Source organism: Lagopus muta, chromosome 1 (assembly GCF_023343835.1).
Source record: "Lagopus muta isolate bLagMut1 chromosome 1, bLagMut1 primary, whole genome shotgun sequence".
NCBI classification, from domain to species: domain Eukaryota; kingdom Metazoa; phylum Chordata; class Aves; order Galliformes; family Phasianidae; genus Lagopus; species Lagopus muta.
In genome coordinates this window covers 42,010,045-42,082,133 of record NC_064433.1, presented here as the reverse complement: position 1 = coordinate 42,082,133, position 72,089 = coordinate 42,010,045, and positions in this window count along the sequence as shown.

Below are 72,089 nucleotides of genomic sequence, written 5' to 3'. Positions count from 1 at the left end.
ACTTTGCATGCTGTATTTCTTTTCACTTTTTCACTTCATGTTCACTGTGTTGTGATATGAGATTTTCTATATAAAAGTTTGTTGATGTGATAACTTTGTAATTGCTTCTAAGCCTTTCATAAGCATGTAATTATATATATATATATATATATATATGTGTATATATATATATATATATATATATGTATTATTATATATATGTATGTATGTATGTATATATATATCCAGATCGATTTTTATGGAAGCTACAAGAGAGCTGGTAAGGGAAATATACCAAAAACCTTAGAATATGTCTGTCAACAGTGAATCATATAAAATTGATGAAAGAAATTGTAACTTCTAATTTTATTATACAGTTGTGTTTTTTAATTCTCAATAGTGCTCTTTGTAATATTATAATTTTTTGGATGAAATGTCAGATTTGGTGATTGAATCCTTACAGTTACTTTGGAAGTCCATGAAATATTTAATTTTTATGTTTTTATCTTTATATATTTGTAAGATTTAATCTTGTAATTGCTCCTTCAGAGGCAGTTTAACCTATAATATAACCTATAAAAGAGCATTTCTGATTTAAGTAAAACTTTCTGGGAACTGTCGCTTCTGAAGAAGCTATGGAAACTAATGGTAGATGTGGAGTAAGGGCAAACAATCTGGAAAATAAATATCCATTTAGAAAGGGAGAGAAAAATAAATCCAAAATCGAAATCTACTTTCTGAAAATGAGGAGGTAAAGGTTAATGAAGGATTTCTTTTCCAATTTGTTTGAAAACATCTGGAAAAAGTTCTGGGCTTTGTTACATGGCTACTGACACGCAGATAAGCATTTCAGGGGAGAAGTAATGTTGGATCAAAAACATCCTGAAAGGTCCAAAACAAAGGCTTATAAATCAGCTTGGCTATGGAGCCAGTTGGACTGGAGGGTGAAACTCTCAGGATCAACTTAATTAGATAGCCTGGAAGGAATGTGGACCAACTGAGAAATCTCTGAAGCGGTTTTGGTGGGATTATTCATCGCTTTCTGCTTCTGGACTTCAGAACGGCTAGGAGTATTTTAAAACTCTTTGACCACTCTGTGAAGCTCCTAACTAGGCTAAAACTATTGCATGTCTTAAGTAAACAGAAAGACTTGAGGAGCTGAAGAAGTCCCATTGCGAGTTTTGACAACATTGATTTTTGGGCTTTAAAAGCAGGGAACTATCTTTGGTAAGAAAATCTTGTAAATAGGGTCTACAAGGTAACAGTGAGAGAACACTCAGATGGAAGGGAAGCAGTAAAAAAAAAATGGCGATGAACTGATTTTCCTGAAGATGTTTTGATTCTCCATCTTTGTTAAACCTTACAATTGCTAGGATATTCTGAAGGAATGTCGAACAGTAGCTAATATAATGGTTATACTGGCACTTTTTAAATTCTGGCAATTCTTACTTTGCACGGTACAACAAATCCTGCACAAGATTTATTAAGTATTTATTTGTGTTAGTGGTGTATGTTTCCTCCTCGAGGATGACTGGTACTATTTAAGGTATTTAGTGAGTAATGACCTGGCTCAAGTTTGCAGCAACGGAGGACATATCTTAGGTTGCTGCCTTCAGGGAGAACTTGAAACATGGTTAATCATATTCCACAAGAGAGGAATTAGAATTATCTCATAACAAACACATCACCATGGAGTGATTATCTGTTCTGTCTAGTACTTGCAGTAACGTAATTCACCAAATTAGCTCTTGCATTTTAAGGGAGCTACAAATTAGTATATTTTAAGCAACAGACAAGTATGACTATGTGAAAAAGCCTCTCTTCTTGCTGCCTTAATTACTTTTTTTTTTTTTTTTTAAGATTATATATACTTTTTTAGCAAGGAGTTTGTCATATTTATTTAGCCAAGTTCATACTCAGCTGTGCTAACAGTTTGATTAAGAAGCATAGTAGTTTTGTCTACCTGAAAGCATAATCTTTCTACAGTATATTTTAGAAACCAAACCCTGAAAAGATTTATATCCTTTACAAAGAATATATTTGTGATTTCTTTGTGAATGCCCCTTCCCTGGAAGAATTCAGGTCAGGCTGGATGGGGCTTTGAGCAATCTATTCTAGAAGGAAGCATCCCTGCCTATAGCAGGGGCTACAACTACGCAATCTTAAAGGTTCCTTCCAACCCAAACCATTGTATTATTCTCTAATCTTTGTTTTCTGAGCATTTATGATGGTTTTGTTTGTCCTTAAATATTGGATACATTGTTGGACACTGTATATGTTATTTCTCTGAAGTGTTCACCAAATTAACTGTTTCTTTTGCTAGCTTAGGGAGTATTTGTGCTGACACTAAGCAGGGGTGTCCAATTGGACTCTCTTAATCCATTTGAGCCTTATGGAATGCGAAAACTGCCAGTTTCAGAAGCCACTCATACTGTACGTATGCTGAATTAACACTCAGAGATAACTCAGCATCACCATGCAGCTCTCTCACACATCTGTCTCAGAAAGGTACTGGGAGAAAATACAAGTCTAAAGGAGAGTTATGTGGATTGAGATCTGAGGGATCTCCTGTCAATGGTTTATGGGCTGGTGGATAGGTGAAAAGGCCTCGCCATAATGCTGAGGTGAGATGTGCGGTCCAGTTGAACAGCAGGGAGATGGAAGCATCAGGTGACCTTGCCAGGGGTTACATCTCCTCTCTGACCATGAAGCCCCCGGGGGTATGTAGTTCTCTTCTGAACAGGTACCTGGAACTTGAGCATTAACACTTTAAGTCCCCAGTGCACTACATGATGTTATGATGTAGAATACCAACAACCAAAAATTATAAAACCATGTCCACTAATTACCTTTATAGGCAAAATGGACTCAGCATAAGGCAATCAATATAATTTATTGCCTATTCATAAAGCAGAGCAGTGAGAAATTAAGCAAACTAAAACCACATTTCTTTCAGTCACCTTTTTCCAGATCCACTGAGTGGTTCAAGGGAATGGTGATTGCAGTCAGTCCCCAACTCTGTCCATCTCTGCTGCTCCTTTATGGTCACTCTCTACCCAGTGTGGGGTCCCTCCCATGGGATGCTGTCCTTCATGAAGTGACCCCTGTGTGGGCTTCCCACAGGCTGAAGCTCTCCAAGCACAGCCTCATCACAGGTCTGTAGCACACAGCTGTCTTCAATTTATAGGAGGGAGAGGAGGTTCTTTTTAGTATCTGTATACCCGGTGTGAGATTAAGAAACAACAGTTCAAATTGCTCTGACCAGTTTATTATAAATCCTATTAAGGGAGATGGGAAAGGGAAGGATGGCGACTATTATGAATTAGGGTGATGGGGAAGAGAAGGATGGCGATAGAAAAGATAGGAAATAAGCAAGAATTGCGTAAAGCAGTCACCACCAGGATCCAGCAGAGCTCCTGTTGCGTGCTGTTTTGAAGGTCTGAGGCAAAAGCAGGAGGGGGAGAGCAGCAGCAGTGTAGCCAGCCTTGGGCAACACACAGGTAGCAGGAAGAAGTCGCAGAGCCAATCTGGGAGGAAGCAGCAGAACTCAGGTAGCAGACCTAGGAGAATCCATCAGCATGCAGGAATTCCATAGTAAGGAATCTGATGGCAGACACCTTTGTTCTTCTTCAGTACGCTGGTAGAGCGCACAGCAAGTCCAGGAGGGAGAGAGGCAGGTCATGAGGCTTCTTGTGCCAGAAACCTCTTCTTCTTCATGAGGAATCTGTTGCCAGAAAACCTAATGTCATGATATTATTGTAGGTCCCCTTTTTATCTTTCTTCTGCCAGCGTGGGATTCCTGGGCGCTTGGCTAAGAGTCATGTGCAGCACCTCCTGAGGTGGCCATCTTCCTTGAGATAAGCCCACACAAAAGACTGCTTCCTAGCCATTAATCTGCGATTTCTCTCTCTCCCTCATTTCCTCTGGCCTCGTCCATCTGTGTCCCTCAGACAAAGGATTTTGCAGCCCTTGCCCAGGACTTGCTTGGACTTGTCCATCTGTGTTCTCAGCAAGCTTTGAGACGATGTAAAAGAATAATCTCTTACAAGGGCCCACCCTTCAGGCAGCGCTCTGCACCAGTGCCCATTGGTAGCAGCTCCCACTGCTCTCCTGCCCCACTGCAGTGCCCTCCCCTCAAGTTGCAGTTTGGGCCCAGGGTACCCCTGGGGGAGCTCTTAATCAGCTGCAGCTCTTTCAGGCCTCAATCCACTGCTGCATCATGGTCTCCTCCATGGCTGCACGTGGAGATCTGCTCTGTGTGGTGCCCATGGGCTGCAGGGGGACATCCTGCTCCACCAGGGGCCTCTCCTGGGCTTCAGGGAGCCCTTGCTCTGTGCCTGGAGCGCTTCCTGCCCTCTTCCAGCTCTGACCTTGGTGGCTGCAGAGCTGTTTCTCTCACATTTGTTTTTTTACCTCCTCTCTCCCAGCTGTTGAAGTGCAGCAGTTATTCCTTCTCTTAAATCTGCTCTCCCAGAGCATATCCAGCATCACTCATGGCTCAGCTCTGACAGTGGTGGAACCCTTTGGAGGAGCTGGAGCTGGCTCCAATCTATCATAGGGTGGCTGCTGCACTCAGAGATCATCCCTTAAGTCCTTTTTCTGGTATTTTCTGGTAGAAGATTTATTTTGCCACACAAAAGCCCAATAAATCATTTGCTATCAGTTTATTCTAGTGTTTGAATTCAACTTAATTAACTGCCTCATTACTTTTAGCAGAGATGATTGTTTATCACAAATAGGAAGTAGTTTTCTTGTTGTGTAGTTTAAAGATTGCGCTGTTTCTCTAGGCTTCTGTTTTTCAACAATTCCCTTGGCATGTATAATTAACTGCATGGGACAAGAGTGTGTATGCATGGATACAGTCCTAGCCATGACCCATGTGTGTCCATCACCACAGCTTAGCTAGTTTTCTCTCAGCTGTCTCTTTGTCATCAGTCTCTCAAGCTGCCTCCCTCTCTCCCTTAATCTCCATTGCCTCTCTGCTACTATTTCATTCTTTTATCTCTTTTTGTCATTTTCTCTTTTCTAATGCTTCTTAAAACATTTCATCAAATTTGAACAAGAGATTTATGTGAAGTAGTTCACTACTAATGTGAAGTAGATTTGATCTGGGAAATTTTTTTTTTTTCTCCACAATAAACTTCTGTATGTGAGCCGATCACTTATATAGTCTTCCTTGGGGGATTTGATTTCAGAGGAGAGCTGAGGTAATTTTTAGTTTCAAAGTTTTATTTTTTTAACTTTTTTACTTTAGTGTAGTTGAATCACAGGATCACAAGGTTGGAAACGACCTGCAAGATCATCTAGTCCAACCACCCTCCCATTCCTATTACTAAACCATATCTCGATCTATATCATATCTCGATCTGAGATCTATTTTCTTTTTCATAAGTTATTGAAAAGTTGATTTGTGGTTATTTATCTTTTAAGTGCTGATGTCATTAGAAATTTGGATGATTTGCTTTAACGTGTTTAGACTCCAGTAGTTAAATGTAGTTGGCAAGGTTCATTTTCTTGTAAGTTTTAGTTTTGATAAAAAGCATTTCACTTATTTAAAAAGTTCTTTTCAGCTTGGAGATTTCTGTACTTGCTTCATCATAAGCTGAATATCAAGATATTTGTAGAGTATGCCATATGTTATTTTTACTTTAATGTATCTGAGAAAGTTGAAACATGAGGAAAGAAAGTTGAGCAAGAATTGCTTTCACTTTTGTCACTTATGTTCACTGGGTAGTGAACGTATTTTAACAGAATTTGTGTAACCTACTAATTTCATTACTTAAGAGATGCTCCAATTCCTGTGAAATGAGTTCAAAGTACGTACTAAATTGTGAATTGTGAAATGCAGTGCTTTATATCCATTTAGAGTTGCTGATGTGTATTCCGTACACAATTATTGCAACAACTATTGCTGTCTGTTGTTGTGAATTTGGGCACTAGAGGAATGCTTGTGGTGTCAGCATTGTGATCTTTAAAGAAATAATGAATATAGAATACATTCTTATAAGTTGTGAGTCCTTTAGGAGTGAGAAAGAGGAGGTTTGTTTCTGAATACCAGATGTTTGCTTGACTTCTAAAATTTCTTTGATACTATAAAAACATGCTACACTCTTCTTCATTATGGGAAATGCTGTTGCATGTAATTGGAGTTGTTGGGTCACACTTATAGAATAATGCACCTGGTTTTGAGCCTTCCAATACAGGGAAAATACTGATGAACTGAAGAATGTTCCTGCCTATTATGAGATGGATGAATGTGAATGTTTAAATATAAAGTTTCCTCTGAATCCTTTTTGTTCCCCTTCTCTTATTGTATGTCCAGATACATTTCTTTTTATTTTTTTTTTCCTCAAACTTATGTACATTACATAGCCTGGTAGCAGGTTTTACTTGCATGAGAGATCAGTAGCAAGAGTAAAAGTTTATTTGAATAGACCTTAGCTGTTAGATATTAAAGGCTGTGTTTATCAAAAAAGTGATAATGAGCCTTGATAGAACAACAGAGAAGGAGTACTGAGCTGCTAACAATTTACAAGTTATCAGTAGTTAGAAATCTTTTCATGTGTGATCTTTCTTCATATAAATTGAATTGTTGCCTGACATCTTTATTATTTTTATGTATAAGTTTATAAATGAATAGCTTTTGAGTCAAGACAAAAAAAAAAAGGACTCATACTGAATGAATAGTAAATTTAACACGGCTATTGGAGAGGCTTCAAAATAATTCTCAAAACATTATTTCATTTTTTTTTTCCTTAAACCTTATTTTACTTTATTTTTTTTACTTCTCTGAGAATTACTGTTTTCACATATGCAAGATTCCAATTGTTTTTTTTTTAATCCTCTGATATTTTTTGCCTTCTACTTAACTTGTAATAAATCAAGTAACACAGTGTGACTTCTAATGTTAGATAAGCTAAGCAAGTCTCTAGAGGGACTACAAGAAGGTGTTGTGGGGGTGTACTTTTACAGATATGGTGAAAGCCTTTCTTTTTCTTTCTTTTTTAATATATCCATTTACATAGATGATATCTGCAAAACAGCTTGCCTAGCTGACATCTGTATATATTATGAAAATATTTTTGATTTCGCACCTTCCCTTCAATCAGTTAGCTATTTAAACTGTTTATCAGAAGTGCAGTCAGGATCTTCCTGATATTCCTATGCTGTGCATGTTGGGGGAAGTATGTATGTCTGAAGTGACCAGATTTTAGAAATTACATGGGAAAGGTAGATAACAGGTTGGTAAAAGTAATATCAAGTAGCATTGCAGTCGCATATGAGTAATTTCCATAGACAAGAAAAAGATGTCAAAAATCATAGTGTCTTGGGTTAGCAGAGACTTTACACGTCATCATGATCCAATCCCCCTTCACTGGGCAGGGTTTCCAGCTGCAGGATCAGGCATCAGATCAGGGTGCCTGGGACCCCACCTAGCCTGGCATTGGACACCTCCAGGGATGAAGAGTCCTCTCTGAGCAGCCTGTTCTGGCACTTCACCACCCTCTTAATGAACAACTTCTTCCTGTCATCTACTCTGAATCTCTTTTCCTTCAGTTTAAAATCATTCCCACTTGCCCAAGGGTAAATCAAACCTGACCAACCAGATTGCTCTCTGTAAAGTAATGATCTGGTTTATTTGTGAAATAAACGCTAGCTAATAGGAAAGAGTCATGTCTTGTTATAAATGGTGCCAGTGAGAACTTCATATTCTGATTGATTTTGATTTTACCTAGCCCAATTATATGGGCTATATGCTAGTACCTAGGGGTAGGTACTAGCCCAATGATAGTAACTTGCTGTTAAATAGAAAAAAAAGAATCACTGCTTGTTCAATATTGATTAGTGTATCCACTAAAATCCTACATTGCAAGTTTACTAAAACCACTGAACTGGTTTTGAGTTAAGCTGATTGCAAACATTTAATCTTATTCATGGAGTAATCAGAACGTGGCAAAATGATAATGAAAAAAGAATAAATTGCCATTCTACCAGAACAACATACATCAGATAATATTATGAAGTCTGTGTCCATATTTAAGAGGAAATAAGTGGGTCTAGAGTCTTGCCATTAGATTAGTAATATCTACTCTAAAAGCAATTGTTGAGATTTAGTATTCTATGACTAGAGTGTGTGGACCAAAGGAGAGCAATGACATGACAGCACCAATTACTTTAGAGATATATGAAAATCCGTATTTTATGCATACTTGTAAGAGTTTCTGAATCCCAGTTCTCCCTCATTTCTCTCCTTATGTACACAATGGTTAATATAAGGTTTTCAAAGCTTTAATAATACCAATAAGCATGTATTTTTACACACAGGAATGTAAATTCACATGATAGTGAATAATGAATGACTGTATTTTCTGCGCAGTTCGTTGTACTCTCTGTAATGTCAGTCATTATTCTATCTGACAAGGATAGCATTTTCAGATTGATGTTTAAAATTAATGAGGCATTTCTTCTCTCAATAAAGAAGCTAATAAAGAACATTTTCCCCTATGAATTATGTAAATTAGTTTATATAAATTAACTTAGTTTTCAGGGTTTTGTGAATTTCTTTTTTCTGCAATTCATTCTAACATTTAGAGGTTGAGAGCTGCAGTGACTGGAATACTAAACTTGAAAAAAGTTTTGGAAAAGTAAACAAAAAGTAAACAAAATGGGAAGTGCCATTCTTTAAGAAGGAAAATTGAAGAGTTTCAAGAGATGCACCAGTTTTTGATATAGAAGAACAAATTTGAGGTTACAGAAATTAGTTAAATGGAGTAACTTAGTCATTCAATTATCTCCACAGTTGAGTCTAGTTTTGAATATTAACTTTTTTTAAAAAATGTATTCAATTATTCTTTAAAGAAATTACAAGTATATTGAGAAGCAAATGCAGTTTGTAGGTAATATAAGCTTGTACTTCAAAACCATGGTGCATTGGCCAGTCATATATTTTTCTCTTTTTCATGTGTATATGTTTATAGAGATGTGTATCATCAGTACAAAATTCATAGAATCATATGCAGGATGAAAACAACTAAGATAAACAACAGATTCCCAAATACTGTGTACTGAAACTTGGTCTTCACCTTGAGTTATAACTGCTTCAATTGTTGCTCTTGTTTAACAGATCACCGTAGAAGAGGAGAACAGGAGACAGAAAAGCCATAAGTTCAGTGGGTCCAGAGTAGTGTGTACCTTTTCATTATTTGCAAAAAAAAAAAAAAAAAATTACCAATTTGAGGCTTATTATGATAACATTTTGAAGTAAAAAGGGAAACAAATTCAAGTCCTATCTGTAAAGGTGAATGTTGGAACTGAAATATACATTATGATCTCCTATGAAGATGTTTGTATGTAGGGAAGTACTAGAATATTGTAACTTGATGAAGCCTTTATATTTAAATATGATGCTTTAATGCAAAGAGATCTCAGGTAGTTTATGTTTTTTTTTTTTTCTATCTTCTCTACACATAACTATACTTGCACTTGGGAAAATTAACTTTCCAGCTCTTCTTGTTTTCATGTGGTGACCCTCTTAAGTGACAGTCTTCCATGTAGTCCCAGTTTCTTGATTTCCGTGCAGCATGTCGTTTACACAACATTAACCTGTGTGCAATCTTTGGTATTTTGAGGAGATAGAGTTCAATACATGTTAGAAGTTGTCACTGTTTTTGAACACAGCATCTTCTCTCTTAACCTATAACATTATTTCCCAGAAATAGAACAAGATCAGTCTGGCTCTACTGCAAGTCAGCCTGCTCTTATTCGTATGCACACAGTGGGTTTATTAGCTTGGGTGCTGCATGATGTTAGGTACAATTTGAGGTGTCTGGCCAGGAGCTGGCTTAGGGCAATAGTCTACCTGATAGGTTTGTATGTATTTAATGCAAAAATATGCTTATGCTTGCGGTTTTTACAAAAATAGTTGCTTAAACATAGTTCATTTCTTGTAAAATATTTCATTCACTTTGTATATGCATGTGTACATGCACACGTTTCAGTTGATAAAACAATCTCAATTGTCAGCTCTATTTTGACCTGGAGGTTAAGGTTTTGTATTCAACAATTTATGAAATAACATTAGTGATAAGCGCGTAAAGGGTGAACAATTTAGCCAATATTTGCACTTGTGATGCCAGACTGTAAGATAAACTAGTCTTATGCAAAGGCAAATAATCTGAATTTTAACAGGCAGAAATTCCATCAGAGATGTGTAGGATGACTAACACTTGGATGAATGTTTTATGTGCGAGTAACTCAGTCTTGCTAGTGATAGAGCAATCTAAATTACTTCTTCCATCAGTGTCCAGAAGTGCTGACATGTTTTTTTTTTTTTTTTAACATTTTACTGGGAAAGAACTAGAATAATTAATACCAGAAGAATCATAGGGTATGTTTCTAGAAGAATCTGCAGAGAATTACATGCCTAACTCCCATCAGTTATCCTACTGAATTTCTCCTAAAACACATAAACTTTAGGGGGAATAACATTATAAAAATCCTATAGGCTTTTAGCTTCCTCTAGGTTTTCCTCTAAGGTTACTTGTGGATGTTGAACCCATACGCTGCCTAGAATCCACATATGATCTTTTTTTTCCTTCACGTTAACTTTTCCTTAAAGCTACCATTCATTTCTAAATATCACTTTGTACAGCTGCCAGCTATACAAGCTTAAATGCAGAATAATTCCTCTCACTGTTGCCTATTAAACTTCCACTGAATTTAGATGATCCTGTCATCTGGGAAGTGACATCTGGGCTACTACATTCTTACATAATTCTGCCAACAGCTTAGAGCAATGAAGTGAATAGAGAATACTTTTCTACTAGATGTTTGCTAATGCATCTATCTTCTACATGTATAATTTTGCAAATACCACCTTTGAAAACTTATTACACCAATCATAGAAAAAAAGTAAAGCTTTCACTAACTTAAAAATACATCAGGAAATAGAATTTGTGATGGTAATACTGCTATGTGTTTCTAAACGTCCTAGGAATATGCCAAATTAGTAAAACATAAAATTAACAGAAAGCACCTTCTACCTTTGTTTTGAGGATCATCTTTCCTTCCAATCTTGGTTTTTCTTTTAATATTCTCCTCTTGCCATGTCAAATTCAAATTATGATCTGTTTGAGAGAGAGGACTGTCTCCTCCAGATTGGATAACCTTTCCATTTACAATCTTAAGTGTGATTAGTATTTAACAAGAAGTATGACTTAGTATACTGAATTAAAAATTCAACTGCAGCAAACTATTTAATGTAAAAGAATTTAAAATACTCAGAAGCACTGTTCTCACTTCATAGAGCAGCAGACAAATAACTTCCAGAAATCTAGATCAATATTAATTATTCAATATTCAAGTAGTACTTTTGAATTTCCAAAGCAATTGGCACCAATAAGAATTTGTCCTGTATAAAAGGGTACAACAAACTGGATTACGTTTCCAACAGAGTTATGATCTCAGCTACAATGCTGTTGTGAACTTCTATTGATTGCGGTAATTATCAAAATTCAGTCAACCTCCATTTTATAACATTGCAGGGAGTAGCCCCTGCCATCTGCTGCACTTCAGGCTTGATTGAATTCAGTGTTTGAGGTTCTGGTCAACATATTTCTCCAGCCTGTTCAAATTGCTCCAAAGTGCAGCTCTGCCCTATGATGTACTGGTTTCCTGAAATGGCATTTAGGAAAATTTCTTCCATAGAATTCCTACAGACCAACCTCTGTCTGACCTAAGATGGATTACCATTTTTATTTATCTTGAAGATGGTTGTGGTCTTTAGTTCTTTCCAATAATAGGAACCTCTCATTACTGTCACCTTTTAAAGGTGGTAGAAAGTGGACTTGCAGTTACATTGCCCAGCTCCTCCAACACTCTTGGATGCGTTCTATCTGTTATGTTGAATGTGAGCATGTCCAAATAGATTAAATAGTACTGAATTCTTTGACATTGCTCTTAGCTCTTCTTTTGCTATTGCAGTACACCCATTGTTTTGCTTTTATAGTTGTCTCTTATTACCATTACTTCCAGCTGAAGTTTGGCTTTCCTAGCTCCATGCCTAGATGTGTAGGCAGTGTCTTTGTACTGTGTCCGCTTTCTATGTATTTCTGTTCTACGTTTAAGCAAGAGCTCTGTGTTTATCCATGTTTTCCTTCCTGCACACTGGAAAGGACCGTCTCTGTGCTCTGAGAAGCCTGTCCTTGAAAATCAGCTAGCTCTCTTGTGCCACTTTGTCTTTTGAGGTAGTTTCATGTGAGATGCTGCTAATCAGGGCCTTGAAGAGACTACAGTTTGATTTTTCTGAAGTTCAGGATTGTAATTCCACTGTCAGTGTAACTTCTCTTAAACTCTGTAGTTTCAGGGTCACTGCAGATCTTATTCTACAGAGATTGTGACATGAAATACCCATAATAAGATTAACTTTTGCTGAGAGCTATAGTTGTAAAAGCATTACAGATAATGTAAATTAGCTTACTGGAGAAATATTTCTTAGAAAAATACTGAGAAAGATGACCTCCAGATGGCACAAAAAGGAAAGCTGTAATAATTATCCCAGTCTACATATTATAGCAGGATAATGTGTAATAGTTGTCCCAGTCCACATATTATAGTAGTTTTATGTTTAATGCTCATTTTACTGAAATTTTATAAAAACAAGCTAAATAAATAGACACTGGGTTAAGCAGTTTCTACTTATTTCTATTTAAACAGGCAAAATGGTCTCTGCATCCAGAAGTAAGAAAGTAAGAAGTATTCAGATAAATTAATTGTGTTGTTTTTTAAGGATACTTAGACCATAAGCTAGTATTTTACAAAGACAAAGATGCTGAAAATTTAATTTTAGTTGTGAAGTACAGGAAGAAGTGTCCAGAATCGTGTAGGCATTTTAGATATGTAGCTGATCCTGGCTTGGGCTATGATGATGGAATATTTTTGTGTAGTCTTTTTCTATTTTTAATGACTCAATAATAGATGATTTGGCTTTCCCTTCATCTTCTTCCCAGCATATAATAGAAATAGTGTTTTCTGGTTTTATCTCCTTTCTTTATGAGAAATACATTTTTTTTTTAATCCGTTGTACCTCTTATTTTTAATGTACATTCAAAATACTCTCCTCACGCTGTTACATGGTTTCTCCGATTTTTTTCTTCTACCATTGCTTTGCCTGCCCTACCAATTCAGTTTGTAAAATTTATACCTCCTGATTTGTACTCATCAACATTGCTACTTTTTTTTTTTTCTCATTGCATGGTTTTAATTTGGCTTCACTTTTAACATATAGCGTTTTTCCAATCCAGCATGATCACTACTTTGCACATTTTTTTTTTTTCAGGTGGAGCTTTCTGAATTTCTGAAAGTGCTATTTCTTAAAGCATCAGGCCTGTGTATTATAGCGAGAGGATTTTTTTAGACTGAGATTAATGACATTCACTTGTTTATGTAATATCACAGATCTTTCTGAATAGTGGGAGTATCCCCAAGCCCTGTGAAAATAGATAAGAGAGATCTCAGTGATTTTTTTTCTTCTTACTGAGTATGATATGTGAGATACTGTGAATATTTCAGCTATAAAAATGTTGGATCATTTTATACATTAAAGAAGTCACTGTGAGACATGTATCTATAGAAGACCACTATCTTGGTTCTGTTATTCCCAGAATAGTTCACCAGTGCTGTAATGAATTCCAGCTCTCTGTAAAGAAAAGTCTGGGATGTAGAATGCTACCTCCAACAAAAAATAAGTTTGAGGTCAGGGTATTTGTCTCTGTCAAGGAGTTCTAAGAATTTTATTTCAGAACTCAAAATAACATTAATTAAAGCATGCTAACAAAGCAGTACTGTAGGCAACTTCAACATAATCAGTTATATATGAGCATTTTTTACACATTACAGATACGTTTTTAAGGCATAATTCCTGAATTCTATCTGCTCTGTCAAATATAAAGGACGCCAGCAATACTGACTTGCACTAATGTAATAACAGTACTGCAAAATAAAATGGGATATGTTGTGAGGGAATCAGCTGGCCAAACAGCTGATACCTGCTGAGTTGATGAGATAGGTCAAGTCAAGTTTAAATTGACTCTAAGTGTTAGGCAGGCTAAAATTTTCTTCCCTGCCATATTTCAGATCCTGACTGCTCAGACCTGATGTTTTGACTCAAGCACAGGTGTGGGTTGACAATTACTGTCTCCGGGAGGCCTATCATCAGGAGGGGAGGAGTATTATCTTCAATGACTCCTGGTTATCCTTTGGGTAAATTGTCAGTGTTGGGGTCAAACAGGCCTAAACCTGTTCTGAAATTTCCAAAGAATGTTCATGTTTTAAGGAAAACAAAATATTTCTTATCAATCTTTTGGCCCAAATAGGCATGTTCATTCTTAAACAGTGAGAAAATGTGCAGTTTGTCAATATGATATATGTGGAATACTAAGGGAAAATTTATGTAATTTATACTAAGTATAAAAACTCAATTTTATGAAATGCAAGATGTTTGAATACTCATCTCTTACCTTTAGAAAATTTAATATCCTTATTTTTGCTCTCAAACTTATAATCATAGAATCATTTGCATTGGAAGGAACATTCAAAGGTCATCTGGTCCAACTCCTCTGCAATGAATGGGACCGCCTATAGCTAGATCAGGTTGCTCAGAGCCCTGTCCAGCCTGACCTTGAATGTCTCCAAGGATGGGACACCTACCACCTCTCTGGGCAACCTGTGTCAGCACTTCATTACCCTTGTCACAAAAAAAAACCCAAACTTTTTTCTTATATCTACTCTAAATCTCCACTGTTCTAGTTTGAAACCATTTGCCCTTGTCCTATCACAACTGGCCCTGCTGAAGAGTGTATCGTATTCTTTCCCCTTTAGATACCGAAAGGCTGCTGTCAGATCTCATTAGACCCTTCTCTTCTCCGGGCTGAACGCCACGACTCTCTCAGCCTGTCCTCGCAAGAGGGTGTTCCATCCCTTGCATTATTTTTGTGGCCTCCCTCTGGAAGTGCTCCACCAGTTCCATATATCTCCTATATATTTTGTTTTTGTTGAACTACATGAAATTCCCCTGAGCCCCCTGCTTAAGCCTGTGTAGAGCTCTCTGAATGGCATCCCATTCCTTGGGTATTCCATCCCTCAGGCATATTGACTGCACCACACAGCTTACTATCTGAAAACTTACTAGCATCCACTGTTGTGTTAAAGAGCATTGGTTCCAGTGCTAACCCTGAAGGGCCCCACTCATCGCTGATCCCCATTTGGGCTTTGATAAATTGACCACCGCTCTCTGGTTATGGTCTTGCAACCTATTCCTTGTTTATCGTACAGTCTACCCACCAAAACTATATCGTTCCAATTTGAAAGGAAGGATGTTATGAGGGACTGTGTCAAAGACCTTACCAAGGTCCAGATTGATGCCATCAGTGGTTCTTCTGTTGTCCATTGATGCATCACAGAAGGCCGCTAAGTTGGTCAGGTAGGACCTGCCCTTGATGAAGTTACACTTGTCTTATATTCCACCCCCCTCTTCTATGTGCCTTAGTATAGCTTCCAGGAGGATTTGCTCTATGATCTTCCCCATCCCACATGTAAGGCTGACAGTTTCATAGTTCCCTATATCATCTTTTCTTCCCTTCTTAAAAAACAAATGTGGTATTGCCCAATTTCAAGGTTTGATCTTCAAAACCCTTTCTTATTACCTGAAAAATTGCTGCTGCTGCTGACTTATGTATTCCCTCAGTACCATATTTCAGTGTAGTATAAATTTTATCTTTTTGATGTTTACATGCTATTTTCAATGATTTGAGCAGAGAATCCAAATGTAACTAAAATTATACTGATTATGCTCCCTACAAAAAGTGATATGAAGCCATGTATGAAGTACAACTGATTCTCAGTTCTATTTAAATATATCTTTAACATCATCTATTTCACATATAGAATTATTCATTATAGAATTGCTTTGGTTCTTTGAAAAATTAATTTTGAAAATGGTTATAAAGTAGAAATCTACCACGTATTTAAAACATACATTCTGGTGAAATGAAAATATAAATGCAAATATTTTTTTTAACATTATTTCTTGATGCAAATATGCCTCAGGATTTAAAAAGTTCTGTTTGATTTGTTTAACATTTACAAGAATGCTTCAAAAGTTATCATCTTGCTTTACTGTTTTACAGATAGATTAATATACAAAATCCTTTTTTTTCTCTCATTTTCTAGAAAATGTAGTAGAGCGAAAAAAAAAAAAAAAAACAACCCCAAACTAACAAAACAGGCACATTTGCCTACCTAGGACAAAATTTTGATTTGGAGGATTTCTTATTGATGACTGCCACTTGTTGTTCACAACTAGTACCTTGATATTTTCTTTACAGACCAAGTTCTTTATGCGTACAGAATTGAGAAAGCTCAGAGAAGAAAGTCAGCACAGATTTTTTTTTTTTTTCTTTTAATGTGGGAAGCCTTTTTTTAATTATTACAAAAATAATTCTTATTCTCATGAGGAAAAGGAAAAAAAGATTTTTCATAAGGCTTTAGTTTTCTACCTACATATATGACAGTACTGAATTGTTTCCAGTGTAAGAACTCCATTTGAAAAATTGAAAATAAATAAATAAAAATCCCAGTGATCATCTGAGTGAATCCTCAATGAATTTAGACCTGGTTATATAAAAATTGTTATCAACATAGTATTCTTAAGAAAATACTGACTTGATCAGTACTTCAAATCTTGGACCAAAAAATACATAAAGACAAAGATTCCTTGTACTGCCTGAGATGAGAGAATGTAGAATGTTATAAAGATTCAGATAACTTACAATTTCTCCTTGAAAAGATGTCTTAGGCTACTTGCAATAATGCTTCCTCTGGAAAAAAACTACTCTTGTAGTAATTTACTCCATGTAGTTATTTGTGGCGAAGAGGCCAGAAAAGTAGTCTCATTACTTAATGAAGTAAAGATTCCTTTTCTAATCTTCCTCTAATCTAAAGCTGTACATCTTATGCAGGCTGAACTGGCGTATCATGTCAAGAAACTGGTAGGCTGGGTGAGAAGATTAAGCTGACCCATTATTATAGAGATGAATTAAAATGTATGTCTATGTATTGCATGACATGCAGTTTCCATTTGCCTTGATTTTTATATTGTTGTGATAAGGTCAAAAACATAAACCCATGTTTTACAGCAGATTCCTTGAATATATTTACAAGTCTTGAGTAGAAATGCCAGCTGTGCATCTGCAAGCAAGTTGCCTTACATTTTAGATGCTAGTATCAAAGGAAAAATAGCTGCCTCAGTAAGTAAGCATTTTGTATTGTGATTTAAGTCATAGAATAACTCATGTATTAATAAATTTAGACAAACAGAAAAGATAGAAAAATATGTACTTAATTTTCTATCATAAAAATGCTCAAGTGATGTATTTGAAGTAGGATGCTAGCCATAACTTGACACCGAAAAATTGTTGTCTGAAGAAGAGAAAATCTACTCTACATCTTTGATTTCAAGTTGTCTGCCACAGGGGCTGTAATGTGGAGCAATATTACTTTCATATTCAAACTTCTGTAAAGATCAAAACTTAATGCATAACAAAGAGTTTATACTTCGGTGAGAATTTTATGAAGCTAAGTGTCAGCCTCAGCCTTTATGCATCGGTAGGACATTGATTGATGATTGTTGCAGGTCTCTGAAAATAAACTTGCTGTAACTTTATTGCTGTTTATATATATGTCATGAACAATTGTGCAGAACTGCAGCAAAAAAACACAAGGTTTTTATTTTCCCATCTTATTTTCCATAATTTCAGAGACTTTAAAAGGGTGAAATAAACCCCTGACAGTTTTGCTGCCTCAGCTAGCTTTTATGTTAACTTTCAGTCTTATAAATTGTGGCAACAGTATACCTAGGTATCACCACTGCAGAATGAGGGAAAATTAAAACAATATTCAATGATGAACTCTCCTAAATGATATTCAAGAACACAAAAAACCTTAGGTCAGCACGTTAATAGCATTCTAAATACTATTGGTAAGAGATTGTTTTTGGACTATTTACTCTCCGTGTCAGAAGGAATTTATGAAACAGGGCATGTTTCACCACACAAAATATTCTGTCTTTGCATCTGCAAAAAAAGTTTGCAAAGATGAAATGTTTAAAATTAGCCTGTACTCTATAATTCTTCTGTTTCCTTCTGTTTTGATACTTTTGTCTCTGGGGAGTGTTCTTCTCCATTGCTAATCATTAGGAAATCCTTGCAAACAAAATATTTGACAAACTACAAAACATCTTTCCATGTCTTACCATTTGAACATGTACTTCATATGTGATTTTTTTTTTTTCATAAATGTTCTTCAGGGAGAAATACTTATTCCTTAATAGTCTGATCTTTTGTTTGTTTAGTCATCTTTGTATTGTTAAGTCTACTAGACTTAATAATATGTCTTAATTATAATAAGTGTAGTAGATTTAATAATAGTAGAATTAATAATTCTTTCTTTTTTCAACTGTTTGCTGAGTAGGTTCAACAATGGTAGATTAGCAAGTACTGGGAAGCCCAGATGTTTCCAGGAGGTCTTTGTATTGCAGGGCTTAAGAAATGGCTTATTACCTGATGTGACACACTTGTGATATGGAGCTCTGCAGGAGCATCTCATTGGTAGATTTCTGGATAAGAGCTCACACCATGGTATTTAAGAAGAGAGGGAGCTACAGTCATTTCTTCGAAATGATGACATTGGCAACTATTGTCAAAGAAATACTGTGGACTATGAATAGCAAAGCATCCAACCCCCACTGAACAGGATTACTTATATCTCTTCTAGGCACCTTACTAGTCACTTTTACGTGCGTAGTTGTTGTGTTGGCTTTTTTTCCCCCCACTGTCTTGATATCTGTACTTCTTTTTCTAGGGTAGAAATATTGCAACAGTAACAATTGTGTGTTTTCAGCCCAAAGTCTCACATACTCATATGTCTTCAAGATTAAGTTAATTTGTCTCTTTCAAGTATCAACTGTTAGATGGTTCTCCTACCAAGGTATTCAGATAGCTGAATGGTTTTTATCTTTGCTTCAGAGCCCTACAGAAGAGCTGCCACAGCAGCAAATAATCATATATTTGGTAAAGAACTCTACGGAATGTGAGATTTTTAGAAGCATCCACAATCTACTAGATCTGTCAGATTTTGACCAAAGGGACCAGAAGAGACCTGGATTGTATTTTATGCCACCTTTTTGTGCTTTATTTTTTTAATTTTTTTTCAAGATTTTAAGTTGAAACATATGGAATTTCCCAACTGTCATTTGTGGCAGCAGACTAGTTAAGCAGAGCACTATTTATGTTGGGTTTTTTTTGTTTGTTTCTAAGCCCACACCATATTTAAGTAAAAAGTAGAGTTACTAGGGGAGTATTAGTGGTAATTCCTAAAATGGAAAACCCCAGAAGACAGGAGCAGCAGCATTATGCCTTTCCTGTTTGACTAGACATTAAGGGAAATTCTCCCAGTTGCTACAAATCTCCGTGTCAATTAAGACTACACACAGAGTAGAAGATACAATTAATAACCTAAATTATAAACTGAGAACAAGGAATTCTGTGAAGAGACTCCAGCTCTTCTCTTAGAATATTCAGTGTGAAATGGGGGATCTCTGTGTGCCCATGCGCAGAGCCAAAAGGCAAACGCTGACAGTTTTGGTATTGTAGGTTCTAGCTTGGTATTATCAGAACTATTTATTTATTTATTTATTTATTTTGAGCTTCAGATTCTGCTACTGTCTTTCAGAGTGGTGGTGAATATATCTGACATTGCATGTATCTGTAACTGTTGCAGGAAGGACTGAGGTCTGTGCTAGGGAGAGTAAGAGACCTCCCTCTTCTGTGTCAGCTGTTCAATTTGATATCTAATTTCCAGTTGGATTTGAGTGGAGAGAGTGTATGAAACAGAACTTGCCATAAACCAACTCAGATATTTATGAAAAATATCTGGATTTTCAAGTGGATCTATCCCATACTGGGGTTAATTCCTGCTATAAAAATGTGGAGAGAAACATTTGATTTTGTTTCATGTAATCAAGTTGAGAAAGAAGTGAAAACACTGGCTCTGAATTTTAAAAATATCATCATATTTGCCATTACACTATGAATAATATCGACAAATTTAATCTGTATAGCTATAGCTGAAAATGTTATTAATTAATGGCATTAAATTAATCATTATTTTAAATGCTAGGTCACTTTTGTTGCAAAAAAGAAGGACACTATCAACTTTCACATTGTAAGCTGTTATGAAAAAGTGACAATTTTGTGATCGTTCTTATTTCCAAATATTGAAGACAATTGCAGTTATTGCAATGTGCTTGGGAAAGTATCTCAGGCAATGTTAACGTTCAACATTTGAAAGTCATTACAGCAGTGGAAGCTCATTATATATCTTAATAGGTATATGTTTCTGTTGTGACAGACATGTAATTGATCTTGAAATTCTGTCTGTTGTTACCACTGAAATGAAGGTATATACTGGACAGTGCTGTCATGCCTGATATTTCAGAATGCTGAACTGTCAGCAGTTGTCAGGAAAGAATGTGAATGGCTGTCATGAGTTATGTGCAATACCTGATAGCAGGCTAATCTGGAGGTCCAGTTCAGCAATGTATTCAAGGTGTTTGCTGAATTTTAATCCTCTCTTCAGTTTAACCTGAAGGAAATAATTACTATATCATTATAGGTATGTTCTCTTATAGAAAGGAAAAATGAGATAGGAAGACTGATTCTGTAAGAGATCTTTAAAAAGTTAAATTGACTTCTCTGGATAGGAGATAGTGGTTATCAGAAATGGTTTTTATAGAAGTGAGCTTGACTGAGAGAACCTGTGTGACAATCTCATCAATGCTTAATTTAACTCAATAGCTATTGCTGCTGAGCTTCCTGAGGGAGTGTGCTGATGCAGATTCAAAGCTACTCTTGATAATATTTGAAAAATCATGGCAGTCAGGCGAAGTCCTTGGTGACTGGAATAAAAAAAAATCAATATCACACCTATTTTTTAGAAGAGAGAAAGAACAATACAGTGAACTACCAACCTGTTACAGAATCACAGAATTGTATGGTTTGGAAGGAACCTCTGGAGGTCATGGAGTCCAACCTCCCCTGCCAAAGCAGGGTCCCTACAGCAGGCTGCACAGGTAGGCAGCCTCATATCTCTGCTAGGGAAGATCGTGGAGCAGATTCTAAGGCACACAGAAGAGAGAGAGAGGTGATGTGAGACAACCAGAATTACTTCATTAAAGGCACCTCTTGTCTGACCAGCCTGCTGGCCTTCTGTGACAGTGTAACTGTGTCAGTGGACAAGGGAAAAGCCACTGATGTCATCTATTTGAACTTCAGTAAGGCCTTTGACATGGTTTCCCAAACATCTTTCTCTCCGTACTGGAAGGATATGTCAACTCCCGCAATCAATACAAGCTGGGAGATGTGAGGATAGAGCATAGCCCTGCCTTGAAGGCTTCAGTTTTGTAGTTTGTTGTTCCAGAAGAAGTGAAGAACTGCAGCTCCCAGAAGACTTCATTGTTCTGTTCTTGTCTTCTGCTGTGAGGGAAAGATAAAACTGCTTGGGAGTCACAGGGTTACCTTTTCTTCTTTGGGTTTGTTGCTGCGCTGTGTGCTTCCTAGCTGTTTAACTTACAGCATTAGGAGTAAGGCTTTTGGTTCTGGACATTCACTCATTTCATTTGGCTTATTAGCATCAATTCCAATTACATTGTATCACACTGTGTTAGAATATTTAGTTGTCATATTTAGTATTTAGAAAATTAGTTTCCTCTTTTAGCTTGTTGCTGCTGTTCTGTTTTTCAGGCCCATCTCCCCTCCCCCATTCTCCTTCTCCCTTTCCCAGGGCATGTGACCATGGGTCCCCACTGCCCCATTAGTCAGAGAGAACTAGGCTGAACTGGGCCAGAACTATGACACACCCTGATATTTATTCTCATACACTACTCTGAACAAGTATCCATGTATGTTTGTGATAAATTCTCAACAATTTTTCCTCTATAGTAAATCAATATTCATGTGTAGTCTTTTTTTTTTTTCTTTTTTTCAAAAATCTTTTGGAACTCCAGAACAGATGTACGTGTTTTCTAGAATACAAATTGTTCCAAAAATACTTAAGGTCTAGAGGGATGTGTCCCTGCCTATGGCATGGGGCTTGTAACTAGATGATCTTAAAGGTCCATTACAACTCAAACTATTCTATGATTCTGTGATTCTAAGATGCCTGTCACATGGAGACCACTGTTTACATGATATCTCAGTGTATTTCCCAACCTGGAAATAGAGAAAATGATTTCAAAATAATTAGCCAGAGAACAAAGTATCTGTACATTTCATTAAATGTACAAACATCTCTAAGCAACACCATCAGCATAATTTTTATTAAATTTTGGGGATGTTACTTGCATTAATTCATAAAGAAATACATATTAACTGTAAGGAAATTGATCCTTTTACTTATTTTAAGCATTAAAACTTGTGAAATTATGCCATTGTTCTTGTGTCATTAGTCTTGAAAATGATTACTTGTTCATTCTCTCCTTTTACTCTAGCTTGCTGTTGCTAGTGATTCATCTTCAAATCATCTCAGTTGGTTCTTAGATGAAAAGCTAATTCTACTTATATATAAATACAATTTCTCTTTATATCCATTGACATTTGGATCTTTGTGCATTCGTTAAGCTCTGCAGATTGTTTGAAAGTGTGATCTGAATGTTAATAAGACAAGCTTTCAGAGTTCATTATCTCCACTTGTATACGTTTTTTGGGGGTTTGTCACATACTTTGTTTCAGAAGTTGAAACTATCAGATTATTGGTATTCCAATGTACGTGCATAATTTATAAAATAATAATTAAAAAAATAGAAAAAGCAAATGGTTTGATTGGGAATCCACAGTTATAAAAGGCAGAAATCAGAAAGGCTATGAGGATGAGTAGTCACATGCTTGATTTTAGATTGCCTGGTATTGGCATGTAGTTCTGGTCTATGCCGCTAGCAACAACCTTCCACTTAACTGTTCTTGAACCACCCACTGGGCATAGAAAAAGAGACAATCCTGCTATTGGCCATGTTTGTCAAATATTACTGAAAACTACTGAGAAATAAAGGCAGCTTATGTTTTTTCAGACTAATTGAGGAGAAAAAAACTAGGAAAGGAATTAACACAGTAAATACTTTCAAAGCATTATGTAAACATCCTGCAGATGGCTAGAATTCAGTCAGTTTTTATTGGTAGATCTTCAGTTTGTTTTATCTGTCTTCTCATCTCCTCAAACCTTTCTAATTCAAACCTTTTTGAAACACATTTTGAGTTTTCTGTTCCATGACTAGGCTGAGCTTTACTTTTAATTATTTTATGAGGGCCTCAGTAATAGGAAAAAAAAATCATCATGGAAATTAATTTACTCAGCCTGTGATTCATGTACGTTGAAAAGCCTGAAATGCATAATAAAACTTTGGTATTAGATTAGGCAAAGCTAGTACCCTTGAAAATAAATTTTAATTTGTATGAAATATAAGCGCCCCCTGTGGTTGCACACAACTAATAATGTGGTCTTCATTCTTATTTAGAGTACAGTCTGTTAGAACTGGATTAATACTGAAAGTCCCCAAGGCACTTGGGCCAAACTAATTGTCCTGGGCATTCTTATTTTGCCATTCAGCCTTACCTAATATGCTAGTGTAACAGGGCATGACATGCTGTCAAAATGATTTGACAAGCCTGGGAAATATCAAAGGCATTATCTTATTGCATAAGGATATTTATTTATTAATATTCTTTTAAGCCATTGTTTAAATATGCTTGCTAACCTGTTTGCATAGTACATTGGAGTCAGTGAGCACAGAAACAACTCAATCTTTATTTCCAGGATATCAGAGCTGGCAGCATACAGGGAACAAGTGAAAGCAAATAGCACAGGATCTGGACTGATTTCCCTTTACTTCCTCTGTGTTTAGTTTACGTAATAATTTCTCAAGGCTTTGATCTTATTTGGATCTATTGATTGTAATGAAAATATAAATACTGATTGCACATATATATTTTTTTTAACTTTAAATTTGCTTTTTTTCAAATATTGGGAAACAGCTCTTATGCCTTGCTGAAGATAGTGTCCAGACTTAATAATTGAATGCTAAAGTTGAAAGGACAATACCTTTTCCATGTAATGCCCTTTCCACAATATCAAATGATGTTGGGGAATACAAATAAATCTATTCCAGTTCCACAGACAAAAAAAAAAAAAAAAAAAAATTCTACCAATCTAGCTTAATAGTTTACAATTGTAGATCATAATGGTAGCGCCTCATGTTATTACCTATACTCCCATCATTATAAGAGCTATGCTCTTATAATTTGAACCAAAAACATCTGTACGTTAGCACTGAATGAAGAATCATTACAAATGGAAAATTGCAGGAGATTGACTATATCTACCTCAGGCTTTCCAAATAAATTATGTATGAATAGGGCTGCCACACATTGATTATCTCCTAGATCATAGCATGCTCTTTGTCCTGATTGAGGGATTCTGATTCTTCCTTGCAATATCAGTCTTGCTGTGTATACATAATGACTGTACTACACAGTTTATGGCCATTACATTCAGCATTTTCAGAAAATGTCAGACATATCCTTTATATCCTACAGCTACTGTTTTTGTAGATTGGATGTTTCTGGATCACTGACAGACACTGGCGAAAAGTTTGATGCTATTAGTGATGCAATAAGTGCTGTATGGATAACTCATACATCTGGGTGAGTTCTCAGAACTTACGTAGGTGGGATTTCCAGATAGAAAACGAATGCAGATGACATTAACTAATGCTGTGCAAATAATGAAAACAAACCAACAAAAAAGGCAAGTTGTGTGTTACAAGAAGGAAAATGTTTTTGTTTTGTTTTGCTTTGTTTTCACCAGGAGAGCTAAGCAGGTAAGAATTAAGGTTTTCTCAATATAAAAGTGCAAGAAGTAGATAATGAATGTATGTAGGGAAAATAGCTCTATCTTCACATGGAGAGCCAAACACCCCTTCCCCTTTTACCCTGCATGCCTTTTATTTTTAGCAGTAACAGATCAATTAATAAGCTATTTTGGAAAGCTAGGTAAAGCATTTTGATTGATGTCATATTTGTATTTTGGTATATGGAGATGCTATATGCCTGTTTTCCAAATGCAATTGGATGGGAATTGTTGTATTTGTAACATAGAACAAATTGGCTCTTGAAAAGAGAAAAAAATCTTATAACTGGCCCATGAAATGCAGAGTGGCTATAACCATGCCTCTATACAGAACAACATGGGAAAACTATTCTGTGGGGAATACTTTTCAGTTGCATTTCCCTAATAGATTTGTCCTCGTCAGAAATTAGGTAGAGCTGCAATAGCTTGAATGTCCTCTACAGCTAACCTTCCTTGATACTGTGGCAGGATATAGATGTAGCCAACATTTTTATAACTTCTCTTTTACCTTGGATTTTTGAATAGTCACAGTGTTTGAGTTCTAGCAATTAGAAAAGAGCAAGACACTGATGTAACTTTTTCTCAGATAAAGTTTTCAAACTTACGGATATTATTTTGTAAAGAAGAGGTAAAGGCTCTACATCAGATGACATTTATTGGGTATGTTTTTAGTGTTTAATTCATGCATTATGCACTCAAGAATAAGAGGTTATTCATATTGTATTTGTGAATTATATTTATTTATTATGCATATTTAACTATTTGCTTTGATATTGCTATTATTCTGCCTTTGCAGGAATATCTTACGTTTACCAGCCCATAGCTGTTTCTAACAGTCACATTTTATACACACACACAAAAAAAAAAACTACCTAACAAAATGCACTAAGATAGCAAGACAACTTATTTTGTGATCCTGCAGGATTTGTAGTAGGATTTCCTTTTTTCTATCTTTATTTTTTAATGGGATCTAAGAGTTCTTTGAATTCCATGTTGCCTGGGAAGATGGTGCTTTTTTATCATATCTGTCTGTAATGTTTTTGGAAAGCATTGAAATGCATGAAATTATGTACATATGATTGCAACAAATAGACAATATTAGTTTGATGCTGATTCAGTAGTTGATGTGTGGGCATAAGTAGACGTAGTAAGTTGGATTTCAGTATGTATATATGGTCTGTTCTTATATAGGACTATACAACTCCCAGGTGGGCAGTTGGGTCTTGAAGATTGGTTCTAAGTCATGTATAGCTGTGTCTCATATCCATTTAGCTTAAATGATCAAGTTCTGGCAAATAAGAAATGCACTTTTTTTTAACCTATGTTGTTGATTGGACATGAGCTGAAATGAGCTAATCACTTTCAAAGACAGTATTGCACTCATAGGAGCACAGCTCTGAAGACAGCTTTGTCAGAAATCCTGTATTCCCTGGCAGTTTGGAAATTTCCTCTTGGCCTAAGCAGGCATCTAGAACTCTGTACATATCAGAACGTGGTTGTCCAAGACCCTAAGTTACAGTTTAAGACTGGAGTTTCATCCCTAAACGTCTCTAAGCTTTGCTGGCAGAATACTAACAGATTGAATTTCGTGGTCTAGGATTACAGGGTTGTATTTTAGTGGTTCCAGATTACAGTATGTTGCATTTTGGTCTCACTTTAAAGTCAGTTTGTGCAAGCATAACTGTGTGAAATGCAATAGAGTTCAACTAATATCTACACTAGATGTATCACTGATTTTTGTCTTTTTCTAGGATTGCCTCAACAGCTATAATCTTTTTTTGTGTTGCAATGTAAAATTGTGAGTCTTCCTCATTTTTAATTCCCTTCAGAATTTTTTTGTCATCCTGCTCTTAAAAGTCACGTTAATAATGACTGGAAAGAAGTCCAAAAATAAACCAAAAGTGACAGAATTTTATGGTGCTGGAGTTTATCCTTGATATCAGTAGCAGTTTAACCTAATTAGGAAATTATTTTTCAAAAAATTCAGTTTTCTTCCATTACATTCTGATTTTATGCTGGCAAATAATATTACACTATTAAAGCTTGAATGTTGTTCCTTTTGTTGTAGTTGATACTGTACCTATCATCTCATTACTTTCATTGTAAATGTCATTAATGAGGTCAAAGAGCTTTATGTTATTGTTTCAGTGTCAGTTTTTTATGAATTAATTTTGCTAGGAGTCAGTTCTAATCATTTTTTCTACTAGCTGTGTGAATGTTTTGCAGACTGCATTAATTAAGAAAATTGGCCTATAATTACTGCGGTTACCCATATTCTACCAGGTTTTAAAATTTCAGAAATAATTACGATCCTAAGAGAGTCAGACTACTTCTGATACGCTGCATTATAGATGCTACACTAAACGCCATGAAAGGCTTGACTAAAATATTAATGCATCTCAGCTGAAAAACCTAATGTGTCTTTCTGCAAAGAGCTTTGCTTAAAAGCAATTATTTCAGTTGATTTCACAAAAAAAAAGCCTTCAGTTTTGAAGGTCTCTGTATTATGTTTCTTCAGCTACTAAACTGAATCAGTTGATCACTCAGAATACTGATTTTCGTAGTAAATAACTAATATACTTTTTTTTTTTTGTACAAACTTTAAATGGTAGATGGAAATATCTTTAGAGACAGTTGAGTCAGGGAGAAGAGGAAAAAAGAACCTCTCAGAAAATGACATTTTTCAGAACGATTTCTTTAACAATGGCAAAAAAAAAATACGGGTGATTTTAATATCTTGGTTTTTTACAGTATTTTACTATATATTCTACTTTAGTATTTTTTTTCTCTTATTTTCTTTCAGTTTAATGCCTGTATGAATAAAAATTTAAAGAAAAATGAAATTATGTAAGGCCTCCTCAAGTGCCTTTATATTTCTGTAACTGTGCTTGAGCTTATCTGTTCAGTGATAGCTTCTATGTAGTGCATTCACCTTGAAGAGCGCACTGTTGGTTCAGTCTCAGGTTGTGCAGACCCAAGTAGCCAAGGGAATGGAATTCATGGAGCTGAGAGATAAGATTGGCTTCTCTCATGCTTCTGGAAGAAGGAAAAGGGAGAGGGAGAAGGAAAGCAGCTTCACTGACTTGCAATACCAAGTATGATGTAAATTTTTAGCTTACATGTGGGCAATTATGCCTTTACAGATAATGATGCAAGACTTGGATGAAGAGATATTGTCTGTGCTTTCTCATCAAGATTTTACGGCAGCATTGCAGTTCTGTACTTAGAATATTTTCAATATTAATATTTAATCAAATGATCTGCTTATACGTGTCCTTTCCTTCATCACCTATTGAACTATGTTGTCTGCCAGAAATTTCCTGACAATCTAATTAAGCACGGAACTATTTAGGTATTCCTCTGAACTGTTTACCAAGAATGGAAAGTGATTATAAATCTCTACTGAAAAACTCTCAAAATCAACCTTGGAAACCTTAATATTGTACTATGTGCTAACTTGCACTTGAAAACTAATTCACACTCAATTCACACTTTGGTCACGTATTTGCAAAACAACACAACTTAGTGAAATCATCAACTTTGTTCTGTTCAGTAAGATTGTCCCTTCCATATACAGCACAATAAGTGTCAACAACAGAATACACTGAAATATTTTTCTGTCCCATTTCTATTTTTATTTTCAAAGATAAAAGAGATCATAATGGCTGGATGCTTTGTATTACACCTTCTAGCTTATACTTTTTCTGCTTTGGATTCCAATGTGTTTGTTGAATTTCTAGTATTAAATAAAGATTCTTTGTTTCTGTTTGCTCAGCAGTTATGTGAATAAATGTATAACACAGTGTAACCCAGAAACAACAGCTATAGCTGGCTGACAACAGAAAGCATATGTTCCTTAAGGTAAGGAAGACCAAAACTAGAATACAGAATAGAGACCAAACTGAAGTTCTTGAAAATAAGTGTACTAACATGCTGATTCAAATGGTGGGGTAGAGAGCTAGGCAAAAATATGGGCTAAAGATCATCTCTATCATAGGGCAGAGAGTGATTAAGGTAACCTTATGCCAGTAAGACCAGCAATGTGAGTTACAGAGCAAGCTCTCGGAGAGCATCTGCAGCTGGGAAATATTTTTCCTGGATTGCAGGTGCTTAGATGCATTTCATGGTGCTTAGGTGCTTACATGACATTTCACGTAACTGATGGAGGGAAGATACAGGAGTGGGTAAAAGATCAGTATAAAACTGTCAAAGAGACCTAGCAAATAATATTTTCTGGATCTTAAAGTTGTGAAAGTGAGCTCTGTAGCATGTTCTTGTCCAACACAGACCCTTGCATCTCTTAGAAGTATATTTACTGAACACTGTATTTTTCATTCAATTATTTTCATCAATAGAATCTTTTCCTCACTGTTTGAAATTATTTCAATATTTACACTTTTTTTTTTAATGTAAGTCTTTTCTAAGCCTCAGGAAGTATTGTGTTGTGTCTGTATCGATTTAGTAGTCTATAGGGAGGTCATTTGTTCTTAAATATAAACAAGACAATATCTAATTGACCTGAAAAATATTAAAGTTAATCTTAAAGTTAAATATTGCTTTTCAGCCACTCTCTCTCTCTCTCTCCTTTTTCTGAGTTGTGCATTTCTTTGTCATGATGAGTGCTGAAGGGTTCCTATAAAATAAAACTCTTCAACACAAATCCCATGTAAGCCTTTTCAGAAGAGGCTTGAATGTTCTTTTTGCTTTGTTGTTCTACGCAGAGAAGTATGCTAGATACTGATTATTTTGCTGTAAATAATTCAAGTATGACATCTCTGTTTTGCTATTCTCCACTATAATGCTCAGCACTCAGTTAAAAAAGGGAGGGCTGTATGTCTTTGTCAGCCTGTCTAGCCTATAAGCGCTCCAGCTCCAGCACCCATTCAGTCACTTTCTGCCTCCAATGTCAATGGAAGTTCGTGTTAGAGTGGCATGGTCTGAATGCATCAAATGCCTTATGATGCTCTATTTATTCATGCACCATGAGTTCCTCAGCTAACTTATTTAAAATATCTTTCCAGTGCTTATTGATAAAAAATTTGGTTTTGGTTATGATGGTCAGTTATCGATGTCACTTCATGAAACTAGCGGATACTTTTTCATTCCAACTCTTTATATGACTCTGAATAGTATTTTGATACTGTTTTGATTGTATTAACAACAGCTGTGTACATTGAATATGGGAGTGTTAGTATTCCAAATGAGCAAAAATGAGGCCTAAAAAGGCTTTATAATATCCTATGTGAATATTTATAAAATAGCTATAATAGAAAATAATATTCTTTTTCTCAGAACTCCACAGGTAAATTTCATTTTGCATGTGTTTTTTTTTTTTTTTTTTTTCCTTTTCATTCCTAATGACTAATGATGTTTTAGGGTATATAATCTTAAATAAGCTTGTAAAACTCAAGTGGTGTAATTCACTGATACTGAACAATTTTAAAATAATTTAAAGTAAAGAAAAAAATGTAGTATTAAAAATAATTTAATATAGCACACAGATACTACTCAAGAGTACATTTTGCAAATGTAAGCCACAGTTCCAAAGCTGCTTCTTTCTCTTTTTCCTTTTTATTTTTATTATTTAAACACCAAGACTTGCAGCATTCTGAGCTTTTAAAAAATATCAAAATTTTCTCTTTCCATTGGCTTTGACATCACACCATCTTGGAAAAAAAAAAAAAAAGTCCTATTTTTTTTTTTTAATGAGCCCTTATCTACTAAATAAATGTTCATTATTCAATAGAGTGGGCCCGGAAAAAGAATGAACAGTGCATAATGATTTTGTATTTCTTTTTCAAAACTCTATGGAAATCTTGATCTATTTTAATCATTATTTTCTTTTTGAGGTGGGGTAGGAAATTAAAGGGGAAGGAATTCTTGGAGAATTAAATTATGAGCTCCATTTCACTTGCAGACATATACGTGGCAAAACCTTGGTCTAAGAAAAATCTGTTCTATTGGAAACTGTAGAAACAGCAGATGATGACAGTGTGAGTCCGTTTTTCACCTTTAATGAGTAAGATCCTTAGTAAAATTTTGCTTGAAGGTGTTAATAAATCTATTTTATGAAAAGCCTGTCATTCTATAATACCCTACCTTACCAAAGCAAAGTTTTTCTTTTCCTCATTCATTACTTATCAAGGCTTTAACCTTTCCTACATCCTCTGAGTTAACTGCCAGTGCTGTCTTTTCTATAATGATTTATGTATCGTGTTATAAAATATTAATAATAAAGTACACTTTTATTCAAGTAACCCCTTAAGTCATTTTAATTTGCCCTTTTGTATAGGTTTTTTTTTTAAGTAGTTGATACCAATTTATTCTCTTAACTGTATCATTTTATTAATGCTTTTTTCATAAGAAAATTACTGAACTTGGATGACATATGCATAAATAAAAAGGTGCTAAGCTTAGAAACAAAGTGTCAGTTCTCGATAATATACTGTTTGTACATCACCGCTCAAATGATTGTTATTAGTTTTAATAGTAGCCTAGATGAGGTAGCTTGTGGCTGGGGAGCTTTGGTGAATGTAAGAGTTCAGTGTGGAGGGCAGATAGGCAGCTTAATTCATCAGGGGAAATAAAGGCCACTGAAAATAAATGAGCTGTTAATATTTGCCTTTCAAATTAAAAAGAAAGGTGACACTCAGTGCCATTCATGATGACCCAAGAAAACCAGGTGAAGAGACTTGGATGGGTGCTGTGGTGGGGCCTGGGAGATCTTGGTCTCCTACCTCCCCACCAGTGTTTAATTCCATAGGTATTTTTGTCCTTTTTCACACTGCAAACCTTCTTTCTTCATTTTGCCAGAATGCCTTGAGTCCAAATTGTACTAAAATAGAAAATCAGTGTTTCAAAGTACAGAGCAGACCTCTGGTTTACTTTCAGGATCCTGCTGATGCTGCACTAGAGCTGATAGGGAAGTTCTCTTGAGATGTTTTGCCACATTCAGATTATTTTGCAGGAAATAAAATTGATTGTGATTATGTCCGATAAAAATTTTAAAAATTAATGAATATTTAATTAATGAAATTAAAAAAACAATGAATAGAAAGAATTGATAACACTTCTCATTTAATTTTATACCATCTTATTATTTCAGTAACAATATATATGTGAGAGTTTTCATTTCCATTGGAAATTATGTTTTATTTTCATGCCAATCATTTTACAAAATGCTTTTGTAATGTGTGTTCCACAGAAGACATTAAAAAATATGAAATGTTGAAAGTTCCTACAAAATTGATTTTTTCAGCTTTTTGGCATAATATGTAACAGAACTATGACTCAGGTTATCACATAGGATTCTTTTAAAAAGAGAAGTTATGTTAAATTAAATATTAAACTAAATTAATATTGAATTGTAATAGGTTATTTCTAATATTTTGCATGTAAAATTTTTCAAACAGTATTTATTTCTCTTCCCGATGAAATGAAACATTTACCTTAGAAGGGGTGCCATTTCTTAAAGTCACCAACTTACATAAATAAAATGGGATATGATCTCACCTTGTCAGAGAATTCACTAGAAAAATGTAAAAATGAACTGATTAAACGTACAGCTTTCCTAATATTTAGTTTGCTACTGAGAGTTCTGTAAATCTAAAACACAATGTTTTTGAATGTATATAAAAATTTATCTTTAACTGGAAAAATACTTAAATGAAGTAAGTAGACATTTCTAAATTACATTTTATCTCAAGTTTTATTTTTAATTTAGTAATGTCAATAACTTGATTAAAAGGAAAAATAAATGTCTAAGCATAGCAAACAGTCTTGGAGGCTGAAATCCCAGTGGTTTTTTTTTTTTTTTTTCAATCTTCAGACTACTGAAGATAATTAGAAGCGTGACAGTCATCTAAAGATTCTTAAACAGTCAGGTCTTGTCTTGCTGCTAGACTTCTATTATCCTTGCAGCTAATGAGATCTGACTGTAATAGTCAAAATTGTTGTGATTTTGAAATCGAGTAGGCCTTTCTAGTTTTTTATTTATCTTTTCATTAATAAGAAGACTAATGTGCTGTGAGCACCTAAAATAAAATATTAAATTACATAAGTAACTAAAATGTTAAAGAACAGGGTGAAAGGTGAAACCCTTCAGAGGAGGAAAGCATATTAATTTTAACATGTTTACAATTAAGGGCTTAGGACAAATATGCTTGTTTACTACAATTAGAGGCATGAAGTAATTGATGGATTTCTAGGTTTCAAAACCATTCATAGTGCTGTATGCTGTTTTATTAGCCATAGCAAGACATCAGACTACATGAGATATTCATTTTTTGTTGTTGCTTTTTCAACTGGAATGTCATGACTGATGAATGGGAGAAATTTTATTCTGCAATTCACTCTATGTAATAATCATTCCTCCAATGAAAAACTCTGAGTTAAAAGTTCAAATACTTTTAAAAGGTTTTGATGCAGACTCCCAGTGACACAGGAAGATCAGAATTTGACCAGAGTTAATTTTAAAAATTATTTTACCACAGAACAAGACAGCATCTTAAATTATAACACTTCTGCAAAAAGTTAAAACACTTGACGATTTTTGGCATACACCGAGACTGGATGCTTGTTGTCACTGCTGTATTGTCACTGAGTTGTGCACACCCAAAAAAGAGAGAGCAAATAGTCTATGTCCATATGTCTTTGGATGGTTTCCAAACATTTAATGTAAAAACTCAACATGATAAAGTATATTGTGTGGTATTTGTTTTTTTCTTCCCTCTGAAGATCTTTTAATTTAATTTATTAATATTATTATTATTTTATTTTAATTTTTTCACATTTTGTTGAACTGTTGAACTTGACCTGGAGTCCATGCTGCTTTTTGGAAGGCATAAAAATATCATGTTCATTAGTACATGAAGGGTATATTTCTAAGTAACTTAAATGATGTCAGTGTATTAAGCTTTAGGGTGGAATTCACATCTACTTTTGTTCTGGTTTAATGCTGCTGCATCAGTTCTTCCTATGTGGAGTGGAGAGATGCTCTAGATACATTATCCTTTGGAAGGCAGGAGGCAGGAATCCAAGGTGCAGTTCCTGTTCTGTAATCATTCCCTTCTTAGCCTTTTGGTTTTGGCAGAAGTGAAAAAAGAAAACGTGTTTTTGTGCTTATTCCTGCTAGCCAGTATGTGGAAATCTTTGTTGGACATGAATGATCTCCATTTCTAATTTGACTGAATTTCTTTACTGTGATACCTTTGAAAACATATACAAAGTTGAGCTCTTTAAATATATTCAAATCTTACACCTTTCATATGTACTTATACTGCACTTTTGCTATGAAAATATAATCACAGTTACCAGTACTTCTGAGAGCAAGTCTGTTATCAGCCATTAGTGCCTCTACAGGTAAGTAACAGACTATAAACGTAAATTTGGCCTATTTTATTACATATCAGCACATTCTCCTCAAATGAAGGAAAAACATTAAAATCTGATTCTATATACTATTTATGCACAAAATCAGGTAGGGTTATAACCTTCATATTCTGGTTATGTGTTTTGATTGAAGAATAATATTCTGTTTCACTTTTATCTTGTGTACAATATCATCTGCTTTTTCTCTGCTTTTTAACCTTTGTTTTGAATGGGACTTCAGAAACTCCTTCATAGTCTGTAAGATTTTGTTCCTGCATTGTTTGCAATTAGTTTCCAGGTAGAAATGTGTTTCTGGAAATGTACTGGTTTCTTAGTACCAATGACAGTATTACAGTCATATTTATTTTGCCCTCTACTGTAGATTCCAAAACATTACAATTCTCGTGTAAAGCTCTATTAAGCTTGTGTAACTAAATAAGTAGGCGGATGAATGCATCACTGCATAGGGCAAATGAATCACCATGTCCCTCACCACTAAAACAGTTCTGATCCTTCTCCTGTTTAAACCAGAAAAACATTCCTTCTGGATGGCAGCAGTACTGATCAGAAAGTACATTTTACAGATTTGGAATTGTGTTGAACAGACTGTACAAGCTTAAAAAGACTTGGAAATGTTTTCCAAAATGTACCTACGTGTTCAATGTAATTATTACTCATTCCTACCCTGATTTCTATAGCACAGTTTTTTTTCTCCAGTGAGTGATTTTTATAGCAAATATTTATTCAGTAGAAGACTTTCGTATCAAGATATGCTTTTATGCTATATGTGCCTGTTTCTTCACTGTTTGTTTTGGGATTTATTTGGATGTTTCCCTTGAAAATACCTTTGGTTTTGTTGTTGGAATATTGCTTTCACATTTATTCCAGATTACTTAAAATGTTGTCTGTAGATATGTGTCTGAAAATGAAGCTATCTCATTAGGGTTCTTCTTAAAGTATATTTTTATGGTTTTTCACAGGTAGATGTGTCAATCATATTTTAATATGAATTGCTATCTGTTACATAAACATGCATCTTTGGATAGGAATGAGCAGAGAGATTAATTATTCTTCAAATAACAAAAGTTCCAAATGAGATTAAAAAAATCAAACTTTTTTGTTTATTTGTTTGTTTAAACAAACCTTAAATCTTTTCAGTGGATGAAATTTTCTCAAAGAATAAGATATTTAGGTGTCTAAATATGAGTTGTGTCTAAAGACCTATTCAGCTTAAATTTAGGGCATTCATCCAGGACAGGATTCAGCATTTTTTGCATCAGTGCCTAATGCTGTTTTAAATGTCTTTGAGTTATGCCTTCCATATCCAGCCTTTACAGAAGGATATAGGTCTCTTGAAGATCATGTATCATGGCAGTTTTGCCTTGAGGCAATAACTGTTTTGCTGACTAGTCAGAAGTGGCATTTAGTTGTGTAAATCTTCATGTGCAATTTGAGAGACACAGTACCCAACAAATCTGACCTCACAAAACGACGTGGAACTGCTGAATTCTCATAGATTTGTACCTATGACTAAAGACTGAGCTCTCTGTCATCCTTTGACATAATTCTAGGTTTGGGGAATTATCTTCTCATGGAAATGGTCTACTTTTGGTTTCTCACTGATGGGATAGATGTTTTTTTTGTTTATGAGTTACTCTAGCAGCTTGTTTATAAAACCCTACCCAGAATGCTATCATGATACAGTACTAGTGTGATCATTTGTTTAGGAAATTGTCAGTAAGGAATAAGATTCAGCAAGCATAAAAAGTATCAAAAATTCTACACTGAATGGGCTATCCTCAACATCTTGTTTATGGGCAAAGAGAAAACACATCTTACATAAAAAGTCAAGAGCTGATCATGACATCCAACTGCCTGACCACTTTAGTCCTAACCAGAGATTAAAATGTATTGATGAGGGCATTATTCAAATGCCTCTTGAACACTGACAGGCATGTGACATCAAACACCTCTCTAGGAGGCCTGTTCCAGTATTTGATCACCCTTACAGTAAATAAATTTTTCTTTATGTTCAGTCTGACCCTCCCCTGGCACAGCTTTGTGTCGCTCTCACATCCTCTCACATCATTCCATTGGTTACCAGAGAGAAGAGACTGGCACCTCACTTCCAGTTTCCCCCCTCAGGAAGCTGTAGTGAGCATGAGGTTGCCTCTCAGCCTTCTTCTCTCCGAACTTGATAACTCAAGCGTCTGTCCTCAGCCTCCTCTTACAGAACATAACAGAACAGCCAGTGCTAAATATAATGGGAGAGTCACCTCTTGACTAGCTGACTATACTGTGCTTAATGCACCCCAAAATGCAGATTGCCCTCTTGGCTACCAGAGCACCACTGGCTCACGATAAGCCTGCTGAACGTGCACCTCCAGATCCCTTTCTGCTGAGCTGCTCTCCAACCACTTTTCTCCAGGTCTGTGTTTGTTTCTGGCATTAGTCTGTCCCATGTGCAGCACCTGTCAACTTCATGCCTAAAAGGTTGCCTAATGGTCAGGCAGTACAATAAAAGTTCCAACAAAACAAGCTTTTTGAACCTCAGTCCTTAGGCCTCAAATTCTGCACAAAGCTTCTTACATTTTAGTAACAGTAGCAGTACTTTATTATAGGACTGTAGGAATACAAACAGAGGGAGGCTTGAGCACTTGAAACTCATCTGTTGCACAGGAAAAAAAAAAAAAAAATCACATATATTCATGAGAAACATTCCTTCTTCTTACAAACTTTGCCTTCCAAGGTATTCTGTGGGTATTCTGCAGGCAAATTCAATAGAAGTATTGTCCAGACTGACTGAAGACACGATTCGTAGCACACTGAATCACACAGGAGGTTAAAAACACTAGACAATATTTACTAACATAGGATGACGTATTTGTGCTGGGAAGAGAACATTCTCTACTTTAAACTTGTTCAGAAAATTCTGAGGCAATATTTCAAACTCTGAAAGTGTAGAGAATATGAGAAAGGTTTCATTGCATCTGTGAGTAACAGGGTGATTTACAGAAGAAATATTTCTTACATAGAAGTAGGCCTTCTGTTTCTGTAGAAACTTCTGTTTCAGTGCTCTGCATTCCTGCTTCTCTCCAAGTAGCCCCTATTAACTGCTTTTCAGGAATAATTCAACAGTTACTTCTGCTCTGTCTTTTACATTTTTTCCTTTAGGAAACAGCTGTGATCTTCATTGTTTGACTGCAGAACTGTGAAAGAGACTATTTTAAATTGAAGAAAAGGAACTATCTTACTCCTTATTAATTAATATCACCTGGGTCTTGTCTCAAGCTGGTGAAACAACTTTTGTAGAAGAAAAAAGACACTTCCTGTTGCCATTAACTCATCTTTATATGTCAAAACTTGTCATGGCAAAGTAAAGTTTTTTAAGAAAACAAAAGGGTTTTAGTTGGATAGCATGATAATCCTACAAAGTACCCCTTACTGGCCTTTCTTTATCCCCTAAGCTGTTGCTTAAGTGCATCCACAGTTATCCCATCTCTGAGAATCTGCTTGATTTACTCATACGTTTGTGTGACTCCTACTTGCTTGTGTTGCCCTGAAGGAGTCTCATTCTGTTGCAGCTGCTTTGGTGACTTCAGGAAGCATTCTTGGCAAGTATATTGATACATTTTGAGAAACAGCAAGATCAGTTGTCATTGTGGTGTCTTTCCTACCTCAAGACAACTTTATTTTTTAAGCTTACTTCCTGTGGTCTGTAAATACTCATACCTAGTAACCTCATGATGTTTCCTTCCATCCAACTCTACAGCCAGCCCAGGTCTCACTGACTGGCATCACTGCCCTCTGGCATGTCAGCCACTCCTTCAATCTTTGCACCCCAGCTTTGCAGAGGATGCATTCTATCCTTGCATCCAGGTAATTGATGAAGATGTTGAATAAGACCAGACCTAGTATGGACCACAGGGAAAATATATTATGAAGCACTTGATGCTTTTATGAAGCCGTGTACTTCACATGTGTAGACATGACAGACATCTTTTTGACTATTATTAGTAGGTTGTTTTAGTGCTTTCATTTTAAATGAGTGCAGCTCTGTTAAGATGCAGCTTCTTTATTTAATTAATACTCTGATTTTAAAGATTAGGATCCTTTGGAAGGCATATTATTATTCTGTGCAGCAGCTTACTTCAAGCTCATTTATTTTCATCTCTGTATTCTTTGTGGATGTCAGTTTTGTTTATTCAGAGTAGATAAATCTGCCATGTGGTAAATGATAAAAAGGAGATGGTCAAGTATGTTATCTTTCTAACCCTCTGTGCCTTGTCAAAATTATTGTAAAAATATTGAAATACTTTGATGGAAAAAGAATAATGTCTTGTTTTGTTCTGTGGAACACTGATGAATTCCATATAGAATACTATTAGTCTAGAAATTAGATATGCCAGTGTACTATAAAGAAATTCATTTTTGAATACAATGCTCCACATAAAAATGAAAAATACTATTTATTATAACATTTGGCATTTGAATAGAACTTTTCTGAGTCTCTAAACATTTCATTAACATTTATTAAGTAAGGCTCATGACGCATTCTTTGAGGTAAGCAATTGTACTTCCATTAAATTAAGAAAAAAGATAACAGCATGAGGATATGGTGATTAGTCAGAATCCTCATCATCTCCCTTTTCTAGTCTCCCTGCTTTGGTTTTGAGACCACATTCCTTCATATCCTGAAAATGAACAACATGTTCTAACTTGCCAAAGCAAAGTTAAGATTGAGTTTATACTGGGACACTTGTATAATTGAAAAAAATTGGTAATATATGTTTTCTCAGATTGTACTCTTTTCTGTTCTATTATATGAAACAAAATATTCTATTAACAGGCCACTGGATGATGATCTTCTAAATTTCTTTTAATTGAGAAAGATATTTCTTAGGATAAGAAATATAGGGACCTTTCATATGTAAAAAAGCTTTCTTTCAGATTAGTTTCATAGGTTTGCATCTTTTTTACAAAACATATCTAATGACTCTAGATGTTCCATACAGAATTTCAGAATGTAGTAGCAATTATCCCACTAATTCATTGGGTATAAAAGGTTTGCTATGACAACAATAAAGTAGGAAGTAGACTGCTTGTTGTAACATCTTTTCTCTTGCAACTGAATTGATCTTTTATCTCTTAAATACTTCTGATTAGCCAGGTGCTAGTGTGCCCATGCTATTTTAAAAATACAGATTTTACTAAGAAAATAGTGAATTAATTTGCTGCCAAACAGTTTTGGAATCACATATATCTTTCTCAGAATGTCTCCATAATTTGCTTGGCCATAGCTTCTACTTGTGAATGTGAGTTTGAGTACATGAGTGCCTCAAGGAGAGAATGAATTTGATAATGGGATGAGGAACAAATCCAGATGAATTAATAGAGGTATCTTGTAAAATTATTGCTTGTTCAGAAAACACATTTCTCAGCTGATTGATTAAAAATAATGTATTACTGTTTCAAAAGAATGATAACAATAATTAGTAAAGGATTTCTTATGTTAATAAAACTATTAATTCCTACTAAGCCTTCTGTTTACATGTGTAGGATTATAGACTAGAGCCTTATAAATAAATTGAATTACGTGCTTCACTTTTGCAAAAGTATTTCAGAGTCCTAGCTTTATGGAATCTTTCTAAAAAGAGATGTTGTCTCTAGGTGAACTGAGAAATAGATGGTGTCTTTCCATGAGAACATCTGTGAAACAGATTTTTAGAACGAATAGTTTAATTATCTGCCTTACTCCTTTTCAAATGTAGTCCAAGGCAAGGCAGTTCAGGGTATTCTGTGCAATAAATATTGCCTATAAGTATTAGAATTTGATGGACTTTGGAGACAGAATAACCTACCGCATTATATCCAGGTCCTTTTGCCTCATTCTAGTAGATCTATGCTCAAGGCTCTCTACCCCAAATTACAAATGATATTCCATGCTGGTCTTATATATATTTTTTTATTTGTTTGATTGTTTTGTGCTTCGTTTTTGTTTTTAATTATATTGCTTGTTTGTTGAGGGGCCTTAAGGAAGAATCCTTTGTTATGTTTTTCCTTTCCTTCTGGTAGTAGTCAGGAAGATTTCTAAAACATATGGCTTATACTGAGCAGCTGAAAATAAACAAGCAAACAAACAAACAAATAAGAGCTGAATGTGCAGTCACCTAAAGTAAGCAGGAATATATACTTCTTACCTCTGTTGTTACCATAACAATCTTGTTAATTGGTGCTGGAACAGCTGTCCAGAGATGTTGTACTTGCTCCATCCATGGAGGTGTTCAAAGCCAGGTTGGATGGGGCCCTGGTAGCCTGGTCTAGTATTAGACATGGAGGTTGGCAGCCCTGTCTGCAGCAGGGGGGTGGAACTTGATGATCCTTTCCAACCCAAGCGATTCTATGATTCTATGATTCTATGATTCTATGATTCTATGATTCTATGATTCTATGATTCTATGATTCTATGATTCTATGATTCTATGATTCTATGATTCTATGATTCTATGATTCTATGATTCTATGATTCTATGATTCTATGATCATAATACACTTTGTACTGGTTCCCTCACTACATTTATTTAGATAGTTCAAATAGACTAGTTCTAATTGATTGGCTACTTATAAGTAATCAATAATATTGTCCTATTTGAAGGAATCCCACAACCCTGTTGTTTTGGGAAAGTCTATAACTTTAGTTTTTCTAAGTAAAGGAGAGAAGAGCGGAGGGGAGGGGAGGGGAAAAAGGGAAAAAAAAAAAAAAAAAAAAAAAGGAAAAAGGAAAAAGGAAAAAAAAAAAAAGGAAAAAAAAAATCAGTAACATTCATAGAATCATAGAATCACAAAGTTGGAAAGGACCTACAAGATCATCTAGTCCAACTGTCCTCCCATTACCATTGTGACCACAAGCTACTAAACCATATCTTGTAACTCCTCATACAGGCACTTCAAACTCTACAAGGGATGGCAACTCCACCACCTCGCTGGGAAATTTTCAGTGACATTCTGGTGCCAGGGAGCCATTCTGTTTGTACTTCACATTGGCAATAAAAAGGCGGAAGCAGGACGGTGAACTGATTATTGTCTCAAAGTAATAGGAAATTAAGCCATAAAGACTATCCAAATGCATAAGGATTAGAGAAAAGAACATTAAAAACTAGAAAGGATATGAAAAGTGAAAGAAAGTTTGAGCTGTAGAGTTGTTTGTCACAGTTTATACCATGAATGCATAAATAGTACAATAAAAATGGAAAAATACATGAAAAATACTAAGAGTAAGATCAGCCTAAAAATAGAAGGGTTTTTATTTATAATACTTTCAGTTATCTTAGAGAAGGAGGTGTTTTTACATCTGACTGTGGACTGAAGTTTTATCTAAATAATGAGCATCTTGTTCTCACTTATTTGTCCAAGTAACATAGTGTCTCTGGTCAAACAGGGATGTACTTCAGGTGACAGATGCTCACTTAGCAACTTCTTTACCCTCTCTAAGACAGCATGACAGGGGAGCAAATACTATGAAAAACTGCTGGGTTGAGATAAATATGTGGAGATCACTCACCAGTTACCATCAACAGGTAAAACAGATTTGACTTGTGGAAAATTAACTTCATCGATTGCCAATTAAAATAGACAGGAATGATGAGAAATAAGAAGTGAAAGCATCTTCTCCCAGACCCCTGCAGCCCTCTGCACAGAGCTGGAACACCTGCACACAGATGTACAGTGTGCAACTCAGGTAAGTTTTTAAATTAATGTAGTATCTTCAGAAAGATTATCTCTTGATAACTTATGTCATATTGCAGCTGTCAGGAAATTAAAGAGGAATAATAAGTAGAAAAGTATTTCCTTTTTAGTTTCTGGTGTTATTCCATTTGGTAGGATTAAAATAAATGTATAAGTTGTTGGGTTTATTTAATAAAAAATTATTATTTTTTTTAAATATATTATTGAGATTAGCAATGCTCTAAGGCCAATTTAAATTTCTGTGGTAATTTTATAGAATTGTCCAGTGGAAGTCTACTCTATTCTGTGTTCTTTTTATTTTTCATATCTTTCATTGTGTGTGTAAATTCAGTATGCGTATTTTTGACCAACTACAAAAGAAAGCACCATATCTTTCTGAAGGAATAGGAAGGATTAACTAGTCCACTGGAGATTTTCAAGTGTTTATTTTCATAAAAGAATTCTTTTCTTTCTGTGCCTCTGTTGGAAGATTCTCATCTGGAATCTCTAATCTTAGTATTGCAGATTTGCTTGGCCTCTCTGTTGACAAAATGCTGTGCTGATCATAGTTAATGTTTTACTTTTGTAAAGGTGGTTTTTGTCTATGTTGGAGAGTAATATCCACTATAAAGGTCACAACTTGTGAAGATGCATGAAGTGAAGTGAGTGGCACAAAACAGTAGGTAGCAAAGCATTGTACAATTCAGTGAACATCAAGGTCAATTACTTCATATCTACTTCTAGTTCAGCACAGCTGGACTGAAAAAAATCGTAATGCTTGACTGGCATGCTGCAGCAGCTTAATGCAGAATAATAATGGAGTTTAAATCTCCAGTTTATGAAAAAGTGTCATTCTGACTTGGCAAGCATAGAAATGAGAAGCAAGCTGTCTATCAGAAAGGAATTGAAAAGTATTAGTAGAACAGAAAGGAAGGAAAACAGCAAGAAGCATGCTGCTTATTAAGCTGTGACTGCCATCCTAGTTTTTCTTACAAATTTTCATTTTAAAACAAACTGGTTAGACCACTACAGTAATTTTTTTTAAAAAAATATTTGAATGCTGCTGGTAGCTTTTTGAAAAGCCAAATTACTTTGGTAATGAATTCGCAAATATCCAGCATGTGAGTTCAAAAGTTCAGTTACACTAATAACATCCTTTAAAATAAATGAGTGTTGTGATTACCCACATTACTTCAAATACTGTACTTCACTGCAAAATAATTAGAAGCAGTAAAGGTTAACTTCCTAAATGCAGTAAAAAATATGAGGTAGTAGTTCAATAAGGAGAAAGATAACAGAAAAAGTCAAAGAGAAATTTGGCATGGGTTGATAACAGGGCAGAAAAAAGCTCGATGTATTTCTTTAGGATCATTATAATGATATGAACCTGTCAGGTAAAGCCATATCTGTCCTTTCAAAAGGTTTGCAATTTCAAAAGTTGACAAGAATAGTTACAGAAACACAATGCATTTGAGATATTTTTCCAAAATTTTGTATCATGTCTACTGCTACAGACATTTTAATGTTTGTATGCAAATACCCGAAGTTATATTAGAATGTGGAAAATATTTTGAAAGAATATTTTTGACACTATATAAAACACGTTATCTACATTAAATTTGAGAAAGCTACTGTAATTTAATGATTCTTAGGTAGTCATACATGTTTTAGGAGAAATTCTAAGGTATTTTTTGGACAAAAAAATAAGTTACAGATTTTTTTAAATGATTTATATGATATTATTTTTTATGCCTTAGACAATCAGATATTTTATCTCAAACATGTAAAATATGAAGATTCTATACTCAGAAAAATATATTCTATGCATCTTAGGGAATTCTTTCCCACAAACCTATTCAAATATGACTTGCATGACTTTACATATTCACTTTTTCTTATTTATAGGATAATAAAACTATGGTAGATTCTAATCCATCTGCCTCAGAGATGGGAGTACCTAGAATGGATGTATCTGCCATTAACATAATATTTACTTTCATAGTTTCAAATGATGAAAATTGTTTATTATTATTTCATTATTGTATCAAATAACGAACTTGAATTTGTTTTCCTTGATGAAAAACTACAAAGTTTGTAAGATATTAAAATCTCATTCTTTTAGACAGAGGGTAGTTATTGAGTTGGTAAGGGAAGAATTGTTTCCCATGTAAATACAGTAATTTACACTTGGCTTCTTGCAAAATGAGACTATTCTTTACTGCAGTAGATGCTGCCCTTTGCTGCAAGCATGCTGCCAGATTAAATGGATAAATGGTCTAATCTAGTGTGGCAGCATTTCTAAATTGACTGAAACAAAATTAACTTTAGTACTGTTACCGGTGTACTCGGCTGTTGTGTCTATAAAAATGCCCTGGGAAAATTATGATTGACTGCTCTCAAGGCAGCAGCTCTAACACAAAGTGTAAGGAACACAGGAAAATAAGATAAGAATGGACAAAATTGTTTATTCTTTCAGTTACTTGGATGGCAATGTCAGCAATTTCTGCTATTCTCATTCTGTCTTTTTCAACAAACACAGTTTTGACATGCTGACATTCTATGGGTTCGACTGAATCCAGCTGATCTTTCCTCTTCTATGTAATACCTTTTTTTTCTCTGTCGTCAGAAAAATAAACATATTCTCCATTCAAAATTTGTATATGTGGTAAAGTTTACTCATAATTATGTTCTTTCTTATACCAAGATTTTTGACAGTTAATCATTTTCACCCCTCAAAGTACAGTGTAATAGACACCAAAAGATAAGAAGGGGAAGCTACAAGCAGGTTTTCTTCTGAGCTTCAAAGCAGCACATTTTAGCTTGTTACCTGTGGTAGAGATTATGAAGCACATAAGCTTCTAATTATATCAATTGCTTCTCTTTTTTTTCTTTTTTTTTTCTTTTTTTTTTCTTTTCCAATGTAAGTCAGTTTCAAACCATATAAAACAGTAAGAATGAAATTCAATGTCATCAATTTGCTAACCTTTCACACACAGGAGATTTTTTTAAAAAAGTATAATGTAGCTCTCTTTTCCTCCTGCAATTTCTTTGAAGTTGCTAGAGAGTAGCGTTACACTGGGTTAGGAAAAGAGCAGTATCTTTCTAGATAATCACATTAATTTACTTTTCAACAGCAGATTATCTAAGATCTCAAATACTAGAGGATTTTCAGTAAAAATAGAATTTTAGTTAGCCCCTGAGAAGAAAGGTCAAGAAGATCTATCAAATGAGTGAACAGATTTTTTTAGTATTAGAAGAGAAACAATACAAATTTCAAGGATTGCAAGTGGTCAGCCTATGCATTGAGGGCAGCAGGGTCTGTAAGCATCTCAGAGGTCTCTCAGTGCAACTACAGCTCTGAAACAGTTCAATCACTTACACCTTTGTGCAGATTTTTTGTCCTATAGATATGCCTTTTTCATATCAATTGAAATTATCATTTCAATTTATCAATTGAATTTGATAAATTTGAATTTATAATTGAATTTATCAATTCAATTTATCATGCCTTATCAATTGAAATATCATTTCAAATGAGTCAATTGCTTTAGAATATATTAAATTAGTTTATGTAAGTTTTTGTGGTTTATACTGTGTAATTTACATTACTTAGTTTTTTTTTTTTCAGAAAAATAGCCCACAACATTCTCGTGTATAACCTGGTGTCTCGCTCCAATTTATAGGAGGGAGAGGAGGTTCTTTTATTATCTATATACCCGGCGTGAGATTAAGAAGCAACGGTTCAAATGTTGGTCCGACCAGTTTATTACAAATCTTAATCAGGGAAATGGGGAAGGAGAGGACGGACACTATTATGAATTAGGGTAATGGGGAAGGGAAGGAGGGCAATAGAAAAGATAGGAAAGAAGAAGCAAGGGGTCTTTATAGGCAGCAAGAGGGAGATAGTCACCACCATGGATCCAACGTGGTCCGTAGTTCAGTCTTTGATCTTCAGTAGCGGTGGGTTGTCAGGCAGAGTTGTCCTGTTGACAACGACGACAGTGAGAAGGATGACCACGAGCATGGCGATGATGGCCCCTTTTCAATGCTTTCAGAGTGGTCGAGTCAGCTGTCCTTTGAGTGGCAGCTTCTGGCTCTGGGATCTCAGCAGAAACTCCTTTGTTCCCATCTTCCGGGCCTTGCCAGCAGATAAGAGGGAGCAGGGGTACCCATCTGCATCCTGTTTTTCACAGAACACGATGGTATCGTTCCCCAATTTTCCCACACCTAGCTGAAGCTGTTTTGTCACAGGCCAGATCTTCCGCCAGTAAACACTCCTGAGCACTCTCATCCGCTCTTCTACAGAGCAAGCAGTTCTGGGGGAAGGGGCTTTCAAATGTTCCCAAGGCGATATCCATTGTCACACGGTTAGCACCCATTAGTTGCCTCCTCAACAAATCACTCAGAGTCTTATCACAAGAAATACCTCAGGAAGCAAGCTTTGAGCCAAAAAAAAAACTAAGAAGGATTTCTCACACCTGGGAGGGAAATATGTGTTTCATGTTATCTTTGGTAGACAACAGCAGACATCTTAGAGAACAATCTGCAGCCATTAAATAGGCTAGTAGAGGTAAGATTCTACTTCTAGTAGAAGTGAGGTAGAACATAATGAGAACATAATGTAGAATGAAGTAGAAACTTAGATATAAGGAAAATCTCTTACAGTGAGAGTGGTGAGGCACTGGAACAGGTTGCCCAGAGATGTGGATGCCCCATCCCCTGACACTTTCAAGGTGAAGCTGTGGATGTTCTTGTTCATTGCAGGGGACTTGGACTACATGACCTTTAAAGGTCTCTTCCAACACTAAGGATTCAATCACTTTGTGGTTTTATGATGAACTCTAACTACATTCTACCTGTATTTTCTGCCAATGGTACATCATTCCTTATGTAGTCACACTGAAACCTGCTATGAGCAGAATTATATTGTTAAATGTAGAAGAAATGCAACAAAAGCATTTATGTATGAACAGATACATTTATATTATGTTGAATTTCAGCTAAGGACATTTAAATAACCATAATGAAGTTGACATTAATTTTACCTGAGCAAAGACTAGAGGATTTAACCACCTAGATGTAAACTTTCACTATTAGATAAACCAAGTGAAAAAAAGTAGAGCTATTTGAGGAGGAAAAAGTGGTAGTTACCTATCTCTCCACAAGTAAGCAAAAAGCTCAAGCAACCTGCTATTAAACTATTACACAAACCCTTAGGTTATAAAATGAAGGTAAATCCATTCCACATTACTTCATGTCCTTTTTCGAGGTTGAAATACCAATAAGTGAGAGTGATGGATCCACTGGGTACCTTTCCAAAGCATATTACCCTCTTGTGTGTATACTACTGGCATTTTTGCAGTGTGTGGGAAATTATAGCATAGCAGCAGTAGCAAGTTTATAGGTAAGATCAAGGGACTCTGAATATTTCAGGACAGTGAAGGAACACCTGTGCTTTGTGGAAAGCCTGCAATTGGTGCTAGAAATTTTTAGCTGCAACCTCTTCACATGGGAGTGGTCTCTGTGGTATACTTAAGAACTTTAGCATAGTAAATATATGTAAATATGCTTCAAAATGCTAGATGACCAAAGTTTTTTAAAATATTGAAAGAGTCTGAGGATACATCATAGGGTTTTGTCTTGATTTGCTTTTTGAAATATAATAGAACTGGAGAGATGATAATTAAAAAGACTATAGAATTTTGTAAAAACCAACATGAATCTTGATTCTAACTGCACATAATGTTCTGCAATATGTTAACATAATTTTGTGAAAAATACTATCTTCTGGGGCACTGCGATCCTTACAGATTTGGTGACGGTGTTTGCAGCTTAATGGCTGACCTGAATGAAGGGCAAATCAATTTGTATTGTTTGGAAGAGAAATGGAAAGACTGTATTAAAGACATGTTCCCAATCTAAACACATGAAGGACTGTTAGCTCCATTACTCTTTCTAAATATTACCTGCTACCTTTCTTGAAATGCCTCCTTTGATGCACTGTAAACCACATCTGGCTCATTGGCTGAGCAAGAAATTCCTTCGCCTTTTTAAGCACAAAACCTGTAACTAGACCTAAGGGTCTGCCCGAGGAATGTCAAGAAAATGGATGTCCATAACTTTCTTTTTAGCTTATGCTTTATTGTGACTTCAGTGGTCATTGTAGTCCTACGCTTGCAGATAATGTGGAAGTTGGTTTAACATTAGCCAGTATTCAAATATAAAATCTTATATGCTCTAGCTTTCACACACAAGAATTTATATTGATAGAATGTTGGAATGAAATGAATATGCTTGATAAACAACATTTTATTAATTTGGTTTCTTAAAAAAATATATATAGCTCTTCTGCTTTACATCACAAATTTAAAGAGCTTGTTTTCTATAAAAATGATGGGCAATTTTCAAGGAAAATTAAAATTTAAACAGGAGACAGATGTGTTCAATAGCTGATTGTCCTTGTCACAAAACAACTACATGCACCTCTTCTGTTCAGTACCTTCTACATGCATCAGTCATCTTTAATAATTTCTCGAATGATCTCCTGAGCAGTGACTTTACAGTGCCGTAGCAAACTCATCTAATTTTTTCATAATTATGTGAATGCAACTCACTATGAATTAATTACAGGAGTTAATGAAAGTAACTTTAAGTTAGTTTTAAAGACACAGCAGGTACATGTTTGGAAAAAGATCGTGTTTAGAAGAAAAGGTATTTAGTAGCCTAGGATGCATTGCAGCAGATGATACAGTACTCCAGTACTCCATGCTTCATCAGTACTGTGTAATCAGAAAAAAAATATAGACATTTTTTATATTTTCTTGTGTTTATTTTTAAACCAAAACAACAACAAAAAAGAACACCTTTACTCAAAGACGGTTGTAAGAATAAATTTATATGTGTAAATTGCATATTTGTAGATATGTACTTAAATAAAACAGTGATCTCTAGCTATTTTGTTTTTAAACTGAATGACTCTTGTCAACAGTGGCATATCTCTATGTATTATGCTCACTGTTTTTTCTAAGCATTGCCATATCAACAAATGTCCATTTTTTTCTATAGTTTATAACATGTCTATTGTGTATTTTCAGGCTTTTATATAACACAATCCCAAACTTCCAAATTACTCATTAGATAACACTAGGGAAAGACTGAAACATATTCTCCTTCCTGCCAACCAAAGCCTCACCTTAGTGTTGTCTGCTTATTTGGACACTCCATTTGGGGTTGGTATTTCGAGTTGTGCATCTTCTCTGCAGTGGACTGCGTGCATAAATATCTTGCAGGGAAGAACTATCCTTGATTTAGCCAGTAGAATCCACATCTGTTAGATATTTTTATAGCAGAGTGTAATCCAAACATAGATCAAGTTGATTATGGTATTCCACATTAAAAGCAAACAAACACATAAACAGTTTTCCCAAAGAACTGGAGAAATCTGTGCTCTGTGTCTTCTACAAAAATGATGTGACTGTTGTTGTTATTGGATATACAGACATGGGCACAAAAGCATCCAAATCAGTCATTACAAGTATTACCGACATGATTATATGTTCTCTTTGTTTATTAGGGAGAACTAACATATTTTCTAAAACATAAATATGATACAGTCTAGTGTATGTGTCATGAAAATTAAATATAAAGGATTCAACTTTGGTGCATACTGATGGTTTACAGCCATTTCACTCCCTTACATACCAGGTCTTCGAACTTGCCTTAAAAAACAAACAGGACATTTTCACTATCTGTACCAATATCACTTTAAACATTTAGGTCAAAGGAAATATTTTCTAGAAGTCAGTACTCACATTTCATGTAAACTTGTGCACTTTTATTGTGGTTTTCAATCATAATTTGCATCTACAACAAGATTTAGAGGGGAAGAAATTACATTTGCATATGCATGTGTTGCCATGAAGAACACATGAATCCTAAAATTACTTCGAAAATCAGAATATATCAGCTTTTTAAAATTGTTTGATGGAAATAATGCTAAATTTTCTTATTAATTAAGGTATCATAATTTCACTGAGGAGTAGTGAAATTCTTTGAGAGTCTTATGCTAATTGAGAGTCCATCAAGCTGACATGCAATAACAGCATGTTATTAATTTAAAGACAGTCAAAATAATAACATATCTCAGGAATTATAAAAAGTGGTAACTGACATTGGTGACACAACACATTCCGTTAATAAGCCTTCTGTAATATGTTGGTACCTATTCTGTCCCTAAAGAAATGCCTTAGTAATGAAATTAGACTAATGTTGTCAGTCAGAACAGCCAACAAATCAACTCTTTCTATGTTCATGACTCAAATCTAATTTTATTACCTGAAAGTCCAGGCCACTTTAAAACAAGGAAAAACATCCCAATTTTTTGTTATAAGTCAGCTATAAGGGCTCTGTCTTCTGCGTTTTTGTTTATCAAAAAATCACTTTTTTGATTAATTCAAGAAAACCGTCAGATTTTGAAGAACCAGATTAATAAATATACTGTTAGCTACTTCAAAGCACTATGGTGCTAGTCAAAAACAGAACCCAGCTAAGTAGCTCGTTCAGATCTTCATAGCAAACATCTATCTATAAACTGAAATCCATATTCAGATGCTGCTAGTGTACTTAACATATCATTTAAGTTATTTTTCTACCTGGCTTTTATTTGTTGTTGTTGAGAAAAAATGCTGTCTGGTCTCAATTCATACAATTCAAGATCTTGCTCACAAAACTGCATTTTCTTGTCATATACATGATTCAGCAACAATTAATTTAGGTATTTTTGGATGAGATTATACCCACTATGTTCTTCAGTGTACACTGTGCTTTGTCCTTCACTCAAATCCTTTAAAGTGAATTCAACAGATGCTGAGTTCAGCGGTTACTTTTGTCCCTTCAGGCTTTGCAATATCTTTGTATTGAGGAATTCATATAAAACATGGTGACAATTCAGCAGGTTACTATCCAGTGGCACAATCATGACTTCAGGCATTCTTAGTGAGCTAGTTAGCAGCTTGGCCACTCTTCTGGAGTCCTTGATTCATGCATCTCTCCAGGAAAGAGTAGAACAGATTTTGTAAATGCCACTGAAATTTAGGATAGACTGAGTGACTGAGAGATTAGCAGCATAATTCTTTTGAAAACAACTCAGCACAGAGAAAAGAACAGAATGATTTTCTATGTTAATTAGGAGAAACATGATTGCGCACATAGAATGAATGCAAGAACGTCAGAATTACACTCTCTTCTTCATCCAAACACTATAAAATAATTACTGTAAAAAATCAGTGATTCTAAGCTGTGCACAATACCTGGATAAGAATAAATTTGTATCTCTTCTGATGCAATCAACAGCAGTATCATGAAGAGGTGTTGCCCACATTCAATAGTTGGAAGTGCTGTCTATGGTGTCAAGTGTCTCACTAAAAAGACAAAATAAGATCCAATTAACTTAGCTTTAGTCAGAACGAGAAGATCACTCAGGCAGAAATAATGTAGCTTTTGTGAAGAAATCATGGAATCATAGAATCATAGATCACCAAGGTTGAAAAGTCCTCCAAGATCATCCAGCCCAACATCCACCCATCACCAATATTTCCCACTGAACCACATCCCTCAGTGCAACATCTAAATTTTTATTGAATACTTCCAGGGTTTATGACTCCACCACTACTTTGCTCAGCCTGTTCCAGCACCTGATCACTCTCTCAGAGAAGTATTACCCAAAGTCCAACCCGAATCCCCCCTAATGCAACTTAAAGCCATTCCCTCTAGTTCTATCACTAGTTACACGGAGAAAGAAGCTAACCACAACCTCCCTTCAGGTAGTCGTAGAGAGCAAAAAAGTATCTCCCAAACTTCCTCTTCTCCCAACAAAACAATCCCAGCTCCCTCAGCTGCTCCTCGTAAGGTTTGTTCTCCAGATCCCCAGCTAGCTTTTGTGCCCTTCTCTGGACACTCTTTCTCTAGGACCTCAATGTCTTTCTTGTAGTGAGAGGCTTAAAACTGAATACAGTACTCGAGGTGTGGCGTCACCAGGTGTGAGTACAGAGGAAGATCACTTTTCTGCTCCTGCTGGCTGTTGTCCCTCACCACCTGGGCACACTGCTGGCTCGTGTTCAGTCAAGCATCAATCAATACTGCCAAGTCTGTTTCCTCTACTGTCTTCCAGCAACTCTGCCTCAAGCCTGTAGCATTGCCTGGGGTTGTTGTGGCCAAAGTGCAGAACCTGGCACTTGGTCTTGCTGAACTTCATCCTGTTGGCTTCAGCCCAGCTATCCAGCCTGTCCAGATCACTTTTGTGGGGTCTTTCTATCCCCAGACACATCAACACTTTCTGCAAGTTTGGTGTCATCTGCGTAGATCTCATGCTAAATTCACTTCATCATGGTTTTGTGAACACACCTTGTTCCTATTAGTATATACCGGCAGAGGTAGGGTACTGTGATGAAAACACACAACATTATTGGTAAAGATATGAGGAACAATTCCTTTAAATGTATCTTTTACATTTTACTTACATATTTTCAAAATGCCTCAGATGTATTAGTGAATATGTTGATGTTTAGTGCTGAAAACTTAATATATTAATTGAATTAATCTTTCTTTAATTATTGTTTAATAAGTATTGTTATAATAATTATTTCTTTAATTATTGACCTTTAGTCTTTCAGAAAAGTACAATGACCATTCTCTATCAGTGTTCCTTAAATAGTATTAACTTCCATCTAGCTCCTCATATTAATAATTAATGAACTTCCATTTCTGTGAAACTGTGCTTCATCAGAGGCCAAAATCAACTACCACTTTTCTGATAAGGGTTTTATTATGGTCTGCTAAGCCGATCATTAACCCAAAAATCAGTACCTGAAGTAGACTGAACCTGTACAGTGAGCTCTGGCCACGAGAATCATGAGGAAGAGAACCAAAATGGAGCTCTGTTGCTCCAAATCAGTAGGGAAAATAATAGCTTTTCTGGATGCTTTTTTTTGTAGGGGAGCAGAAGGAAGAACAGTGTGTAGATTGTCTTTCCTGTAGTTGTAATATGTATAATCTCTGAAGTAATATTCTAATTAAAACCTGTTTGGAAAAAATGCCAACTGGACATAAATTATTAAAATGAATAATTGTTGATGTCTTTTTTATTGATGAAATTTTTATTTTGATTTGTATTTTGTATTTATCTTTCTATTGTTTTTCTGAAATTTTATCAGCCTCTAGTTTAGATTACAATTTTGAGTACTCTTACTCCAAATTAATCCAAGAAAGACAGATTTCAGGTACTCTGCTACGAAGAAGACAGTCTAAATTATGTCCAAGATACAGCCAATATTTTACATTTTAAATGCAATTGAAGATTCATCTATTTATATTCTATTTAATTTAATCATATTATATCATGCTAAGTAGCTTTACATGATAGCTTAAAATATCTGCATATCAGCAGGAGCAGGGAGGTGATCATCCCCCTCTACTCATCACTGGTGAGGCCACACCTCGAGTACTGTGTTCAGTTTTGGGCCCCTCACTACACTAAAGACATTGAGGCTCTGGAGCATGTCCAGAGAAGACCAACGAAACTGATGAGGGGTCTGGAGCACAGATCTTATGAGGAGAGGCAGAGGGAGCTGGGATTGTTTAGTCTGGAGAAGAGGAGGCTCAGGGAGGAGGCTCATTATATAATTATTTTATTAATCTATATTATTATTATTATTTATTATTATTATAAAGAGTTTCATAGATAAGAATTATATATTTTGACAACAAAAAAATCTTGACTTTCTTTATGCAGTGAAAGGTATTCTACTTCTTTATTGAGCTACAAAGCATTGTGTTCATGGCTGTTACCAGTGGAAAATCAATTCATACAGCCTGAATACCCTTCAGGATGGTAGCACACATTAGAGCAAATGAGAAAAATCAAAATCATTATGGAAAGTAAATTCCAAGTTGAGGCAAAATTATGATTTAAAACCCTTTTTTCACACCTCTAAACATGACTAGATATACCCTGTCTAACAGATTGACCTTGGCAATCTATCAGTAAAACATTAACAGCTGCTTTATATTATTTGAATTGTGAGAAGATTTTTTTCCTTTAAAATGAAATTCTTAAAGATATTTACAAAGAGCACCAATATATAGGTTTCGTTTGACATAGTTTTCAAAGTGACTTCTTTCAGAAAACTAGAGAAATTAGGAGAAAAAAAGAAAAAAATATCTGCAGAGAATGTTTCTTGTTAGTATCCTTTTTTATTTGAAGAAAATAATAGGTCATCCTTTGTTTGTCTGCATTATAAACAGTGCTTCTACATAGGTTACTCTGAAAGTAATGCCTCCTATTTATTTCCATGGAAATAAATGCAGCAGATACAGTATTTGATAAAGGAAATTGACAGCTGTAAAACACTGTTTCTTAACATAGCCATCACCATTAGCTATGCATTTTCACCACTGATGAACAAGAGCCTGCATACCCTACTTGTAAAAAATCTGCATGGTCATATGGAACATGTCTTTCATTTTGCTGTCGCCACTGCTGAAACACAGCACCCACCTCACTGTGCTCACATCCTCTCTTAGGTCTCCATGAATGTTCAACAAATGTCAGTGAATGTCAGTGGGTGCCTTTTTTTTTTTTTTTTTTTTTGCATGGAGGAATTCAGTGACATGCCTTTGGTCCACGAACACTTCTATAACAGATGTCATTTTGTCAGACTACTCCTCTGGTGCAATCTGTCAATAGGAACAAAATGTAATGGAATATGGGTGGCAGGGTTCAATCTCTACTGCCATAGCACCAACATCTTCCTCTGCTGTTGTCGGCAACATAAGAAAAGAGAAGGCGTTACTTTCAAAGCAGAGTTTGTACTGTACAACTCTTTCCAATTTTCAGAACCTGCTGTCTTCTTGTCTCTGTACAAAGGATTTTCTGCCCAATGGAAGCTGCATACCTCAAGGGGAAATAGCCTGGGCCTTAGTGTTGGACTTGGCACTGGTGCAACTGATAAGATCTGAAGAAGGCTTTAAAAAAAATTAAAATCTATGGCACTTTAATTACATTGTAGGTCAGAAAATGTCAGATCTAGCAGCAGGTGAAGGAAAAATAATATTCAAAGATCCAAGTTGGATTAGCACTGTGGGAGGGGTTTGATTTTTTTTTTAATTCAGGGATGATACAATGTATTGTATCCAGTCCTAATGATTTTCCAGTGTTTCTGGGTCAGACATCTTCAAAGCGCATTTCAGGAAACCCAAGTTAGTCTCCTGATCTAAATTTGTCTTTGAAAAAGTTTTCTCTTTTTCTACCTGTAAAATGTCTCTGTGGGAACCATTTCTCTTGGCTAAAGCTATCCTTTGTAAGTATTTCCATTTACTCAGACAGAAAAATCATATAAATGGCAAGTTTCATCTTCTAGTAGGATCTCTTTAACTATCAAATAAAGATGAAGGATCCCAAATTTTCAAGAGTATTTGTATGCAGACATCAGTATTTCTTTGAAAGTAATCCATTTTATTAAACGGTGCATTGATTTTGTAGTCAAGAGTTTGATTATTAGAAGTTTTTTTCTCATATTTGCTTTAAATATGAGTGCAATTGAACCTGCCTAATCAGTGCATGGCTTAAATAATGTTCTGGTTATTTAAAAGTGATGCAAACTGCAGCAGTGCACTGTTAGCTTCATTGAATGGCACACTTTAAAGTTAAGAATAGCTACAAGATTTTTCAAATTGCATAGGTAACCAGAATGAGTTAAGACTAGAAAATCTGGGACAACCATTTTGACAGGAAGGGGATGAATACATTTGAACTACATTACTAGGAATATCTTTTCAGATAGTAGTCTATGCACTAAAATAGATCCCCAATATGAAAATAAGAAGGTATGCTAGATGTAGGACAACATAAAAAAAACATAGGATAATGCAGAAATATTTATTCTCACACACACCAGTTGCATATGAGAACAAAGAACTGGAAATCATTCAGTCCAACCACTGTAATGCTGGGTATGTAATTCATAGGCTCTTTCATGAACTTGTGAATTCCCATGAGAAAACTGGAAAAACTATTAGTGGGTAGCACTGCTGGAAGGCTGATCAAAATGTACATCTTCTGCTGGATAAAAGTATTTTGATTCACAGCTTGAATTTATTCATAGTGAGTTTTTAGTCACTTGCTCTTGTGCCAACAGTGTCCTTCAGTTTATAAAGCCCTGTATTCCTTTCTAACATTTACCCCCCAGTATGTTTAGAGATAGCAGACCATACTCTGTCTCACTGGTTCTTTTGTTAGGCAAAAGAAGTCTTTTTCATTTATTCTCCAGTTATAAGATAGACTGTCATTCTCCTGCTGAGAGGTAGCATACGATTAACTCGAGAATAGTGCTACCGCAGCTGCATAGCTTCTGAGCTGCATTTAGTTTCAATCTGCCTAGCTGGAAGAGTGTGAATATCTGTGTCCACCTGTGTAGATTAACCCTTCTTAGCCCTTTCTGAATTTTGATTTGAATTAAGCATTAGTGAAGACAGATAACCAGAATTAGAGATCATAGGTGGGAGAGAAGGGTTTATGGAAGGATGAGAAGACTATGTGATTTGAGACTGAATTCAGTCTAATGAAAGAATGGGCTGTCAAAATATTTGCCTAATTTAAATAAATGCTTCAGTGCATCTTATTACTGAATGGTTTTATAAAATACATTAAGAATCAGCAATAATTTGCTTTTATCTCAATAATTTTTGCAGTGGATGAGAGTAATAGAATACAAATATACTTTTAAATCAATTTTATTATAATCTGAGCCTGTTATCTAATTCAAGATCTTCCTTCTGAATGAAGTGACTACAGAATTTTTAGTGTCTAAAATAGTTTTATGTACATCAAAAATCATCTAAGTGAAAAGATTTAGAAGATATTTTCAGCTGGCCATAGCGAGCTTCCATTAAAGGAGAACATATGGTTAAAATTTTGGAATTCGGCAGTTTAGTGTATGTGAAGATAAAAAAGGTTTGCTGTTGGTTCTTTTTTGGGTGTTTTTTTTTTTCTGTTTGTGTTTTGTTTTCTTATATTTTTATTGTTGTTTGTGTTTTTGTTTTTGTTTTCTTTTGTAGCCATTTGTTTTTCTAAAATTGTAGTCTCTGAATGGTAATCCATATTTAGAAGGTATAAGCTCAATTTCTTTCCAAATTGCAAAACACTTTAATAACTACACTTCTAAGCAGTCAACTAAAGTTATATTCTCCCTATTTCCCTCTCTTATACAACAAAAAAAATTTAGCCTGAATTCTGCTCACATGCTCTTTATCTGGGAGAACTACAAGTGGAACAAATGCTAGTCAAGAAAACAGATTTTGTTTCATGTCAAGAGTATTAGGAGTCAAAAAGAGCCAGATAATATATTCTGAATCTCTCTCATCCCACACTTGAGCATTCAGCAACGTCAAGCTAGGAACAATTATCTACTATCTGTTTAAACTTAGTTTCAGAAAATATGCCCTGTTAATTATCTGTTTCCGATACAGTGGATAATGTGAGCAACATTAAATAAATGTTTGGAGGACCAGAAGGGTTAAAAGGCCTCTGACATTGTTATTTCATATATATGTGATGTTTTAACATTAGTGGAAACTGAGGACCACCACACTGCTCTCTGTCTCCCTCCTCAAAGGAACAGGAATGATGTGAAAATACAACGAAAAAAGACTTGGGTTGAGAAAAGGGCAGGGAGATTACTCACCAATTACTGACTCTAGTAAAACAGACCTAACATAAAGGGAGATGAATGCAATTTATTGCCTTCTAAAAACAGATTAGAAAATGAGAACTATAAGCACTTTCCCCTCCCTCCTTGTCCACTAATTCTATGTGGATATCTGCTCCACGTGGCACCCACAGGCTGCAGGGGGACACTGTGGGCCCCTCCTGCACTGCTTGGGAAGCAGTAATCTGTGAAGTCTTTGTTGGTTATACTTACATGCTGTTACGAACCCCTTGAAAAAGCATTTCTATAAATCTCTCTCTGTGTTAATTGGGAATTGTTGATTCAATCTAAATTTGCTCATGCGGAAGAAGTGTAAAAGAAAGGGAAACTGTGAGGAATGAAAAATGTTATCAGAATATAACGTCTCTCTCCATTATGCGCTTTCACTGCTCCCTCAGAAATGGTCTGTGACACACAGGGTTATTCTTGTACAAATTACCATTCAGTTAGCAGATACTGTTGCTTCATGACAAGTTGTTCTAATAGCAGTGCATTGTCATAATGTCATTGCAAAGCTCAGAGATAGATTTGGCAGATTAAGCTTCTTTTTCAGAGGCATATGATAATAAGAACAACCTACATGTTATGTAGTATAGAAAGTCACAGTAACCAAGGTCTTGAGCTGACATATTGACACTGAAATATATTGTAGTTTTTTATTGAGATAGTTAAAGGGGAAGAAGCTTGCTAGAATAAACCTATGAATGAGTTTGCTAGGCCAGACAAGTTAACATTTGATTCTTTTTCTTTTTTAACATGCCTTAAAATAGGTATGTTAGGATTTAGCGTATCTGGGAGCTACTGAAAGTTGTGCAATAAATTGTAATCATTTGCAAGTTTACAAAAGAATTCTGTGATTTTATAATACTAACAAAATATACAACATGGCACCTATATTTCTAGAGTTTATTGATGGATTTAAACTTAATGATAGTTTACAAATAAGTGGCTCTCCTTTTTCTTCAGGTTGGAAGTAAAATACTCTGCTAAAAATAAGCACTTTCCTTTTGCCTTAATGACAATGTAGTGCTATTAAAAATAGGATGAGAAGAACATTTTCTGGGAGGTGAATATGACAAATTTTGGTTTGGTAGCAGTATACCGCCAGTTGAAGAAGTAGTGCTTAAAGGAGTCATTTAAAATAAACAGTATTTTAGAAGAAGTTAATCAAATGGTCTGATTTGTGAATCTGCGTTGGTGTAATAAGTGCTAAAAAGTAATCAAACTTTTTTTTAAATGCACACAACTATTTTTACTTCCAGTGATTATATATGAGAACTGGTAGAATTATTTTAGAAATAATGTCTTTATGTCAAAGATAGAATTTCTTGGGAGGGCTTACTTGTGAAATAAGGAGATTATAATCAAAGTGTGAATTGAGCTGTTTTACGGAAACAGTGTAAGCTTACTTTATGTAATCTACTCCATATTGACATTCTCATTAATTTTAGTTTTCTTGTTTATATTAAAAAGAGCTAGGTTTTGGATTTTTTTTGGCAGGTAGGTCTTTGTGAACATTTTCAAATAGTCTATTGATCTGAAACAGAGAGATATCATTATATTCTTGGCTGCAGAGTAGAATACTGTTTTGCAAATCTCTCCTGCTAATTCACTGAATAACAGTAATTACATCTATATTTTTTGGAGATATAATTTGATTATTTTCAAGAGGAAGACACAAAAGATGTTAATGTTGGTCATTCTGCTTAATTGTCTATGAAATTAAAACAGGTTTAGTTGAAATAACTGATAAAACATGAAAAAAAATAGGTGCAGAAAACCTATTCAGCAATTTTAATTCTACCTCGAACCATGGACTAAAAAAAATTTTCCTGATAGTTTTCATTATTTATTAATTTGTTTTCATAATATTTTATGTTTTGAAAATGTGAACTCTTACAGAGAGTTTTGTGGGATTTATTTTAAAGAGCAAACTTTATGAGGGGTACAGCTCTAATGCAGTCTTTGAATAATAATGAATTGAATATGAAATGAATGAATTGAATAACCAATCTGAGGAATTTGTTTGTTTGTTTTAGGAAAGATATTATGTTGTTAAATGAATATTACAGTTGCCATTTAACTTTTCAAATATTTTATTTTTTTATATAATAATGCCTTGTTTTTTGCTCTGTAAACTTCAAATGTAAAATTATTTCTTTTCTCATAGTGTGAATTCAAGTAGTATCTTAGTGTAGTAATAAAAAGTGTCATGTTTTAAAGGGAGAAAATAACTCTTATCTCCTTCTACTTCATGAGGTATATTGATTAAAATTATATTAATATTTCAGATGCAATTAATTTCTTGATAGGCATTAGCTATTCAGTGGACAATAAAATGTGTATCTATTCTGAGTTTACCACTAATTATAGGGAGTATAAAGATGCCTATCTTACATGTTATACGGAATATTTAGGTTCCCCATCCATTTAGAGAACTTCTATTTTCAGTTCAAGACAAAATAAAATCAAGTTTCATTCATACACTGATTTAGGATTTGAAAAATATACATTCTGACAATTTTGGAATCTTTGCATGTTCTTAAAATATTAAGAAAAATGTCAATATTTGTGGATTTATACAGTCAATTTTATCAAGGCAAGCAAAGCTGCTTTTCATTAGTATTGTTTCATTTGACAGAGTCCTCTGCATTTAAACAACTCTAAAAGATATTTAAAAAAAATGAGTCCAGCTTTACTTTTTACTTTATTTTTAACTACTACTGTGTATTTGCTGAGTATAAAGCTTCTTGCCTCTTCTCAGCTGTAATTTTTGACTTTGGGAAGTTTCGATGGTAAAGATAAATTGTCGATAGGTTGGCTATGTTGATGCCATCTGTTATAATCACTCTCTGCCTGCTAAAATGTTGTTCACACTGCTTCTGAAATGCTCAGGTGCTAAGTAATAATTGGTTTACTGGAATTGGATAAAGAACAAAATAATGAAAATTTTCTTTCATACTGACTTTCTTTGTGCCTCAAGTGAAGCACAGGCCTTTTTTTTCTCTGGATGATACCTCTAGAAAATGATATGCCAAAAATGAATATTTGAACAGAGTAATTTTGACTGCCAATAGCACAGGTAGCATTATATCAGCTGGCTGAGGAATCAGTAACATTATTTAAGGCTTTAAAATTCATGGGGAGCAGGTACAGTGGAAAATAAATGCAAATCTAAGCCAAGAATACAAAGCTTTTGTAAGAAATCACATACATATAAAGAAATTAACATTTTTACAAACCTAGATGTTTCTTCCAGTTCGAGTGGAGTTTATTTTAATGATGTGTCAGAACAGGAGATAGAGGGAATTATTGAGTTGCGAAGCAAATTACAAATTCATTTTAAATCCTAAGCCTATTCAAACTTAGTTTCCTCATTAAGTTGAAAGTTTTGGTCTGATTCTACTTTCAGCATAAAAATGTCATTAAATGTGTTTGTTTAGAACTGGTGACTAATTTTTGGAAGAACTAAAGGACAATCCTTTAGCTCCTTATGAAGACATCCTTGGTTTGCCTTCTTTCTGTAGTCAGAAGTTTCCAGTGAATACCTTACATTTCAATATTTATGCTTTTTCTAGCAGTTCTCACAGTGCTTCCTCTTTTTTACTGGATTATACTAATGTCTCCAAAGGAAGCTGGTGCAAAATCAATGTTGATGAATAGGAACCAACTCTTCTACTAACTGTGTTCTTTTGAATTATGCTTTTGTTTTGACTGACAGATATTGCTGGGAGTCATGCAGATTGAAAAATGCTGAACCAGTAGTAAGCAGCAAAAAAGATGTGTTTTCACAGTTGGGAATGATCGACAATATGTGCTGGTGGTGCTCTGGTTCTTTTTCCTGCTAAGCACAAAATTGAAAGGGGAACCCACTAGATGGCCAGAATTAGTTTGTATATCAAAGGTATCAACAATGCTCTGCATTCAATCTAAAAGCAATGGAAAATGAAAATATACCACAAAAGTATATTTTTCTGACTTTCTGCAGTATTGTATTTGTTCTTGAAAATTTTGTATCTGACTGCTGATTTGAAGTGCTGAACAAGAAGCTGTTTACTACATTGTCAACTTTCCCTGTTATTGAGCCACTAATTTTCATTTCACTGTAACTGGCTTGTTCTGAAAATGCCATTCTAGTCAGAAAAGAATTACACTTAAAGTTATTACGCTTCAATGGAATCTGACCATGCAAAGATTGCTAGTGTGGTCTGGAGTACATGTGAAATTTACCTAAAAATGTGTTGTGCTCAAAATAGGAAAACAATCTGGGGAACCTTGGAGAGAATAAGGGGTATTAATCTTTTATCAGCCTAGATTTGGTGAAATCTATCTAATCTGATCAACAACGTTGTAATGTAACTGCTTTCATAATATCTTCCTTACGAACATCCTCTCTGCGTAGTAATCACAGTTGTTTTTGTGTTTTTTTTTAAATGTTTATTTTGTGACTGAGGTACTAATCTCAATCTTTTGAGTGCTCTGAAATGCCTAATTTAGCTTGGTTTCTAGCAGTTCTTAGTTATTTCTTCAGTTTCTAACATATATATATATGCATATATATTTCTCTTAGTGTTGAGGCCAATTCTCTTCTTTCAGGCTTTATAAGGAGCCTTCTCTGTTCCAGGTTGAGCTCATTGCCTCTTGTCCTGGCACAGCATGCCAATGAAAATAGCATGTCTCCATTATCTTTGTATCCTCCCTTTAGATATTTATACAGATTGATAAGATTCCCCCTGAGCCTTCCATTCTCTCAACTGAACAGCCCCAGTTCTCAGCCTCTCCTCTCAAGAGTGGTGCACCTTGATCATCTTGGTGGCCCTCTGTTGGACTCTTTCCAGTACGTTCAGTCTCATACTGGCAGCCCAGAGCTGCACACAGTCACTCAAGGTACAGCCTCACCAATGCTGAGTAGTGGGCAAGGGTCACCTTTCCTTACCTGCTAGTGATACTTTTCATAATGCAGTAAGAATTCTTAGTGGCAAGAGCACATTGCTGATTCATGTTGGTGTCTACCAGGATCACAGGTTCTTTTCTGCAAAGATGATTTCCGGCTGGGTGGACATTTAGTGGTGCTTGGAGTTTTTCCTCACTGAGTACACTGTGCACTTCTTGATGAACTCTTTGAGATTTTTGTCATCCCACCTCTCCAGACTGTCAGTATTGCTCTGGAAGGCAGTACAGCCCTTTGGTGAGTCAGCTACTCCCCTCTGTCCTATCACTGGCAGATTTACTGAGAGTGCACTATACCCCACTGTCCAAACTATTAATGCAGGTGTTAAAACAGAAATGGATCCAGTATTGACCTCTGGGATAATCCAGTAGTCACTCTAAGTCAGCTCTCAGTCAACATACACCATTTACCTCCCTCTGGTTCTGACTGTTCAGATAATTTTCAACTCACTTCACTGTTAGCTCATCCAGCCCATACTTTAACAGCTAATCTCTCAGATCTTATGAAAGACAGTATCAAAAGCCTTATTGAAGACCAGGAAAACAATATCCACTGCTACCTTTTCATCCATCAAGCTGATTATTTCATAAGAGCTTATCAGGTTGATTAGGTGCAACTTCCCTTGAATAAATCCATGCAGAGTACTTTTGATGATTTTCTTCTCTTTTCTGTGCCTAAAATTGGCTTCAATCTCTTCAGTTGGGGTGAGGCTGACCATCTTGTAGTTCCCTGGGTCCTCCTTCTTGCTCTTTTTGAAGATAGGAGTGACATTTGCTTTTCTCCAGTCTTCAAGCACTTTAACCAGTTGCCACATTGAGAGGACAGTCCTGTAATCACCTCTGCCAGCTCCCTCAGTACTTGTGGCTGTATCCTATTGTTGCCAACGGACTAGTGAATATCCAGTTTGCTCAAGTTTTGCCTGACGTGATCTTCTACTGAAAGTTTATCTTCTTTGTTACAGCCACGCAGTGTAGACTCCGGGGCCTAAAGGCCTGTGATGCAAGTAAACACTGGGGCAAAATCTCAGACTTTTTAGTATAGGGTAACCAGGTTTTCTATTTCTTTAAGGAGAGGAACCACATTTTATCTTGTCTTCCTTTTGTCACTGATGTCCTTATAGAAGCCCTTTTTTGTTTCCCATGAGTGTCTAGGTTTCAGCTTTCCTAACTTGATCCCTAGCTCCTTGGAAAATATCTTGTATTCCTTCCAGGTTACCTATATTCCATTCCATTCCATTCCATTCCATTCCATTCCATTCCATTCCATTCCATTCCATTCCGTTCCATTCCCACTATGTTTATAGTAGTAATTAAACCGTAACCTCTACATGACATTAACATAGAGACATTTCTTACCCTGTAACCTAGTGTGTTTTTAAATTTTAGTTCACTAACTGTATATGAAAAGATTCAAGAATTTAATGAGTGGAATATTCAATACATTTAATCACCACAGAAGAATTCACCACCTCCCTATGTTACAATCACAACGTTCTATTATAAAGCATATAAAACTAAAAAAAAAAAAAAGGACTGTGTGGGAAAATAAGTTTCAATATATAAAACTTGCTACAATTAAAAAATTTATTTAATAAATGAGTTTTACCATTTGTTTAAAGCTTTGTGTTAAAATTGATTTGTTGGGCACAAGCTAACAACTTAGACTTAGGCATTCTACCAGCTCAAAATATTCTCAGCACCAATCTTCTTGTGGGTATTCTTAATCCCAGACTATCCAGAACAGAATTTCTATCACACTTAGAAATATCAATGTGTCCATTTTCTTAAACCTTATGGAAAAACTGCAAGTGCTAATTGGCTATGTTACTTTTCCTTTAAAACAACAAAAGTGTAGGTGCAAATGATTTTTTTTTTAATTAAAAAAAAAAAACTGTAATAAAAAATAATATAATGAAACTCTGAAGTAAATCAGATGCTTTGAATTTCTTAATGTTTTGTAAATTCAGAATTGTAAAAGTTCCTCCTTCTGTACCCTAACCCTTGGCAGGTTTTTGTGACTATTGTTATCTGTACACATTTCTGTGAGAGCTAGTTTTATAATTATTTACATATTTCAGTAGGAAGATAAAATTTCTCACATGATAATCAGAAATGCAAGAATAGCCACTAGCCAAGAAAACAAAATGTTCAAGTTTTTTTTTATCTCTGTGGAAAATATAGTTATTTATGAATAAGTAGCATACATTTCTTTTCCAAATATATTAAATTTGAGTTTAATGTAGCTTCCATTTTTTAAGTATATCAACACACTGAATAAATGATTTGAAAAAAAATATTGATGTTGTGAAAATTAAAATAATATATTTTCAATCTCAGTATTTAATACTCTATTCACTTAAACTTTTGAAAATCTGTCATGAACATTGATATCCCTGTATGAAATGAAATGTATTTTAGTCACAGTTTGTGTTCATAAAGTAGTTCATTTTCAAGCCCGTTTTTCTAGTCATTGTAACTGCCATATCAAATAAAAAAATTACAAGTTTGATGCAACATATGTTCCAACTGCAATCCTTTCAACAAGGTTATGATTTAGTGCTGACATTACTTTTTAAACGTTGTATATGATAAGAAGTGATGACATTTATTCTACTTCACCAAAGTGTACCTTTTCTGTACATTGCTGATTATGAGGCAAAAAATACCAGTCATTGGAGAAGACATAGCATTAAGATAGAGCAGTCCTTTTAACTACTAGTACTTATTGTATCAAAATGAAATGTTGTAATCATTTCTGGTCTTATGTAGCCATTAATTTCAACTTTTAAAATCCAAAACAAGCATGAAAAAACCAAAGGTCAGAGAAATATATTGCCTTTTCTTGGCAGTAATACGAGATCCTTATTACCTGTTACACATATCAATCAATTGTACCAACCTCCCAGATATATAAGGGCTGTTATTTCTGTCCAGGAAGAATGCCAAAATAAATTTAATATTTTTATAAGGCTTTTTGTTGACAACTGAATTGAAATGTTAAAGAGCAGTGATATTATATTTATTTGAATTCTGAGAAAGTAATACTCTTGGTTAACTAAATGTCTGGCTTATCGTTAAGAATAATTAAACTGCTCTTTCCTGTTCCTCTGTTTCTCTGAAGGTTTCAAAAGCATCACAGTCTGTCTTGATCATTACAATTCTGATGTGTATAAAGCCACATTTATTGCTGCAAATGTCACTAAGAATTGCTTAGAAGAATTATGTATTAGGAAATATCAGATTATTTAATGTACTACCCTTCATTCTTCTATCAAAAGAAATCAAATTTTGGCAAGAATGAAGGAAGAAAAGCTGGGAGAAGAAGAGATTGGAGTTAATATGATGCAGAGGTTAATTATTTGGAGGTTTTGTTTTCTGATTGCGCAGAGTCTACCTCCAGGAAACTGTTATCTGATTTCATATTTCATACTGTATTTCCACATTTACATCCTGTCTTTCTTGCTGTTTGGTTAGATGACAGTGTTAATCAAAATAAAGCTAAGCTAATGTATTTCTTGCCAATCCAAACATGAGGAGTTAGTCATAAAAGTATTATATGACACATGAAATCTAGCCCAATCATTCCCAAGCTGCTTTTCTTCCATTTTATGTGTATTTTAGAATAAAGAAGAAAGTTAATAGGATTGTAAATCTGGAGACTAGAATTATTCAGAGTTTTAACAAATGGATGTCTGCATCATACTGGGTGTTGCATAATACCAGTTAACAATGTGTATATTTATCAAAAAATAAGTTGTTGTACTGACCTCGGTGGCATTAGAATTACTTGCTGAAAAGTCTAAAACTCAGTCATTTGCTTGTGATACCTTCTGTCTCTATAGAGAATTTATAAAATGCACATGTTCAGTTTACCACAGATCATCACCTGTTAGGAATTCAGGCTAAGAAAATTAAAACATGCATATCAGATTTAGAAAACACTTGCAGTGCTACTTGCTTTAATTTTAAAAGCCAGTGGATTGACTTGCTTACAACCACTGGATAGCAGTCAGGAATTACGAAAAGTTAACAAGCTGATGGAAGAACTGTTGCATAAGGTTTACAGGACTGGTTTCTGAGCTGAATTCAGCACTTTGCAAGATAAGATATCCATATAAATAGAACATATATATCTAAATGGGGATATAATAAGGAGCAATTTGGATTGTAAAAAATTTAAGATCTCTATCACTTATCCATTTAAGTAAGTTAAGTGGTTCCTCTTAGGGCTTATTGATTGATGAAACTTGAAACATTTCATCATATCTGAACATCTGTAGATTAAGCTGAAAATCCATTTACTTTATTCCCTCCCTTTTTCAGACTATTTCTAAGAATGCTATAAATTTTATTTCTTCATAGTTAGTCTTTGTGTTTTGCTAATTGCAATTAGTATGACATATCTTTGTTCTTGCTGTTCCTCTGAAATATGTTCTGTTTGTTCAATAACAACAGTAATGATGGTTGTTTGTGTGCTTATATATTCCAGAGACAAGGGAAATGGCTACTTCAATGAGACAGCCACTACTCTGAAACATGAGAGGGTCCTAGAGGAGGAAATGAGGTCATCTTAGAGGCTCTAAGAATCACTGAAAGTGAGGAGACACTCCTGAGAAATCAAGGGAGATGATGCAGGAAAGTTTTCCAGCTACAGGGAGAAAGAGAAAATTGGGTAGATTTTATTGCAAGTCAGATAATCTTTAAAGATGTTGAACTGAGAATTAAGTGAAACAACTGCAAATAATGTAGGTCAAGGGAACAAGGGAAGATTGACTTGCGGACATTTATATTTATAGTTTATTTTACTCAGTGCATATCTGATTTTTATAATATTTTTTTATAATATTTTTATAATATTTTTTATAATTTTTTCTTATTTTATAATAAATTTATTTGTAGATTTATTTTTATCTATCTACCTCCCTACCTATCTATTTATTTATTTTCTGATGAGAAGGTTACTCATCTTAAAGAAAATTATGGACAGAAATTTTAGAAATGATTGCTCAGAGAAATTTCAGCTAATTCCTGTAAAATAAAAGATACATACATTTTGATATTTCTGAGTAACTATTCCTAAAAATTGAACATCTGGGTGTCTTGACAACTATGACACCAGTATTACCCTGCAAATGTGCTTCAGCATTCAAATAAGAAAAGAGTTGCAAAGTATTTTTAAGTATGAATAGCGACTTTGATTTAAATTGTAGAAAACAAAGGTAATCTGTATCTTAAATCAAAGACTACGTCATTTTTACTTCTAAGTTGTGTTTCCTTTTATAGCTGTTTCTTTACTCTCAACTTTGGTGATATTTACAGAATGCTATTATTATTTTACTTTCCTTTAAAAGACAACTTTAAGTCAGAGTCACATAAGAACATATATAATTTGTCTTAAAATGAAGGGCAGTATGCTCTCAGAAAAAAAGCTCTCGTGCCTTGGCAATTTTAAAGTAGGCATTACAGTATTTCTTACTATAAGTCTTAAGTGAGACAAATTCTTTTCCAAAATTAGGGTAAGTAATAAAATGATAATAATAATAATAACAATAATAACAACAACAATAATCATACCAAATTTTCTAAAGGATACTTGTGAGAATCCTTCATTGTTTTTTTGGCTCAAAGCTTGCTTCCCGAGGTTTTTCTTGTGATAAGACTGAGTGATTTGTTGAGGAGGCAAGTGATGTGTGACAATCGATATCACTTTGGGAACATTTGAAAGCCCCTTCCTCCAGAGCTGCTTGCCTCTGGAAGAGAGTGCTCAGGAGTGTTCACTGGCGGAAGATCTGGCCTGTCACTGAACAGCTCCAGCTTGGTATGGGAGGCTGGGGGATGATGCGATTGTATCCTGTGAAGGCAAGGTACAAGTTGGTGCCTCCCTGCTCCCTCTTATCTGCTGGCAAGGCCAGGAAGATAGGAACAAAGGAGTTTCCTGCTGAGATCCCAGAGCCAGAAGTTGCCACTCCAAGGAGAGCTGACTCAACCACTTTGGATTGAGCTGTGACTCCAAAGACAGCTGACTCGACCACTTTGAAACCATTGAAAAGGGGCCATCATTGCCTGGTCGTCATTGCCATCGTTGTCATCAACAGAACAACGCCCGACTACCCACCACTACTGAAGATCAAAGACTGAACTACGAACCACGCTGGATCCATGGTGGTGACTATCTCTCTCTTGCTTCCTATAAAGACTCCTTGCTTCTTCTTTCCTATCTTTTCCATTGCCCTTGTCCCCTTCCCCATTTCCCTAATTAAGATTTGTAATAAACTGGTTGGACCAACATTTGAACCGTTGTTTCTTAATCTCACGCCAGGTATATAGATAATAAAAGAACCTCCTCATCCTCCTATAAATTGGAGCAAGACAATACTATAGCATACATTGCCAGTGATACCAGTTTATTGCTTTTTAAAAACTTTGCTGATATACACTTTCATATTTAGATGTGCAGTTTGTTTAGTATTTTGAAGATGAGGAAAGTTTTGGATTGATATATTTTTATTCTGTAATCTTAGTGGCACTGTGGCAGTGCAACATCATGTCTAGATTTATAAGAAGATTTAAATAACATCTAAAATACAGACCTTCGGAATCCTTGTCTACTGTGAAAGCAGCTCAATTCCTTGAGCACGTAAATTTCTTCTAGCAAAGTCACACAGATATCTAATTTTCTGCTGCTAATCATAAATAGATAGTTGAAATTTTGACAGTGCTAATCTGTTTGGAACCGATCTACTGCCTAAGCTGCACGGGAAGTCATAAATTATACCTGTCTCTGTAGAAATCATAATCTTGAAAGTATGGTAAGCAGAAAACAAAATAGAAATTTCTAGTCTTTATTGTGTAGCAGCTGCCTGTAATGTTTTAATAAATATGTTTGAATGAAGGAATATGATGGGATACACTTTTATGCATGAAAAGGTAAATGTACCACTCTACTGAGATACATAAAGTGATTTAGCAGAAGGAAACAAAGACATAAATTTTTCAGTTATGTCTGTGTTACTCACCCATTCCCTCATGTTTCATGTGCATCAGTATTCCTTGAAAACCCTTTCAAAAAAAAAGAGAATTATAAGAAAGAAAATATAAGAAAATACAACTCTAGATGTAGTTACATTAAGGGCTCCAGCACAGAATAGTAGTATAGTAAATTAAAACAACCAAATAAAAAAATCCAACCAAACAAACAACAACTTGAAATAAAATTATTCCCCAAATCCTTTTTGAAAATTGTATTCCAATTGTCTCTAAAACATATAGTACACAAAGTCCGATTTTCTTTTCCCTCAAAACTTCTGACAGTAAATTCTTTCCTATCCAATATGATTTCCTCCCACAGGAGATAGTTCAGTACATAACATTCTGCCTACTTTTCCGAAGTCCACTAGGGAAAAAAATATATATATTTTTACAGTGATGATAAATATAGTAGAATGACTTTTGATGTTCTTTTCTGATTTTTGGTTCTAGAACCCTCTGGCTTCTGTTTACACCCTTTAATTATGTCTCTTTCTGTAATGAACAATCCCTAAACTTTCCCTGATCCCCTGGTGAAGGATCAAAGAAGAATAAAATTACATTGTTTCCTATAAATACTAGTCTGTTTTTTCATTTGTTTGTTTGGTTGGTTGGTTGGCTTTTTAAATATTTGAACATGTGTAATTAAAAGAACTGAAAACTATTTAGTAAAGATGGTCCTTGAGTGAGCACTGACTTTGAGACTAAGGTCCTATTTGCTAAAGGGTTTTTCTGTTTTTCAACCTATTCTATGAAGCATGTCCTCTGTTTACATTGAGATTTATTCCAACTGACTTTACTTGACTGCTCTTAGTTGTTGGAGTACACAAAAGCAGGCAGTTTTAATTCACCCTCATCATGCTTTTTGTGATTTCTAGTTCTCTATCACATCCACTGTAAATCATCATTTTTCAAAGATGCGAAGTCCTTGACCACCTATTTCGGTGTATTGATACTGTTCTGTACCACTGATCATCTTTATTGCTCTTTTTAAAAAAAGTTACATCTAATTATACTATATCATTTTCCTAAACGAAGGAGAATAACTGTTTCAAAGTGTGAGGAACTCATGGATCTTTACAGTAGAAGATGAAGATTCTCTTTGACTCTTTGTTCCAACTCAAATAAATATTAAAATGAAATGTTATAAATGGGCTTCTGCTATGGAGCTGCTAGTTTCACGGAAGTGTCTACTTCAATTTGCCCTGCTGCAAATTTGTCCTTGCTTAATAACAGTCATTTCAATGTCTGCCATGAAGATAATATGTGAAGCCATGATTATTTCATATGTGTCACTTTATGTATGTCTACATAGAGCTTCATATGACATTTTCTTGCTGAGACTATCTAGCAATGTCCTACTACAAGTCTTCAAAGTCTGCCTTTGACTTTAATGTAAGATAGCTACATGTTTTGTTGTTACTCTGGGCTATGTGGATTAGTAGAGATTACAGCTAAGACTTCAACAGAGCTCTTCTGATGACATTTCTTGACAGATTATGAAGAGAGTAAAAATATACTCCTGTCACCTGTTTCCTGTCTTTATACAAGTTATTTAGGTATGCAAGGATCTCTATTCTTCAAATGTGCTAGTATTCATTAGTTTCCTCTGTCACATGTCTTTTGGAAATCCATAAAAAACTATAACACCTAGTTTGCCTTTATACTTGTGTGGTTGAAAATTATACTTGCACCATAGATTTAAGTAATTTAACTCCAAACATAACTGCGTGTAAATACATGGACAGAGGTCGCACATTTTCAAGCAGATTAATAGCACAATGCACTGTAGTTAATTGCTATGAAGACTATCACTGCTTCACTTCTTTGTACTCTGCATATGAATGTGAGGACGTGATATCAAAGGCTGTGAAATAATGAGTGGCATGGAATTGCTTCAGGAATAGACTATTTTTATTTTTTAAGAATATGAAAATACTGCAAGTGCTTTCCTAAAGTCTGCAGCAATTACTCAGATGTCATGAGTGTCATAAGATTGCTGACTTTTGTTAAGCTTTTGACTACAACATAGTAGAGACAAGCATTTTACAGCTATATTATTCGGCCTTTTCAAACAGGACTTGAAGAAAATCAAAGCACATCTGGTTTCAGTTCTGGGATTCTGAAATAACTGATGAAAAATAGACATGACAACAATATGTTTGTTTTGCTTTTTCTCACTTCAATAATGACTGAAACACAACAGAACTCCACCAAAACACAATCTTTTGAGCTCTGCATCCTGTCAGAATGTCTTCTCTTGAAACA